Genomic DNA, 72,089 nt, shown 5'->3' with positions numbered 1-72,089 from the left:
CCTACATACGTAAATACATAGATACACAGATTTACGTATGTCCTACATAAAGTGTTAGACGTGTCTTTTACATAGTGTCATTACTGTACATTCACAAAGGTGAAATGTAATTCTGATCAGCTTCCATATATGGAATGCTAGTCTTAGCATTCATAAATTCCTTTCACTCCAGTCATTAGAGAGAGGCCTAGAATTTTGTAAGAGAGCTTGTCATTGGATGCCAAAATTGGGTAAGTCTCCAATTGGCCATTACAAGAGTTTAACTTTCTCATTCCAAAAATTAATTTCATGTGAACACAAGTCAGTAAGAGGCTGGCTCTAAGCCAGGGTGGGGGGGGGGAATAGGCCTTAGACATAGGATTATTAAGAAATCGTTGTGGGTGATATGCTGGTGAGGAAATTCTCAAGACTTGAAATACGCAGGAAATATCTTACCACATAAATCAATCCTTAATTGTTGTTTATTTTCCCCACTTTCAGTACTTACCTGTCTGTGTGTACGGGAGAACGAGGTCAAGCTCTTTATGACCCGTCTACTGGCTCCTGTTGTATCTCTTGGCTTATAATTGAACTATCTCCGTTAGCAGTCTCCGTGGTGTAGTGGTAAGACACTCGCCTGGCGTTCCGCGAGCGCTATGTCATGGGTTCGTATCCTGGCCGGGGAGGATTTACTGGGCGCAATTCCTTAACTGTAGCCTCTGTTTAACGCAACAGTAAAATGTGTACTTGAAAAAACGATTCTTCGATGAAAAATTCTTCGCGGCAGGGGATCGTATTCCAGGGACCATAGGATTAAGGACTTGCCCGAAACGCTACGCGTACTAGTGGCTGTACAAGAATGTAACAACTCTTGTATATATCTCCAAAAAAATCTCCATGTTTACAGTTGCTTGTCGAAGCTAGGTTGTATGTTGGGGGTGGATGTGGCCTCCCACACTCTCTTCCTCCGTTCCATTTCTTCAGTTCATTTGCGTTTCCAGCTTCCTGTTGTCTTACATTCTCACGGTTTAAAGAGGCTGTCCTTCAGGTAGTCTCTTACTCAGTTATCTTGAGGTTATCTTGAGATGATTTCGGGGCTTTTTAGTGTCCCCGCGGCCCGGTCCTCGACCAGGCCTCCACCCCCAGGAAGCAGCCCGTGACTGCTGACTAACTCCCAGGTACCTATTTACTGCTAGGTAACAGAGGCATTCAGGGTGAAAGAAACTTTGCCCATTTGTTTCTGCCTCGTGCGGGAATCGAACCCGCGCCACAGAATTACGAGTCCTGCGCGCTATCCACCAGGCTACGAGGCCCCCCTAAGTTAGGAGTAAGTTATCCCAGCCTGTCTCTCCATCTTGTCCACCAGCCAGTCTTCCACGGGGGATCAGAATCCAATGCGTTTTGCAGGCGATGCGTCACAACAACGTGGCTGAAGTATGTTGACCAGACCACATACTAGAAGGTGAAGGGACGACGACGACGTTTCGGTCCGTCCTGGACCATTCTCAAGTCGATTGAAAACGTCGTCGTCCCTTCACCTTCTAGTGTGTGGTCAACACCAATGTGTCTTGACAGTCTAGCAAAATATAATCTACCCAGTCATATTTTTCCTGTTTTACCTTAGTAATCTTGTCCTAGAACTCAGTCAAGTTTGTCAGGCACGATCCCTGGAAACACAAACCGTAACTGTCTCTATTTTCCGCTTGTTACAACTTGTAATCAAGTTGTTACATCTTGGCTTAACGTGTTTATGACGTATTAGAACGTTGTTACAACTTGCTATGTTGGTTGTTATAACTGGTTAGGAGGTGTTAAAACTTGTTCGAACGTTGTACCAACGTCTAAGTTTCGGTGTGTGTTTGGCGGGTTTTTCCCTATTTAAATTCATGGTGTCCATTTGTCACCAAGTTGGTCCTCTGGAGACACGCCATCATTCTCGGCTAATTACTTTCTCCGGCACTTTACACGTAGTACAAGTCAGTGGCACCCGTCACTGAGAGTGCCAGTGGCACCCGTCACTGAGAGTGCCAGTGGCACCCGTCACTGAGAGTGCCAGTGGCACCCGTCACTGAGAGTGCCAGTGGCACCCGTCACTGAGAGTGCCAGTGGCACCCGTCACTGAGAGTGCCAGTGGCACCCGTCACTGAGAGTGCCAGTGGCACCCGTCACTGAGAGTGCCAGTGGCACCCGTCACTGAGAGTGCCAGTGGCACCCGTCACTGAGAGTGCCAGTGCCTCCTGTTTCTCCTCGGAACAGATTTTTGGTGTCATAATTAAACTCATTTATTTTGTGTTCTGAAGGAATGTGCCAGCTATCACTCGTTCACTTTGCATTTATGTATGGCTAGTTGTTACCTTGAGGTTACCTTGAGGTGCTTCCGGGGCTTAGTGTCCCCGCGGCCCGGTCGTCGACCAGGCCTGTTGAGGCCTGTTGCTATATGGTTAATACCCCCCCCCCCCCCCCTTGTTTCCTGTGTTAAATAGCTCATTCGTTCTCCTTAGTCATTCAAGGTAACCAGGGGCCAGATTCACGAAGCAGTTACGCAAACACTTACGAACGTGTGCATCTTTTCTCAATCTTTGGCGGGTTTGTTTACAATTATTAAACAGTTAATGAGCTCCGAAGCACCAGGAGGCTGTTTATAACAATAACAACAGTTGATTGGCAAGTTTTCATGCTTGTAAACTGTTTAATAAATGTAACCAAAGCCGTCAGATTGAGGAAAGATGCACACGTTCGTAAGTGCTTTCGTGAATCTGGCCCCAGGCTTGTATAATTTAAGTTACAGCTAACTGCTCAACAAATGTTACGAAACAATTCAAAATCAAAATGTTTATTCAGGTAAAAGTACATACACATAGATGAAGAGTTACAAACATAATGTTGAATTTATAGATTGATCTAGTACATACAGTACCTAAAGCCACTAATACGCACAGCGTTTCGGGCAATTGTTTCCCGATTAATTAACCATTAACGAGATAATTTATAATGTCCACTACCCGGCCCCACTACCCGGCCCCACTACCCGGCCCCACTACCCGGCCCCACTACCCGGCCCCACTACCAAGTGGTCATTGACGGCGTGTAATTAAGGGGAAAATCAGTATATTAATATTTATTCTATTTATTTGTAAACGGGTAAGTGATGCGGTGTAAAATATCTCTAATGATAAGACTAATACAAATAACATCACTCCCATAATAATAATGATAATGTATGATGTTGTATGATGGCCTGATGTAGTGACTGCAGTTCTCTTGCCGCCTAGACAAGGAGCTGGTCGGCCGAGCGGACAGCGCGCTGGACTTGTAATCCTGTGGTTCTGGGTTCGATCCCAGGCGCCGGCGAGAAACAATGGGCAGAGTTTCTTTCACCCTATGCCCCTGTTACCTAGCAGTAAAATAGGTACCTGGGTGTTAGTCAGCTGTCACGGGCTGCTTCCTGGGGTTGGAGGCCTGGTCGAGGACCGGGCCGCGGGGACACTAAGGCCCCGAAATCATCTCAAGATAACCTCAAGAAGATAAACCTGGTGTGGCAGTGAGGGCGAGGGAGGCAGAGCTCGCCCGGCGGTGTTGGCTACACCAGTTGATCAACTTTTTTAGTGTCAGAGTGGTTGACAAATGGAATGCATTAGGGGGTGATGTGGTGGAGGCTGACTCCATACACAGTTTCAAGTGTAGATATGACAGAGGCCGATAGGCTCAGGAATCTGTACACCTGTTGATTGACGGTTGAGAGGCGGGACCAAAGAGCCAGAGCTCAACCCCCGCAAACACAACTAGGTGAGTACCTTATTGGCTGACCCATAGACGTGTGGGTCTTCCTCCGTAATAGACTGACCACCGCGCCGTTCCAAGGTAGGTTAGGTTGTCGTCCTCTTTATAATACTTCTCTCTGGCGTCTTGCTTTAATGGTGTGTGTGTGTGTGTGTATTCACCTAGTTGTGTTTTGAAGGGGTTGAGCTTTGCTCTTTCGGCCCGCCTCTCAACTATCAATCAGTTGTTTACTAACTACTTTTTTTCCCCTCTCCACACCACACACACACACACACACACACACACACACACACACACACACACACACACACACACACACCAGGAAGCAGCCAGTGACAGCTGACTAACTCCCAGGTACTTATTTACTGCTAGGTAACAGGGGCATTCAGGGTGAAATAAACTTTGCCCATTTGTTTCTGATTGGTGCGGGAATCGAACCCTCGCCACAGAATTACGAGTCCTACGCACTATCCACCAGGCTATCAGGCCTCCTTGTGTGTGTGTGTGTGTGTGTGTGGGTGTGGGTGTGGGTGTGGGTGTGGGTGTGTGTGTGTGTGTGTGTGTGTGTGTGTGTGTGTGTGTGTGTGTGTGTGTGTGTGTGTGTGTGTGTGTGTGTGTGTGTGTGTGTGTGTGTGTGTGTGCACTCACTTAATTACGCTTCCGGGGGTTGAGCTCTGGCTCTTTGGGCCCGCCTCTCAACTGTGTGTGTTGTGTGTGTATTTTCGCCTACTTGCACCTCCAGGATCGACCTTCAATTCGCAGAGCCTGTCTTCCAGCCGTCAAGGTGAGTACACACACACACACACACACACATGATCACAACATATAAGATTTATAAAAAGAACTAACAGTAGCAAAAGCCAAGACATTGTGAAGAGAAGATGGCTGAGCTGCCGCAAGTTGACCATAATAACACACACACAGGAGATTTGTCATTTTATTTTAATTTTTTGTTATTAACACATTTAGGTGCATCTGCATTTGTGGAGTGAGAATCCCGTGGCGTAGTAGTAGGAGTCTGCGGTTACCAAGGTCCACGACCGGCCAGGTGTGTGTAACCAAGAAGCAACTCAAGACGTAGTAGTAGGAGTCTGCGGTTACCAAGGTCCACGACCGGCCAGGTGTGTGTAACCAAGAAGCAACTCAAGACGTAGTAGTAGGAGTCTGCGGTTACCAAGGTCCACGACCGGCCAGGTGTGTGTAACCAAGAAGCAACTCAAGACGTAGTAGTAGGAGTCTGCGGTTACCAAGGTCCACGACCGGCCAGGTGTGTGTAACCAAGAAGCAACTCAAGACGTAGTAGTAGGAGTCTGCGGTTACCAAGGTCCACGACCGGCCAGGTGTGTGTAACCAAGAAGCAACTCAAGACGTAGTAGTAGGAGTCTGCGGTTACCAAGGTCCACGACCGGCCAGGTGTGTGTAACCAAGAAGCAACTCAAGACGTAGTAGTAGGAGTCTGCGGTTACCAAGGTCCACGACCGGCCAGGTGTGTGTAACCAAGAAGCAACTCAAGACGCTGACTAATGCAGCACTTGCACCACGGACACGGGGGGCTACAAATCTTACATAACCAGTCAGGCAGGAGATGGAGGGGGGGGGGGGGAAGGGTTGGCTGCATAATCCTCAACTACCAGAGAGCTGTTAACATTGTCCTCCGCGGGAGATGAGAGTGTTGACACTGGTAGAGGTGTCTGGTGTAATTGGTGCAGGACTACCGGCGCGGGGAGCCCTCATACGCTGTCATGGCTGCTACAGTGTCACACTGTGTGCGAGGGTAGGGGAGAAGGACAACACTGACAGTGTAATGATAGCATGGACACAGTGGACAAAGACAACACTAACAGTGTAATGATAGCATGGACACAGTGGACAAAGACAACACTAGCAGTGTAATGATAGCATGGACACAGTGGACAAAGACAACACTGACAGAGTAAAGACAGCATGGACACAGTGGACAAAGACAACACTGACAGTGTAAAGACAGCATGAGCACAGTGGACTCAAACAGCAGTGACAGTGTAATGACAGCATGGACACAGTGGACAAAGACAACACTGACAGTGTAATGACAGCATGGACACAGTGGACAAAGACAACACTGACAGTGTAAAGACAGCATGAGCACAGTGGACTCAAACAGCAGTGACAGTGTAATGACAGCATGGACACAGTGGACAAAGACAACACTGACAGTGTAATGACAGCATGGACACAGTGGACTCAAACAGCAGTGACAGTGTAATGATAGCATGGACACAGTGGACAAAGACAACACTAACAGTGTAATGATTGCATGGACACAGTGGACACAAACAGCAGTGACAAGTGGACAAAGACAACGTTGACAAATTTACAGGAAGCCCTTCACAAACTCTAGAAGTGGGTAAACTAATGGTTGCTAGAACTCAATCCCAACAAGTGTAAAGCAATGAAGATGGGAAGGCAAAAGAGTTGATCAGGAGACAGCTACAATTCTTCTATACCTGAAGGGGAAAAAGCACCTACGTGAGTCTGAGAGAGTGAAAAAGGGATTTACGAGTATTTCCAGCATTACCACCAGAGGCACACATAGACAGGGTGACATCGGCAGCATATGGGACGCCGGCAAACATTAGAACGTCGTTCAGAAACCTAAACCAGGTTTTTTTTCAAGGGAATCTACACAGCCGTTGTGAGACCAATAGTGGAATATGCAGCGTCGGCCTGGAATCCGCACCTTGCAGACAATGTAAAAAAAAACAGAATTGAAAAGGCACAGAGGATTGAAACAAGATTATTGACAGAATTAAGAGGGTTAAGCTATACGGAGAGGATACGGGAACACGATCTCACCACGCTAGTGGACAGAATAAGCAGAGGGGACATGGTCACAAGATAGAAGTTACTCAAGGGATTAGAGAAGGTAAACAAGGACTGCCTCTTCAAACTGAAATAAAGTAGGACAAGAGGACACAGGTGGAAGCTAGAAACACAAATGAGTCGAAGGAAATACTCGACCCCTGTACGGAAGGTCAACAAATGGAACACACTGAAAGTAAAAGTTGTGGAAGCCACCTCCCTCCACAGGTCCGTCTTTGAACATCAAAACAGTTCAGTTATAAGGCACCAGATACAAGGAGGCCAGAAAGCGAGGCATAAGGAGCTAGTGCTAAGATCTCGGTAGTCACTGATAGTAGTACTCACAGTGGACAAAGATTAACAGTTTAGCATGAGAATAAGGACTTAGGTGAGCCAGAGGGCCGTACAAGGTATTACTGCGGTGTCGGGCCAGCGAGCGGCCTCACACCATCTTGAGATTATCTTGAGATGATTTCGGGGCTTTAGTGTCCCCGCGGCTCGGTCTTCGACCAGGCCTCCACCCCCAGGAAGCAGCCCGTGACAGCTGACTAACACCCAGGTACCTATTTACTGCTAGGTAACAGGGGCATAGGGTGAAAGAAACTCTGCCCAATGTTTCTCGCCGGCGCCTGGGATCGAACTCAGGACCACAGGATCACAAGTCCCGCGTGCTGTCCGCTCGGCCGACCGGCTCCGTATACCATTGCGTAACTCCTTCCATAATCTCCAGAGAAGTTACGATACAACAACAACAACAACATACTGGACACCGTTGCATCAGATGACCGATATTCCACAGAAACGGGGGGCCCAGGAGCTGAAGGCCAATCCTGCGTGGAACAGCTAAGAGGATGACCACACAAAAGTACATCTTAAAGCACCAACCACACCTCTCTCTCAGCCACAGTGCAACAGGTGGTGGTGGTGGTGGTGGTGGTGGTGGGGGGGGGGGGGGTGTTGCAACCAGCGACCGACCTCTTAGGGACTGGGGAAGGGTGGGGCTCTGGGGTGGCTGAGGAGAGCTGGCTCTATAGCGCCCCCCCCCCTCTAGCTGGCTCTGTAGCGCGCCCCCCCCCTCTAGCTGGCTCTGTAGCGCCCTTCCCCTCTGGCTGGCTCTGTAGCGCGCCCCCCCCCCCTCTAGCTGGCTCTGTAGCGCCCTTCCCCTCTGGCTGGCTCTGTAGCGCGCCCCCCCCTCTAGCTGGCTCTGTAGCGCCCCGCCCCCCCACCTCTAGCTGGCTCTGTAGCGCCCCCCCCCCTCTAGCTGGCTCTGTAGCCCCCCCCACCACTCTAGCTGACTCTGGCTCTACCCTTACTCTGGATAGCCCAGTAGCCACAGCTGGCTCACCCACACCAAGAATTCCTAGTACCCCCTCCTCCAGCTGGCTCACACAACCCTCCAGCTGGCTCACACATACCCCAGTTGGCTCAGTAGCCCTCCCAGCTGGCACAGGAGCCAGGTGAGTGATGGAACAGTTGATAAGAAGGAAGATAACGATGTGTGGGTCGTTTAGTATCATGATAACAAGTGGGGGGGGGGGGGGGGGTGCGGAAATCAATCAAACACAGTTGATTGACAGTCGAGAGGCAGGTGGGGCCAAAGAGCCGAAGCTCAACCCCCTGCAAGCAACACCTAGGCCAGCACACACACACACACACACACACACACACACACACACACACTCACACACACACACTCACACTCACGCTTGCCTAGACCCCTCATAGATCGAACTCACCGCCTCATAGCAGCTGGCCAGGGTTGTGATGGTATGAGGTATGAGGCCTGGTCGACAGGCACTACTTAGCTACGGTCTGCCTGCCACCACACACCTTCAGTACACACCTGCACTGTAAACAAACGCCACACACACCCGCACCACAAGCCTGCAGCAGTACTACAAGCAGGCGCCACACCTGTAAATACCTTCGTCACTCTTCATAAGTCAATGAATGAACATTCATGTCTGCTGGGTGCTATAGTAGGCCTGGTGGGTGGGTGGGGTCTGCCGCCGGGGCGATTCACCCACTCCTGGTGGGCTGGTGGTGGGGTCCAGACCCCCCCCCCTTCTTCTTGACGTGCTGGTGGGCTGGTGGGTGATCCACCTGGTTAGCCTCTAGCCTACTCACTGCGTGTAGGTGGGCCAGTGGTGGGTCTACCAAGACTGGCTAGCCCACTGACTGAGGGCATATATATATATATATATATATATATATATATATATATATATATATATATATATATATATATATATATATATATATATGTGTGTGTGTGTGTATATCACGAAAATAAACACGTGATTTTATATATATATATATATATATATATATATATATATATATATATATATATATATATATATATATATATATATATAATCTATATATTTATATATAATAATATATATATATGATTATATATATATATAATATATATATATATGTGGTTATATATATATATATATATATATATATATATATATATATACATATATATATATATATATATATATATATATATATATATATATATATATATATATATATATATGTATGTATACTTAAGGTCATTTAATATTGGTTCACCCATCAAAATGTATTTATTTTAGACTGAATCAGAGAGACTTAAATTTATTAATAAATAATAAGGCCGGTGTGATTATATTTTCAATAAAATATTACTCATCTATTTTTTATATGCACTGGAGCGTGCGTGTGTGTGTGTGTGTGTGTGTGTGTGTGTGTGTGTGTGTGTGTGTGTGTGTGTGTGTGTGTGTGTGTGTGTGTGTGTGTGTGTGTGTGTGTGTGTGTGTGTGCATTACGAGAATGGTGGGGGTGTGTATGTGCTTGCAGGATGGAACAGTGGTTTGCAAGCTACTGTTCTTTCACGTTCGCAGGACACGGGATAGATAACTTAATCTGGCGCCGCAGTACTGGTGAGGTCACTATCACCGCAATAATGATGTCACTGGCACCACATTAACGAGGTCACTAGCATGTAATAGCCTAATTAATATCCATTAATCATTAATCTTACCCTTTCTGGGCGATCTTGTCCATTAGACATTGAGACGTAAGTCTCGTGCTGACCACACACTCACACCTTGACAAAGTACTCTTGAAAATGCGGAAGATTTGGTGTAAATGCGTTGGCTTCTCTGAGCCATTTGTTGTCTCTTGAGCTGCTCCAGGCCAGCACTTGGGCTGCCTTTCACAGCCTTTTGCTCTGAGTTAGTGTCGAATCTGAGTGTCTCTTAAATATCCTGTACTTGAGCATGTAACCCAAGTTTTCCCCGCTGATAAAAGCACGTCGTTTGATCCACCATAAAACTGTATATCTTGTATTTATTCCTTACAAAACTACATGAAAGTGGCTTTCAATACATACATAATCAAATATACATTATAGTTTTTTCTCCACGAAATAGGCATATAATTTACCTGCTGCTTTATACAACAGAAGCAGACATCTTGAGATGATTTCGGGGCTTTAGTGTCCCCGCGGTCCGGTCCTCGACCAGGCCTCCACCCCCAGGAAGCAGCCCGTGACAGCTGACTAACACCCAGATACCTATTTTACTGCTAGGTAACAGGGGCATAGAGTGAAAGAAACTCTGCCCATTGTTTCTCGCCGGCGCCTGGGATCGAACCCAGGACCACAGGATCACAAGTCCAGCGTGCTGTCCGCTCGGCCAACCGGCTCCCCATCATCCCCTAAACAACAGACTTGTTCACGTCGAGATAAACCCTGGTTACCCCTGGATAACCCCTAACCCCCTAGGGGTTCAAGATAGTGAACCAAGATAGTGATAGAGAGGTCAAGATGTGTTGGGTTAGAGGGGTCACGTTTGACCCTCCACCCCAGTGTCTTCACCGACTCAAACCATAGAATATTTGTGACCCCTGGCTTGCTGTCCCCGTGCTCTCTGTGTCGTATACACGAGTGTACAGATGTGTTCACAAGAGCTGTGTTTTAATACACAATACGCCATGGTCGTGGAGGCAGGTGTGGTAGTGGTGGTAGAAGATGGTGGTGGTAACAGGTGTCGTGGTGGTGGTGGTGGTGGTAGGTGTTGTGGTTGAGGAAGCAGGGGTGTAGTGGTGGTGGTGGTGGTAGGTGTTGTGGTTGAGGAAGCAGGGGTGTAGTGGTGGTGGTGGTGGTAGGTGTTGTGGTTGAGGAAGCAGGGGTGTAGTGGTGGTGGTGGTGGTAGGTGTTGTGGTTGAGGAAGCAGGGGTGTAGTGGTGGTGGTGGTGGTAGGTGTTGTGGTTGAGGAAGCAGGGGTGTAGTGGTGGTGGTGGTGGTAGGTGTTGTGGTTGAGGAAGCAGGGGTGTAGTGGTGGTGGTGGTGGTAGGTGTTGTGGTTGAGGAAGCAGGGGTGTAGTGGTGGTGGTGGTGGTAGGTGTTGTGGTTGAGCAAGCAGGGGTGTAGTGGTGGTGGTGGTGGTAGGTGTGGTTGTGGCCGGTGTGCTGATGGAGACGACAGGTGCTCAGACATGTGTCAGCTCCACAGATGCAACATATGTTGAGGGGGGGGGGGAACACATGCCCTTGTCATAACATATTCAGGACAAATACTGAATTTAAAGTTAGCATAGTCCTCCCAGGCTATATCTTATTTTTATACGTTTATACAAATAAGTTTATATATATATATATATGAGAGAACGTCTATCTGTTAAACATCCTCATCCAGACGCTTGAGGCTAGTCTCACGAAACTTTGCAGGGTGACTGTTGTGAATGACAGGCAGTGCATAGGATGGCTGGGGGTCGACTTATATACATTAAATGGGAAATTTGACTAATTTCCAATCTCAGCATATATAAAAATTCCATCTTAAGATTCATCTAGCTCATGAAATGTTAGGATGGAAGGTGGTGAGGGTAGAGAGGGGGGGGGGGGGGAGTGTGGAGGAAGGGGAGGAGGAGACCCGGGCGCAGCCGGGTAACCCCTACAATTATATGACAATAATTGAGAGGTAAGGCCCTCATGACACAGCGGGTGGGATTGATTGTAACGTGGTGACAGAGATACAATCACGTGCAGGGTTCGAACCTACTCAGCTGTCGCCTTGTTGCCATTTACTCTTGTTTTGGTCGTACGATAACTTAATTGACAAAGAATTCCGAGGCACGGCGCCCAGGCCGTGCATTCAGAGACGTGCCGTGCACCCGGACACGTGCCGTGCACCCGGACACGTGCCGTGCACCCGGACACGTGCCGTGCACCCGGACACGTGCCGTGCACCCGGACACGTACCGTGCACCCGGACACGTGCCGTGCACCCGGACACGTGCCGTGCACCCGGACACGTACCGTGCACCCGGACACGTACCGTGCACCCGGACACGTACCGTGCACCCGGACACGTGCCGTGCACCCGGACACGTGCCGTGCACCCGGACACGTACCGTGCACCCGGACACGTACCGTGCACCCGGACACGTACCGTGCACCCGGACACGTGCCGTGCACCCGGACACGTACCGTGCACCCGGACACGTGCCGTGCACCCGGACACGTACCGTGCACCCGGACACGTACCGTGCACCCGGACACGTACCGTGCACCCGGACACGTACCGTGCACCCGGACACGTACCACTCCAGCCTCCTCACTCACAGTACTTACACTAACTGTTTGGTGGAGATTACCTATCAATATGTCGTGATGGGCCGCCAATAGACGACTTTTTGTACTATTAATTGTGTACAATCCGGAGTCAAATACAGCTAAAACCCGAACTTAAATATCCCCAGGCCTAGTTTACCATATATATGTATTATATATGTATTATATTATTGTCGTGGGTTCGTATCCTGGCCGGGGAGGATTTACTGGGCGCAATTCCTTAACTGTAGCCTCTGTTTAACGCAACAGTAAAATGTGTACTTGGATGAAAAAACGATTCTTCGCGGCAGGGGATCGTATTCCAGGGACCATAGGATTAAGGACCTGCCCGAAACGCTACGCGTACTAGTGGCTCTACAAGAATGTAACAACTCTTGTATATATCTCAAAAAAAAAAAAAAAAAAAAAAAAAAAAAAAAAAAATTAGTCCTAAGATAGCGTGAATTAGGGCCTAGGATATCAAGTAGAGGTTAGATTGTGTCTTACATTTATCTTGCGGTTACAAAAAGCTTCCGGTTTGTCTAAATTCAGTAATATAACAGTCAGCTGTCTGGTGGTCCATCACTATCTTGAGGTTATCTTGAGATGATTTCGGGGCTTTTTAATGTCCCCGCGGCCCGGTCCTCGACCAGGCCTCCACCCCCAGGAAGCAGCCCGTGACAGCTGACTAACACCCAGATACCTATTTTACTGCTTATCTGTTTGTACTTTCCACTAAACTGTTGCTATTAGCATTTTCATTTTAGGAGGATGGCCCGGCAAATACGGGGTAGAATAGTGGGACAAAACACTCCAGTAAACAGCCTCGCGTATTTCCTTATTTTGCTGAATTTGGAGGTTATTATTTGCGCGCCAAAGTGTTCTTCTGTGGATCTCCTCGCTGCGAAGAACATCAACACCTTCTTTTTTTTTTTTGAGATATATACAAGAGTTGTTACATTCTTGTACAGCCACTAGTACGCGTAGCGTTTCGGGCAAGTCCTTAATCCTATGGTCCCTGGAATACGATCCCCTGCCGCGAAGAATCGTTTTTTCATCCAAGTACACATTTTACTGTTGCGTTAAACAGAGGCTACAGTTAAGGAATTGCGCCCAGTAAATCCTCCCCGGCCAGGATACGAACCCATGACATAGCGCTCGCGGAACGCCAGGCGAGTGTCTTACCACTACACCACGGAGACTGCTTTTCTTGTAAAAGTTATAACGAAATGCGGTTTCTTTAAGCCCATTGAATGAAATTAACAAGGAAGGGTGTTTATATACGGTCTGGAAAGTAAACTGTCAAAAGGTACGATTTACGCTCTATTCACTATTATTTGTATATTATTCTCGTGTTTGTGAGGTGTGGGCAGTCAGAGAGCTTTGCTTACCGCCAAGAGTAGTGGCGGGAAATGAGCACCCCGATGCAGAGGGCGCTCACACCGCCCGTAGCGAGAGCACCCCCACGCAGAGGGCGCTCACATTGCCCGTAGCAAGAGCACCCCCACGCAGAGGGCGCTCACACCGCCCGTAGCGAGAGCACCCCCACCCAGAGGGCGCTCACACCGCCCGCAGCAAGAGCACCCCCACCCAGAGGGCGCTCACACCGCCCGCAGCAAGAGCACCCCCACCCAGAGGGCGCTCACACCGCCCGCAGCAAGAGCACCCCCACGCAGAGGGCGCTCACACCGCCCGTAGCGAGAGCACCCCCACGCAGAGGGCGCTCACACCGCCCGTAGCAAGAGCACCCCCACCCAGAGGGCGCTCACACCGCCCGTAGCGAGAGCACCCCCACGCAGAGGGCGCTCACACCGCCACGTAGCAAGAGCACCCCCACCCAGAGGGCGCTCACACCGCCCGTAGCGAGAGCACCCCCACGCAGAGGGCGCTCACACCGCCCGCAGCAAGAGCACCCCCACCCAGAGGGCGCTCACACCGCCCGCAGCGAGAGCACCCCCACGCAGAGGGCGCTCACACCGCCCGTAGCGAGAGCACCCCCACCCAGAGGGCGCTCACACCGCCCGTAGCAAGAGCACCCGGACGCAGAGGGCGCTCACGGCTACTGGAGAGCTCTGGGTACAAAGGGAGTAACCCGCCAGAAGCGCCTTTGCGCGGGAAGTCTAATGCCGCCCGCAGAGTTCTTGAAAATCTCAAAGCCATTACCGGTTTGTGGTTCTCCAAGGCGAGTGTCGCGCCCAGAACTACTGGATGAGGTGATGAGTAACTTGTTCATGCACTTGTAATTGGTGGTCGGTAATGTTGTAGTTGTTCTGGAGATGATTTGTGCGAATAGTTCGTAAAAAGGAGGTAAACTTTAGTGTTACGTATTATAGTAAAGTGAGTATTCACATATTCCGTGATGTGGAAAGAGTAAAACACACACACACACACACACACACACACACACACACACACACACACACACACACACACACACACACACACACACAGACACACACACACACACACACACACACACACACACACACACACACACACACACACACACATTATTTTTTATTATTATTTTTATTTTATTATAGAAAGAACATTATTTTTATTTATTATAGAAAGAACTTTTTTAGTGTCAGAGTGGTTGACAAATGGAATGCATTAGGAAGTGATGTGGTGGAGGCTGATTCCATACACAGTTTCAAATGTAGATATGATAGAGCCCAATAGGCTCAGGAACCTGTACACCAGTTGATTGACGGTTGAGAGGCGGGAGAAAAGAGCCAAAGCTCAACCCCCGCAAGCACATTTAGGTGAGTACACACACACGGGAAATACCTGCTTGACAAACATGTTGGAGATTTGCGAGATTACACCAATCAATCAGGGAAGAGAGAGGCTTGGGCAAACTGCATCTTCCATAATTGTCAGAAGGTTGTAGACATTGTCACTCACAGAAGACTCATAGTCCAGCTAGAGAAAGAGGCTGGTGTGTCTGAGAAAGTGATCAGTTGTGTGAAGGAGTAATTCTCAAGGAGACGAGGGGTCACAATGAGAGGGGGAGATATAGGAGTTATCTTGAGATGATTTCGGGGCTTAGCGTCCCCGCGGCCCGGTCCTCGACCAGGCCTCCTTTTTGTTACACACCCCAGGAAGCAGACATAGCTGCTGTCTAACTCCCAGGTACCTATTTACTGCTAGGTGAAAGAAACATTTTGCCCATTTGTTTCCGCCTGCACCGGGGATCGAACCCGGAACCTCAGGACTACGAATCCGAGAAAGGTAATGAACAGAACTCAGCAAAAGTCGTTAATAGCGCGCAAATATAAAAATTTACTAATAATGCAAAATTTATTGAAGAGGACTGTGATACATTTCAAAATTAACTAGACGCACTCTAGAGATGGTTCGATAAATGACTTCTGGACTTAAACCCAGATAAATGTAATTATATGAGGCTAAGAAAGACTCTTGAATTACAGCACAGTGTTGGGACGGCGGCCGTCTTCATCACTAGAGATAACGGCTTGCGAGTTGACGTAACCCACAAGACGTCGAAGGAACGTCTTCCGGTGTTCATTATGTGTTCACTAGACTCACTCTGGAGTATTGGAGCCCCGGCACGGCACCACCTGAGGCACGGCTCCACCTGAGGCACGGCTCCACCTGAGGCACGGCACCACCTGAGGCACGGCACCACCTGAGGCACGGCACCACCTGAGGCACGGCACCACCTGAGGCACGGCACCACCTGAAGCACGGCACCACCTGAGACACGGCACCACCTGAGGCACGGCACCACCTGAGGCACGGCACCACCTGAGGCACGGCACCACCTGAGGCACGGCACCACCTGAAGCACGTCACCACCTGAGGCACGGCACCACCTGAGGCACGGCACCACCTGAGGCACGGCACCACCTGAGGCACGGCACCACCTGAAGCACGGCACCACCTGAGGCACGGCACCACCTGAGGCACGGCACCACCTGAGGCACGGCACCACCTGAGGCACGGCACCACCTGAGGCACGGCACCACCTGAGGCACGGCACCACCTGAGGCACGGCACCACCTGAAGCACGGCACCACCTGAGGCACGGCACCACCTGAGGCACGGCTCCACCTGAGGCACGGCACCACCTGAGGCACGGCACCACCTGAGGCACGGCACCACCTGAGGCACGGCACCACCTGAGGCACGGCACCACCTGAGGCACGGCACCACCTGAGGCACGGCACCACCTAAAGTGTGGCGACTGAGGTGCGGAGAAACTCATGCAACTGGACCTCACCTCACTGAAGGCAAGACACTGAGAGGACATGATAACGACATACAAGCTTGAGGATTCTCAAGGGAAAGTCGCCACATATTCCACTGAAAATAGACAGAAATTCCAAACGCCCCCTTCCCCCCCTCCCCCCCCACAGGTGTGTATTTTACTCGACAATAAAAATAAAATTAAACGCAAGGATACAAAACATTGAAACAAAAGCCACAATTTAATGGTCAAAATATCTATGATTGCATAACTCGTTGCTAAGTAATAAGTTCAATCACCGCCAGGTGGTTTGGGGAGCACTATACTCTCCCCAGCACCTCTCTATACCGCCCCTAACACCTGGGCTGCTTGGGCTGAAGGTCAGGTGCCGGCTGTAAGGTTGATACCACCTTGTTGGCATAATCCATCTCCTCGAGATCATTTACTATCATAGGAATAACGGAATATAGTGTTGAGCCTTGAGTGTGTGTGTGTGTGTGTGTGTGTGTGTGTGTGTGTGTGTGTGTGTGTGTGTGTGTGTGTGTGTGTGTGTGTGTGTGTGTGTGTGTGTGTGTGTGTGTGTGGGGTGTGTGTGTGTGTGTGTGTGTGTGTGTGTGTGTGTGTGTGTGTGTGTGTGTGTGTGTGTGTGTGTGAGTGTGTGTGTGTATGTGTGTGTGTGTGTGTGTGTGTGCGGGTGTGTGGGTGTGTGTGTGGGGTGTGTGTGTGGGGTGTGTGTGTGTGTGTGTGTGTGTGTGTGTGTGTGTGTGTGTGTGTGTGTGTGTGTGTGTGTGTGTGTGTGTGTGTGTGTGTGTGTGAGTGTGTGTGTGTGTATGTGTGTGTGTGTGTGTGTGTGTGCGGGTGTGTGGGTGTGTGTGTGGGGTGTGTGTGTGTGTGTGTGTGTGTGTGTGTGTGTGTGTGTGTGTGTGTGTGTGTCTGTGTACTCACCTTGTTGTGATTCCGGGGGTTGAGCTTCGGCTACTTGGCCCCGCCTCTCAACCGTCAATCAACTGAAGTGTGCGTGTGTATGTGTTGTTTGTTTGTTTGTTTGTTTGTTGGTGTTTGTGTTTCATCGTCGAGCTGTGGAGGGTCGTGTACTGGGGGGTGTTGATGTGACCCCAGCCCTGACGCCGCGTGACCCCAGCCCTGACGCCGCGTGACCCCAGCCCTGACGCCGCGTGACCTCAGCCCTGACGCCGCGTGACCCCAGCCCTGACGCCGCGTGACCCCAGCCCTGACGCCCAATGACCCCAGCCTTGACGCCGCGTGACCCCAGCCTTGACGCCGCGTGACCCCAACCCTGACGCCGCGTGACCCCAGCCCTGACGCCCAGTGACCCCAGCCTTGACGCCGCGTGACCCCAGCCTTGACGCCGCGTGACCCCAGCCCTGACGCCGCGTGACCCCAGCCCTGACGCCGCGTGACCCCAGCCTTGACGCCGCGTGACCCCAGCCCTGACGCCGCGTGACCCCAGCCTTGACGCCGCGTGACCCCAGCCCTGACGCCGCGTGACCCCAGCCTTGACGCCGCGTGACCCCAACCCTGACGCCGCGTGACCCCAGCCCTGACGCCCAGTGACCCCAGCCTTGACGCCGCGTGACCCCAGCCTTGACGCCGCGTGACCCCAGCCCTGACGCCGCGTGACCCCAGCTCTGACGCCGCGTGACCCCAGCCCTGACGCCCAGTGACCCCAGCCCTGACGCTGCGTGACCCCAGCCTTGACGCCGCGTGACCCCAGCCCTGACGCCGCGTGACCCCAGCCCTGACGCCGCGTGACCCCAGCCCTGACGCCGCGTGACCCCAGCCCTGACGCCGCGTGACCCCAGCCCTGACGCCGCGTGACCCCAGCCTTGACGCCGCGTGACCCCAGCCCTGACGCCGCGTGACCCCAGCCCTGACGCCGCGTGACCCCAGCCCTGACGCCGCGTAGAGCAGTAATCAACAGATGTATCCACCACACGCACACATTCAAATAATGGAACATGTGTATGGACAACACACACGCCTTTACCCTATATAACGATGCTACTATAACACCTGTGGTGCACATCTTACTTACAGGTGCACATCTTACAGGGGCACATCTCACAGGTGTACATCTTACAAGTGCACATCGCAAATGCACGGAGCTGCGTAACCTTGCCCTTGAGGACTAGACGGATATAAGTCTTACACTTGCAGAGAGGTAAACCTTAGAGAGAAAGTTTACTGGAGAACCTGAATACACTCAAGGTTTCAGCGGTCAAGTAGAAAATACTGTTTAGGGGAGTGGAAAGGATATCCAGAAGTGTCCTGAAGTCAGGTCTCCCTCCCCATCCCCATATTCGGGCCCCAGGTGTGTAGGGGGCGGACACAGGTGTGTAGGGGGCGGACACAGGTGTGGGGCTCCCTGTGTGGCACAAAACCAAGTCACCACTATAGTGTCACTCCGTCACATGTCATGAGAATATGTATATTCATAATTTGTCCAAATTTGACACCCTGATAGCAAAAAAAAAAAATATATATATATATATATATATATATATATATATATATATATATATATATATATATATATATATACATATATATATAAATCCACAAGGGCCGTGACGAAAATTCGAACCTGCGTCCGAGAGCATCCCAAACGCCGCCTTAATCGACTGAGCTACGACATGGTCGACAGGAGTTAAAACCGAAGTTCTAGTGAACTTACTGGCTCCTGCAGCCTCTCCGAGGCACAAACCAGGCTTGTACACAACTCCCTATATGTGTGTATATCACGAAAATAAACACGTGATTAAAAATGTGACAGTGTCAGACCACGGAGGAAAATTGAAACAGGAATTTCCTGAAGTACTTTCATATATATTAATACATCTTCAGAAGGAGTCACTCCTTCTGAAGATGTATTAATATACGAAAGTACTTAAGGAAATTCCTGTTTCTACTCCGTATATATAGATGGTGGCCGGCGGTGCGTCTCTACACCACTACACACCTTGAGCTAGGGCCCGTGTCTGGGCCGTGTGACCTTTCTCCCGGGGCGTCTCCCAGCGTGAGTGGTGGAGTGTGTCAAGGTCACTGTGGTGATGGCTTGGTACCATTGACACCGGTGTACCAGGCAACACCTCGCCCATACCTCAAGGTCGACCACCTGGACCTGGACCTCGACGATGGTACAGACGATGAGGGCCACGAGGAGGAGGAGGAGGAGGAGGAAGAAGAGGTTGGACCTTGAGACGGACTGTGGACAACAGACAGACATGCAAGCACCTCAGACATTCGTGACTTAGTGGGAGGAATAATTCTGTCAAGTACCTTCACCCCGGGAAGCAACAATGCCTCAAGATTCACCGCACGCCGCGTAAATTTTATGCATGAACTTGATATATAAAACTTCCATATGTTATCAGCTTTGCCCAAGTCTATTTGATGACGAAAATGGTCATTCCCGGCGCTCTTTTTGGCCGGTGATGAGCAAGGGATGGCGGGGAGCCCGCTGGTCAGCCCGCGGGAGATAGACACGTGCTGCCAAGTTGCTCATGTGAGTGTTGTACCAGCGGCACTTAGCTACCCGCAGGCCCGGGGTGACAGGCCACACACGCACTCAAACCATAAAGAGCTTGTTAATAAGCACTGGTGTGTGTGTGTACTGCTGCAGCGTCGCCGCCCGGCTGGCTCTCAACTCCCTGGCATTGGTCAAGCAACTGACGTCCCTACTGTTAACGGTGGTGTTGGGTATATTGCCAGCGACCATGGTCTAGCACGTGACTTGCCGTACCCACCCACCTCAGGAGAACCGCTATCGTCTCCTCCCGTCGGGAGGAGACGATAGCGGTTCAACTCTGCCACACTCCCGGGCAGAGTTGATTAATACCCTAAACGACCCCCATGTCTCAATGATGCGAATACCCCCGCCTGACAGGATGAAAACAACCCAGCGGGTTTTCTTCCTATTGGGGAGTGTTGCACACGCTGCTATGGCGGTGTGTCCACTCACGGGACGAGTGGCGCTGCCCAATAATCTCGCCCCTCGGGGCCAAATTACAATTAACATAGTTGTCCTTTTGGTTCTCTTTTAAATATCTCGCACTACAGAGTCCTGTACTCACCTAGTTGTGTTTGCGGGGGTTGAGCTCTGGCTCTTTGGTCCCGCCTCTCAACCGTCAATCAATGTGTTTGTGTTCAGACGTTGTGGCTAACACGACCCACCTGTCCTGTTGACCTTCCTAATTTTCAGTAAAAGATTCTAATGGAAAATTGAGAGAGAACAGAACAACGTCATGAGAGCGGCCTGTACACCCCCCGTCAACCCAGGTTTGACAGGGGTGTACCGTACCGTCAACAGGGGGGGGGGACAGTATATAGACAGATACATGCAATGTTAATCTCATCTCACGTGTTATTAAACGTATTCTCCCAGAAGAAAAATATATAATTGTATTGTGTTATTTATGAGTGGCATTGTGGTCATTTGAATCCTGGGGAATGAATGACTCTTGGGGAATGAATGACTCCTGGGGAATGAATGACTCCTGGGGAATGAATGACTCCTGGGGAATGAATGACTCTTGGGGAATGAATGACTCCTGGGGAATGAATGACTCTTGGGGAATGAATGACTCCTGGGGAATGAATGACTCCTGGGGAATGAATGACTCCTGGGGAATGAATGACTCTTGGGGAATGAATGACTCCTGGGGAATGAATGACTCTTGGGGAATGAATGACTCCTGGGGAATGAATGACTCCTGGGGAATGAATGACTCCTGGGGAATGAATGACTCCTGAGGAATGAATGACTCCTGAGGAATGAATGACTCCTGGGGAATGAATGACGGGGCGCCAGAGATACAATTAAGTATATTTAGTGTTCTGTTCTTCCTTTGACACAAGGGAGCACAGAAGCACAAGTTGGGACTCGTGTTATAGGAAGCTGAGAGCTTTCCCATCCCATCTAGTCCATTCCACTCATCCCCTCTTCCTCCTTCCCAGAATGATCTTGGGGGTGTGTGACCACAGTCATTCATACCTCACCCGTCTCAAAGGACAGTTAGGATGTGGCGTGTCACTTCCTTATCCCGTATCTTGGGATAAGGACGTAATGTGCTCGTATCCTGGGATAAGGATGGTATGTTTACTCGGCACTCTGGTGGTGAGGGTGGCACTCTGGTGGTGAGTGTGGCACTTTGGTGGTGAGTAAACCTTGGCACTCTAGTGGTGAGTAAGCCGTGGCACCGTGCCTTCCCGACGCACAAGTTCGATCCTGATGTGGGCTCGCTCCCATGGTGACCAAAGCCAAGCAACTCCTGCACTGTCCCGCCACGCTCTCCCACAACCCATGGTATCCCATGATTACCATGGGTTGAGCCCCCAGGTCACTGTGGGGGGGTTGAGCCCCCAGGTCACTGTAAGGGGGTTGAGCCCCCAGGTCACTGTGGGGGGTTGAGCCCCCAGGTCACTGTGGGGGTTTGAGCCCCCAGGTCACTGTGGGGGGTTGAGCCCCCAGGTCACTGTGGGGGGGTTGAGCCCCCAGGTCACTGTGGGGGGTTGAGCCCCCATGTAACACTGTAAAAGTGTTTGGTTTAGGTTAATACATACATAGAGTACATGAGTCACAGACAAGGATCTGAGAGGCGCCAGTTGTCTGCCTGAGATCTCACACCTCTAACCGTTAACGACCCCAAGTGACCTGAGGTCAGATCATGAGAATTTCACCTTGCTTCCGCTAAGCTTATAATTGTAGTCTGGTAGCCTTCAAACATGCCGACGTTTAAGGAGTGGCTTGGTAGTGCCGGAGGCTATCTACTTGTGGGCGGAGTTAGCTACTAGGTTCCCCAATATAAACTCGGAGAGCTATCCAGCAAAAAGCATTAACAGACAGAACAGACAGAACGGCAGTCAGGAGAGCAGAGGCCAGCCGTCGAGATAGGCCGTCACCAGACGGGGGGTGACGCTGCCTGAAAATTGCAGACCCCCCCCCCCCCCCTCTCTATTCAACTTAGACTCAGTCCTCGGTGAGTGAACATTAAGGTGACTTGGTCGTGTTTACATGTTGTGTGATGATCAGGGGCAGTCAAGTTGTAGGGTTCTCGAATTCTTGGAGGATGACTCACTTTGCATATTAAACTGGAACATTTTAATTGAATTGCTAAATTATGATACTTCATGTGAAATATAATTATGAATTTATTATTTAAATTGTGTTTAACTTTGTTCCCTAGAGATTTTGAGTTGAGGTGAGAAAGCCTCTGTAGTTACTGGTTTCATGGTTTAGAATGAGTACATGATAAAGATGGGAACTACTAATAATGAACTCATGATAACATCTTTTGAGAACATTTTGATACAGACAAGTTCCATTCCTTGTCTTGTATGTAATAGCCTAGAATGGATGGTGGCAGCATTTCGTCTTCTACTATCTACTCTTCTACTTCTACTATCTACTCTTCTACTTCTACCTATCTACACCTCTCCCTCCACCCTTCTCTAAACTCTCACTTTCAACTAATGACCCTTCTCGCTCCTCCCACCTCCCTGCCTCTCACCCCAAACCCTCACTAATTACTTCACTATTCATTTCTTTCCTTTCGTTTTCACTTATACGTTTGTGGCGATGATTCTGTATTCTAGAGTTCTCTCTAGAGTTCCGGGTAGCTGATCCAGTTACGGCACCTTGTAGTCTTAGCACCTAGGTATTCAAATACCTAGGTTTACAAGGTGTTGAACGAGAGAGGCTGCCTTAGGAACTCTGGAGGTGCTCTAGAATAGTTAGCTAACTGGGGACGGGATAACGGACTAGAGAGAGCTGTTTCCCCCGGCCTCGTTAGTTAACTGGGGGGTGGAATAATGGACAAGTTAGAGCTATTTCCCCCACCCCCCGTTACAATGTTGGCAGCGGTGTTGAACAATGTTTATGTTGGTGTTCTTTTGAACATTGTTCAGTCCCACGTGTCTTTTTGCCGCTCAGGCGCTATCAGGGAGATCTTGACAGGTGTTTATTATTCGCGATTTAGCGAGTTTCTTTTTCAGGTTAGGAGATTGTGATTCTCTGGTGTTGTGTTTAGTGATTTTGTGAGTTTTGTGAAGTTCAGGGAATGTTCACCAGAACTTGCGTGTGTAGTGATTAATGTTAGTAATAAGATTTGGCGATTTGGGAACTTAGCGGTGTTGGTAGTGCAGGTCAGCTGAGTGTGACAGGTGACCTCGCATGTCCCAGGGGGACACCCAGCCACCGCTGGTCTCCAGGTCAGTGGGGAGTGGCAGGTGTAGTTCTTAAATAGATTTTAAGTAGTTTTTAGTGGTTCTGCTCAGATTATTGCGATCGACTGTTTTACTCCATTTGAACGCAATAACCCGAGGTGTACTGGTCTTGTACAGCATGCTAGGGGGAGGCTTAGTATGTCAGTAGACTTCACGTTGGGGACGCTCGACGTTAGATAGTCTGGTCACAGGGGTGGCAACAGTTTTGAGTTGTTGACCGGCGGAGAAGCTAGGGAGACACTCTGGGTCACGTAGGTGGCTGTAGGTTAAGGGTGGGAGTAATGGTTAATTATGTACTTAAGATTAGGAACGGTACAGTTAAGTTTAGGCTAGTGTTTTGTCTATTAGTTTTGATTTTTTTTTTGTGACAAGTTAAAAGTAGTGATGACCTTATTCTCTCTTCTCTAACTTTACTCTGTTACTGTTTTATGTTCCACCAAGTCAATATCATTCAGAGTTAATTGAATTATTAAAAATTGAAGTGTAGTTGTTGCCAGGAGGAGAGCGTTATGATATGACTGTGTAACCCTATACAAACTACAGGGTCACACAAATATCTTGGGAGCACGATATTGTCGCCTTTCTGTTCATCCACAGGTGGGAGCCAGAAGAGAGGAGAGACGCACATACAAAAGAGGGAGACGGCTGCTATGTACCACACTCAGGGGCGTTTATCACCACCACCACGACCAGCCCACTACCTGGAGGTCATGGCTCCACCACCACCACCACCCCAGGGGACCCCAAGATGCAGCCCTCTCGGTCGGTCAACATTGGTCTACCCAGTGGACCCCAGGACGGACGGACCCCAGGGGACCCCAAGACTTACGGACCCCAGTGGACCCCAGGTCGTTCTGCAGACGACCCCAGACGACCCAGTAATGATGGAAGAGGAGCAACAACGACTCCAGTCTGTCCCACCAACATCGGTCTACCCAGGATGGACCCCAGGACGGACAGACCCCCAATGGACCCCAGGTCGCTTGTCTAAGACCCATGGGAGGAGGAAGAGAGAAGAAAGAAGAGAGAAGAAAGAAGAGAGAAGAAGGAAGAGAGAAGAAAGAAGAGAGAAGAAAGAAGATAAGACAAGCTGAGTGAGACACGATACCTAGTGTCCCTTGCTGGTGTCAGCATCATTGCATGGAGCGTAATTGCAAGACAGGATCGTTTGCCTTAACTGGCCGCCCCTCCTACAAGCATGTTGCTCTGTTGAGTGATTCTTCCTGTGTCATGCGGACTTGATGTGGCTGTCAGAAGTAGCTCTCTGAAGGAGGCGTGCTGGAGCAACAGGGAGGAAGAAGAGTAGGATGGGATTTCTACTGTTGGCAACTATATGAAGGTCTCGAAACTTGTAGTCCCTATAGCTGTGAAGAACCCCAATATACGTCTCTCATGGTGACTGACGTAGGGCCAATTACAGATCAGCTGGGACAACCGAATTCCACGGTCCTGTGCGCAGTTCAAGTAGTAACGGCTTTCGGGTTGACCAAGTGTTGTTGTGCGTTAACGACGGAGAAGCGACGGAGGCAGTTGTGTTGAAGAAATGTGGTACAGGATTATCTACAAGACCAAGCAGTGACGTCGGCCAGCCAGAGACAATGGACGTCTGTCTACATATTTCATTTTTTAGAGTAGGATGATGTATATTTGTTTAGCTAGGATGTATTCTTTTCGTTAATAAAGTTGTCGCACACAGCTAGCTTGCTTTAGCAGTGTTGCAAAAACTTTATTTTCGGGGAGAAGGGGAGATGTAACACTGTAAAAGTGTTTGGTTTAGGTTAATACATACATAGAGTACATGAGTCACAGACAAGGATCTGAGAGGCGCCAGTTGTCTGCCTGAGATCTCACACCTCTAACCGTTAACGACCCCAAGTGACCTGAGGTCAGATCATGAGAATTTCACCTTGCTTCCGCTAAGCTTATAATTGTAGTCTGGTAGCCTTCAAACATGCCGACGTTTAAGGAGTGGCTTGGTAGTGCCGGAGGCTATCTACTTGTGGGCGGAGTTAGCTACTAGGTTCCCCAATATAAACTCGGAGAGCTATCCAGCAAAAAGCATTAACAGACAGAACAGACAGAACGGCAGTCAGGAGAGCAGAGGCCAGCCGTCGAGATAGGCCGTCACCAGACGGGGGGTGACGCTGCCTGAAAATTGCAGACCCCCCCCCCCCCTCTCTATTCAACTTAGACTCAGTCCTCGGTGAGTGAACATTAAGGTGACTTGGTCGTGTTTACATGTTGTGTGATGATCAGGGGCAGTCAAGTTGTAGGGTTCTCGAATTCTTGGAGGATGACTCACTTTGCATATTAAACTGGAACATTTTAATTGAATTGCTAAATTATGATACTTCATGTGAAATATAATTATGAATTTATTATTTAAATTGTGTTTAACTTTGTTCCCTAGAGATTTTGAGTTGAGGTGAGAAAGCCTCTGTAGTTACTGGTTTCATGGTTTAGAATGAGTACATGATAAAGATGGGAACTACTAATAATGAACTCATGATAACATCTTTTGAGAACATTTTGATACAGACAAGTTCCATTCCTTGTCTTGTATGTAATAGCCTAGAATGGATGGTGGCAGCATTTCGTCTTCTACTATCTACTCTTCTACTTCTACTATCTACTCTTCTACTTCTACCTATCTACACCTCTCCCTCCACCCTTCTCTAAACTCTCACTTTCAACTAATGACCCTTCTCGCTCCTCCCACCTCCCTGCCTCTCACCCCAAACCCTCACTAATTACTTCACTATTCATTTCTTTCCTTTCGTTTTCACTTATACGTTTGTGGCGATGATTCTGTATTCTAGAGTTCTCTCTAGAGTTCCGGGTAGCTGATCCAGTTACGGCACCTTGTAGTCTTAGCACCTAGGTATTCAAATACCTAGGTTTACAAGGTGTTGAACGAGAGAGGCTGCCTTAGGAACTCTGGAGGTGCTCTAGAATAGTTAGCTAACTGGGGACGGGATAACGGACTAGAGAGAGCTGTTTCCCCCGGCCTCGTTAGTTAACTGGGGGGTGGAATAATGGACAAGTTAGAGCTATTTCCCCCACCCCCCGTTACACCCAGGTCACTGTGGGGGGTTGAGCCCCCAGGTCACTGTGGGGGGTTGAGCCACCAGGTCACTGTGGGGGGTTGAGCCCCAGGTCACTGTGGGGGGGTTGAGCCCCCAGGTCACTGTGGGGGGTTGAGCCCCCAGGTCACTGGGGGGTTGAGGCCCCAGGTCACTGTGGGGGGTTGAGCCCCCAGGTCACTGTGGGTGGTTTAGCCCCTAGGTCACTGTGGGTGGTTTAGCCCCCAGGTCACTGTGGGGGGTTGAGCCCCAGGTCACTGTGGGGGGGTTGAGCCCCCAGGTCACTGTGGGGGGTTGAGCCCCCAGGTCACTGGGGGGGTTGAGGCCCCAGGTCACTGTGGGGGGTTGAGCCCCCAGGTCACTGTGGGTGGTTTAGCCCCTAGGTCACTGTGGGTGGTTTAGCCCCCAGGTCACTGTGGGGGGTTGAGCCCCCAGGTCACTGTGGGGGGTTGAGCCCCCAGGTCACTGGGGGGTTGAGGCCCCAGGTCACTGTGGGTGGTTTAGCCCCTAGGTCACTGTGGGGGGTTGAGCCCCCAGGTCACTGTGGGGGGTTGAGCCCCCAGGTCACTGTGAGAGTTGAGACTTATATAGTTTTAATATTTTTTTTAGTGTCTGGATTAAGAAGAGCAATAAAGTTACCAACACTCATGGTAAAGAAACTTTAGTCATTATTGAAGGATTTATTTTGTAAAACGCTTCATTCCACTCTTGAACATCTTCAGGTAAAGAATGAATACATAAAATGCAATTTTGGGTTAAATACACATGTAGAAGTGGTGAAGTTGTACTCACCTAGTTGTGTCTGCAGGATCGAGCATTGACTCTTGGATCCCGCCTTTCGAGCATCGGTTGTTTACAGCAATGACTCCTGTATGTGGGTTGAAGAGAGGGTTGAAGGAATATGAGGGCGTTCAAAAATAGGGGTCAAGAGTAGAGGAATAAGGTAGGAAAGAGGGAAAAGGACTAGTCAATCATTGGGGTAAAGCATAGCGTGGAACTCTGGTATTATGGGTAGGTGGGAAGACACGGTGAGGTCTGGGTCTGAGCGTAGGCAAGGTGCTGTGTGGTATATTATATATATATATATATATATATATATATATATATATATATATATATATATATATATATATATATATATATACATGCGTACAAGCCTGAATGGTCCCCAGGACTATATGCGATTGAAAACTCAGGCGTCCTGTAGTTACCAGTTGCGTTGCTCCTGGGAGTATGGGTTCGAGTCACTTCTGGGGCGTGAGTTTTCAGTCATATATATACATATATATGTGTGGTATATATATATATATATATATATTTATATTGTCAACCACGCTGCCATGGAAATCAATATTTCATTCACCTTCACCTGGGCACTAGGAGATTCGAACCGCCTACACCACGACCATAAGGCTCTATCTACCATAATTTGAGGCAGCCCTAATAGGAAAGATTTCAGAGGCAACTAACCGCTGTCTAACTGGAATTTTATAGTTTTCCGGCTGCTACTGAGTATATTGTTCCATCTCCACTTACATATATGACACGAAAGTGCTTAATTTCTTTGTGATTAACACACAGAAGTGCCCCTGTTACCTAGCAGTAAATAGGTACCTGGGAGTTAGTCAGCTGTCACGGGCTGCTTCCTGGGGTGTGTGTGTGTGGTGTGGGAAAAAAAAAAAAAAAAAAAAAAATAGTAGTTAGTAAACAGTTGATTGACAGTTGAGAGGCGGGCCGAAAGAACAAAGCTCAACCCCCGCAAAAACACAACTAGTAAACACACACACACACACACACACACACACACACACACACACACACACACACACACACACACACACACACACACACACACACACACACACACAAACAAACACACACACACACATCTCTGACTCCAATATCCCCCCCCCCCCCTTCCCTCCTATGACAGTTCCCCAACACCTACCAATCATCCTGCAAAGTCTAACCTCCAACCTTGGACAAACTGACAGATAGTCATTCCATTTTATAGTTACAAATGACCGAAAAATTTAGATCAATGATTCTAATACGAATCTATATACCTTATGTTCCCCACTAAGAAAGAAGCTGAAAAATTAACTCTCCAAACTTCATTTAAATGATTTATTGAGCATATCAAATGCTAAAATGTAGAGAAGATTCGTGCTAGAATGATTCAGCTAACCCTTCCGGTCATATTTAGTAACACATGTCTACAAGAACTGTTTCCAGAATCTATATATTATATGTGTACGTCTATATATGTATAACTATGAAATTGCTAAACAATTTACCAGTTAAGAGATAGTTTGGCATGTTTTATTAAGGCAATTGAATACTTTATATCGTGTTAATCGGGTTTTTGTTAGTACGACAGCATGGAAATCCAAATCAAATTTAATCTGAATTTATTACACACAAATATTACATAAATGCATAAAACTGATGTGAAAGTTAAGCTGTGAAGCCCACGGAGCCTGTTTGGTGGACTTGGTGTACTGCTGCTGTTGCTGGTGCTGCTGCTGTTACTGCTGCTGGTGCTGGTGCTGCTGTTACTGCTGCTGCTGCTGTTGCTGGTGCTGCTGCTGCTGTTGTTACTGCTGCTGGTGCTGCTGCTACTGCTATTTCTGCTACTGTTACTGTTGATGTTAGGACTCGGGCAAGAGGGAGGATACCTGAGGGCCACAAAGGGCACGGTGCCGGAGAACTGTAGAGGCCCTCTGGCGTCCTGCTGCAGGTAGCATCTACAAGAGCTGCTCTCACTACAAGAGCTGCTCTCACTACAAGAGCTGCTCTCACTACAAGAGATTCTCTCACTACAAGAGCTGCTCTCACTACAAGAGCTGCTCTCACTACAAGAGCTGCTCTCACTACAAGAGATTCTCTCACTACAAGAGCTGCTCTCACTACAAGAGCTGCTCTCACTACAAGAGCTGCTCTCACTACAAGAGCTGCTCTCACTACAAGAGCTGCTCTCACCACAAGAGCTGCTCTCACTACAAGAGCTGCTCTCACTACAAGAGCTGCTCTCACCACAAGAGCTGCTCTCACTACAAGAGCTGCTCTCACTACAAGAGCTGCTCTCACTACAAGAGCTGCTCTCACCACAAGAGCTGCTCTCACTACAAGAGGTGCTCTCACTACAAGAGCTGCTCTCACTACAAGAGCTGCTCTCACTACAAGAGCTCTCACTACAAGAGCTGCTCTCACTACAAGAGCTGCTCTCACTACAAGAGGAGCTAGGCGCCAGTAGCAGCAAAGATCACAGCTTGGAAGACAGCGAAGGAGGGAGGGAGAGGGAGCTAGAGAGGGAGGGAGGGAGGGAGGGAGAGGAAGGTAGAGAGGGAGGGAGAGAGAGAGGGAAGGGGAGTCATGGAGGGAGAGAGAGGGAGAATAGTTTATAATGGGGTATAATTGGTGAGGGGGAGTGAAAGGTGGGGTGGGGGGGGGATGGGGTGGGTGTCAGGGGAGAGGGAGAGATAGTGAGGGAGCACTTAGGGGAGGGAGTGGGGTAAGGGGGGAGGGAAGGGAGTGGAAAAGGAGGGTACTAAATCGTAAAAGAAAAATATGTATGTAGGAAATGGTGAGCTCATGACTGTGCATGAGCATACATGTGCACATGTAAGTGTCTCACAGGAGTGTATTCATACATATGTATTAATGTGTACGGCTATGGGCAAGAAGGACATACATATCTCTAGTAATGTCGAGCAAGTTACACTATACATATGTGGCCTTATAAGCCCACATCAGAAGGCTATCATCAGCGGCATATGCTACATTGGCCGAAATAAGAACTGCCTTTAGAAACTTGTGTAAGGAATCGTTCAGGACCTTGTATACCACTAACTGAAAGTTGCCACCGGAACACAAGAGGATTACATAGGGCACAAAAGGTCTTTATCAGACCTCAACAGAGATTATTACATAAACAATTTCATCTATCCTCCACACCTTATAATTACAGTGTCAGCTAGTTACAGAGAATGTAACCACAGCCGCAAGGGAGAAGACGAACCCAATCCCCCCTCCCCCCCCCCCCCCACCCCTGGTGCCAATTCGAGATCGCCGCAACTCACTCAGAGCACCACAGTGGCACTCACTAGGCCGGGAGCATCCTCCGCCCGTGTGAGGGGCAATAGTCCCTTCGTAGGTGATCCCACCTCACTTCTCCTTGGGTATAATAATACGAATAATTCACTGTGTCGGGGGGACAGGAAGCCAGAGTGTATATATATATAAACTGTAGTCGCCTCCCGCCGCATCAGCGCTGTGCTAAGTGCTATCTGTTGTTATCTTTGAAGTATTACTCGTAATAAACTTGTATAGCCTATAACATGCCTCCATGTAGGTGGCCATGCCTCCATGTAGGTGGCCATGCCTCCATGTAGGTGGGCATGCCTCCATGTAGGTGGGCATGCCTCCATGTAGGTGGCCATGCCTCCATGTAGGTGGCCATGCCTCCATGTAGGTGGGCATGCCTCCATGTAGGTGGCCATGCCTCCATGTAGGTGGCCATGCCTCCATGTAGGTGGCCATGCCTCCGTGTAGGTGGCCATGCCTCCGTGTAGGTGGCCATGCCTCCGTGTAGGTGGCCATGCCTCCGTGTAGGTGGCCATGCCTCCGTGTAGGTGGCCATGCCTCCGTGTAGGTGGCCATGCCTCCGTGTAGGTGGCCATGCCGGTAGGTGGTTTGATAGCTCGAGGTTCAGGTGGGTATATGGATTGAAGGAGAATTGAGAGAGAGAGAGGGAGAGGGAGAGAGAGAGAGAGAGAGAGAGAGAGAGAGAGAGAGAGAGAGAGAGAGAGAGAGAGAGAGAGAGAGAGAGTGTGGAGGTACTAGGGGCGATAAGGGAGATAATCAAATGTAGAGAGAGAGAGACAGAGGGAGAGAGGAGATGGCAAGTGAAGATGAAAGAGGGAGGGAAAGAGAGGAGGTTAAAGGAGGTGGAGGAGGAAGGGAGACAATGAGATTACTGTGGGAGGAAGAGTGGCAGACTCAGTGGGGGAGAGGTGCTCCTCCACCATCTTCACCACCACCACCACTCTACCACACCACATATGTGGCGTATACCACATATGTAAGACCAATCCTGGAGTATGCGGTCCCAGCATGGAGCCCGTACCTTGTCAAGCACTAGACGAAGCTGGAAAAAGTCCAAAGGTATGCTACTAGACTAGTCCCAGAACTAAGAGGCATGAGTTATGAGGAAAGGCTGCGAGAAATGCACCTCACGACACTGGAAGACAGAAGAGTAAGGGGGGGACATGATCACTACCTACAAAATTCTCGGGAATTGACAAGGTAGATAAGGATAAACAGTTTAACACTGATGGTACGCGAACAAGGGGACACAGGTGGAAGCTGAGTACCCAAATGAGCCACTTCATGGTCAGAGTAGTTAACAGGTGGAATGCATTAGGCAGTGATGTGGTGGAGGCTGACTCCATACATACCTTCAAGTGTAGATATGATAGAGCCCAATAGAGCCCAGTAGGCTCAGGAACCTGTACACCAGATAATTGACGGTTGAGAGGCGGGACCAAAGAGCCAGAGCTCAACCCCCGCAACCACAAATAGGTGAGTACACCACCACCACTACCACACCTTCTTGTTCTTCAGTGGACAGACTGAAGGAATGGTCCAACAAATGGCTAGTAGAGTTCAACTCGAGCAAATGCAAAGATGCACATGAAGTGCCTGGAGTGACGTCACGTGTTTACGATACAAGGAGCGCCTGGAATTTATTACAGCGGCTACAGGCTGAAAGATACGTGCAGCGAAATACATTACACATAACAATGTATCCTTTTGATACTTGCTTGCGGTCACCTCTCGCCTACCACTGCTCTCTCATTATAATCATTATTCTCATTATATCTCATTATGCTTTCATTATAATATTGAACTCTTCAGCATTTGCAATATAGTTTTGTCAATATCTTGAGTAATTCATTTTGCTTTTTGTCATTTATAATGCACCCTATAACCCATCCCGTGGGTGGTAGTGGACCCCACACCCATCCCGTGGGCGGTAGTGGACCCCACACCCATCCCGTGGGCGGTAGTGGACCCCACACCCATCCCGTGGGTGGTAGTGGACCCCACACCCATCCCGTGGGTGGTAGTGGACCCCACACCCATCCCGTGGGCGGTAGTGGACCCCACACCCATCCCGTGGGCGGTAGTGGACCCCACACATCCATCCCGTGGGCGGTAGTGGACCCCACACCCATCCCGTGGGCGGTAGTGGACCCCACACGCATCCCGTGGGCGGTAGTGGACCCCACACGCATCCCGTGGGCGGTAGTGGACCCCACACCCATCCCGTGGGCGGTAGTGGACCCCCACACCCATCCCGTGGGTAGTAGTGGACCCCACACACCCATCCCGTGGGTGGTAGTGGACCCCACACACCCATCCCGTGGGTGGTAGTGGACCCCCACACCCATCCCGTGGGTGGTAGTGGACCCCACACACCCATCCCGTGGGTGGTAATGGACCCCACACACCCATCCCGTGGGTGGTAGTGGACCCCCACACCCATCCCGTGGGTGGTAGTGGACCCCACACCCATCCCGTGGGCGGTAGTGGACCCCCACACCCATCCCGTGGGCGGTAGTGGACCCCACACCCATCCCGTGGGTGGTAGTGGACCCCACACCCATCCCGTGGGTGGTAGTGGATCCCACACCCATCCCGTGGACGGTAGTGGACCCCATACCCATCCCGTGGGCGGTAGTGGACCCCACACCCATCCCGTGGGCGGTAGCGGACCCCACACCCATCCCGTGGGCGGTAGTGGACCCCACACCCATCCCGTGGACGGTAGTGGACCCCATACCCATCCCGTGGGCGGTAGTGGACCCCACATCCATCCCGTGGGCGGTAGTGGACCCCACACCCATCCCGTGGGCGGTAGTGGACCCCACACCCATCCCGTGGGCGGTAGTGGACCCCACACCCATCCCGTGGGCGGTAGTGGACCCCACACCCATCCCGTGGGTGGTAGTGGACCCCACACCCATCCCGTAGGCGGTAGTGGACCCCACACCCATCCCGTGGGCGGTAGTGGACCCCACACCCATCCCGTGGGTGGTAGTGGACCCCACACCCATCCCGTGGGCGGTAGTGGACCCCACACCCATCCCGTAGGCGGTAGTGGACCCCACACCCATCCCGTGGGCGGTAGTGGACCCCACACCCATCCCGTGGGTGGTAGTGGACCCCACACCCATCCCGTGGGTGGTAGTGGACCCCACACCCATCCCGTGGGTGGTAGTGGACCCCACACCCATCCCGTGGGTGGTAGTGGACCCCACACCCATCCCGTGGGCGGTAGTGGACCCCACACCCATCCCGTGGGCGGTAGTGGACCCCACACCCATCCCGTGGGCGGTAGTGGACCCCACACCCATCCCGTGGGCGGTAGTGGACCCCACACCCATCCCGTGGGCGGTAGTGGACCCCACACCCATCCCGTGGGCGGTAGTGGACCCCACACCCATCCCGTGGGCGGTAGTGGACCCCACACCCATCCCGTGGGCGGTAGTGGACCCCACACCCATCCCGTGGGCGGTAGTGGACCCCCACTACCACCCACGGTAGTGGGGGGGTATATATATACACACGTGTGTGTGTGTGTGTATATATATATATATATATATATATATATATATATTGATAAAGTTAAAGGCGTACCTGTTATGCCTTGGCTGGAAGGCTTCTGTGATGGCTTGGGTTCGAGTCTCCTTGTAGGAAAGTGTTCTAAAGTTATATATATATATATATATATATATATATATATATATATATATATATATATATATATATATATTTATCTTGCCCTGGTCGAAGACAGGGCCGCGGGGGACGTTGAGCCCCGAAATCATCGCAAGGTAACCGTGCTTAAACGATAGATTTATTCACTAAAATACTAATTTACTCTTCTTGTATTATGCCTGTGTCCAGGGACAGTTATCTTATCTTGAGGTTATCTTGAGATGATTTCGGGGCTTGAGTGTCCCCGCGGCCCGGTCCTCGACCAGGCCTCCACCCCCAGGAAACAGCCCGCGACAGCTGACTAACTCCTAGCTACCTATTTACTGCTAGGTAACAGGGGCATAAGGGTGAAAGAAACATTTTGCCCATTTGTCTCCGCCTCCACCGGGGATCGAACCCGGAACCTCAGGACTACAAATCCGAAGCGCTGTCCACCCAGCTGTCAGGCGACCCGCCTTACTCTAGCATGTTCCCCTGTCTATTGGGACGGTGGAGAACTTTAGAACTTCTAAATGTTTAGAACTCTAAAACATTTTCTAAACCAAACCCATTCTCCAGGTTAGTTAAATTGACAAGTGCCTCAGCTGTACTCACATAGTTGTGCTTGTGGGGGTGGAGGGGCTAGATTCACAAAGCAGTTACGCGAACACTTACGAACCTGTACATCTTTTCTCAATCTTTGGCGGCTTTGTTTACAATTATTAAACAGTTAATGAGCTCCGAAGCACCAGGAGGCTGTTTATAACAATAACAACAGTTGATTGGCAAGTTGTCATGCTTGTAAAATGTTTAATAAATGTAACCAAATCCATCAAAGATTGAGTAAAGATATACACGTTCGTAAGTGCTTTCGTGAATCTGGCCCCGTGGTTCTTTGGTCAGCTATGGTCAGTCACGGTGCATTCTGGGACTTGCTGGTAGAGGAGATGGTAGTATTGAGCATATAATTAACCGAGATCATTAATATTATTAGATTACCAGCACTGAGACTGGATAATTTTATATTAAACTAGCCAGAATCATTTTGAGAACGAAATGTAGATTGTCGTCGCGTGGGAATAATAACCCCGTTTTCTACTCAAGAGGCGTCATTTTCGTTGTCTCTTCATGACTAACTTAAAGAATTTACTCTGTTGTATGATAACACAAAACGGCAGTAATTTTTTCCCTGCATGTTGTATTAAATTATATTATTAAATTATAAATGTATTCAATTCCCATATCTATTATAAATAATAGATATGGGAATTTCCCCACACCTTGTCTTCCGAGACGGGGGAGATATCTAGATTGTTTCCCGTCTATTGGAACGGAGAAATTTATAGAATGTTGCCCTGTCTATTGGGCGGGAGAGAACTCTAGTATGTCTCCCTGTCTACTGGGACAGGGAAGAACTCCTGAACATGTTCCCCCTGTCTACTGGGACGGGGGAGAACACTCAGAACAAGTTTCCCCTGTCTATTGGGACGGCAAGAGCTTCAGTGACGGTCAAACCGGTGTATGTTACCACCAATGAAGACTATGGCGTCATGTAGTATGATATCATGGCGTCATGTAGTATGATATCATGGCGTCATGGAGTATGATATCAGGCCTTACATTCTCTTATGTCATTCACATTCATTCTCGATACATTCACCTTCACATTCCAAGTGTTAATAGTGATCACTGGGGGCAACATTCACTATTTTTTGAGGTGAGACACTCACCATTGTGAGGTGAGTGAGTGAGTTACTCACACCATTGTGAGGTGAGTGAGTTACTCACACCATTGTGAGGTGAGTCAGAGTTACTCACACCATTGTGAGGTGAGTCAGAGTTACTCACACCATTGTGAGGTGAGTGAGTGAGAGTTACTCACACCATTGTGAGGTGAGTGAGTGAGAGTTACTCACACCATTGTGAGGTGAGTGAGAGTTACTCACACCATTGTGAGGTGAGTGAGTGAGTTACTCACACCATTGTGAGGTGAGGTGAGTGAGTTACTCACACCATTGTGAGGTGAGTGAGTGAGTTACTCACACCATTGTGAGGTGAGTGAGAGTTACTCACACCATTGTGAGGTGAGTGAGAGTTACCCACACCATTGTGAGGTGAGTGAGAGTTACTCACACCATTGTGAGGTGAGTGAGTGAGTTACTCTCACCACTCAGTTAAACACAGGAGAGAAACACATCACTTTTTACAGAGGAGTGACAAGGCACTGCTGAGTGTCCGCCAAGAGTGCCAGGCACTACTGAGTGTCTGCCAAGAGTGCCAGGCACTACTGAGTGTCCATCAAGAGTGCCAGGCACTACTGAGTGTCCGCCTAGAGTGCCAGGCACTCTTAAACTGAGACACGTCAGGCTGACACCACTTTGTGATGCCTCATTGGTTAGTGAGTCACTCTTGACAGTAAGAGAGAGAGAGAGAGAGAGAGAGAGAGAGAGAGAGAGAGAGAGAGAGAGAGAGAGAGAGAGAGAGAGAGCAGGCCAGATAGTAAGAGAGAGAGAGAGAAAGAGAGAGCAGCCCCGACAGTAAAAGAGAGAGAGAGCAGGCCAGACAGTAAGAGAGAGAGAGAGAGAGAGAGAGAGAGCAGGCCAGACACTACGAGAGAGAGAGAGAGAGAGAGAGAGAGCAGGCCAGACACTACGAGAGAGAGAGAGAGAGAGGAGGACCAGTTAAGAGAGCGAGCAGCCCAGACAGCAAGAGAGAGAGCAGGCCAGACAGTAAGAGAGAGAGAGAGAGAGAGAGAGAGAGAGAGAGAGAGAGAGAGAGAGAGAGAGAGAGAGAGAGAGAGAGAGAGAGAGAGAGAGAGAGAGCAGGCCAGACACTACGAGAGAGAGAGAGAGAGAGAGAGAGAGAGAGAGAGAGAGAGAGAGAGAGAGAGAGAGAGAGAGAGAGAGAGAGAGAGAGAGAGAGAGAGAGAGAGAGAGAGCAGGCCAGACACTATGAAAGAGAGAGAGAGAGAGAGAGCAGGCCAGACACTATGAAAGAGAGAGAGAGAGAGAGAGAGAGAGAGAGAGAGAGAGAGAGAGAGAGAGAGAGAGAGAGAGAGAGAGAGAGAGAGAGAGAGAGAGAGAGAGAGAGAGAGAGAGAGGAGGACCAGTTAAGAGAGCGAGCAGCCCAGACAGCAAGAGAGAGAGCAGGCCAGACAGTAAGAGAGAGCAAAAACAAACATGGAGAGAGTGAGAGTGAGAGCGTAGGGCCCGGGACAGAGAGAAAGAGAGTGGGGGGCGCGCGCGGGGGGATAAACCCCCCTAGGAGAGCCGGCCTGGGGGGCGTCCGTGGGGGGTTCAGGGGGGCGGGGATGGACTAAAGAAAACGCGCACCAGAGCCGAAAGGGTAAAAAATAAAATTACCCCATTGAACTGTACGATTTTGAGGGAAAACGGGAAGGAGATTTGTCTCTCTTCAAGCGTTTATTATTCATTATTGGCCTCTCCTGCCGTCCATCTTGCCCCGCGTCTCTTGTCGTCACTGTGGGCGGACAGGAGCTCCGTAGACGGGACATTTAATGACAGGAGTTCCGGGAATTTGAGCGATATTTGCTAATTGGCATTACGAATCAATTCACGGTTATGAGCTATGGAGGCTTCAAAACATGCAGATTGTAGATTTTCTGTTATGTTGGGAGTTGCGCAGTGTGTGTGTGTGTGTGTGCACTCACCTGTATGTGTTCTCTCCTGCGTCAGCTCCTGGGCCCCGCCTTTCAGTTGAAGGTTACATGTTCTATGGGCGTTCAATCCTCTCGTATCCTAGAAGTTGTGAGATAGATTAAACTATTTTTTTCTCTCATTCTACTTGCTCACTGCTCTTGTGTAGTGGATGTGTGTATTTACTATTTGTGTCAGCAGAATCGAGCTTTTAGCTCTTGGACCCGCCTTTCTAACCAGTATATTTTTCTTCTGTTACACCTAATACATATATTTCTCACACATACACACACACACACACACACACACACACACACACACACACCATTCTTACCCTGTCATCCCTTCCCCATTTCCATCATATCCCCCCTCCCACCTTTCCCCCTTGTCCCCCCTCCCCCTTCATCCCATACCCTCCCTATCCCTCCTCCCCCCTCACCCCGTATCCTCCATGTCCCCCCTATCTCCTTAACCCACACCCTACCTGTCCCCCCTTCCATGAAACCCCCACCCCTCACCCAAAACTCCCCTGAAACCCTGCAAACCACCTCACAGATCATCTCACCCACTGAAAAGCTTCCCACACCAGCAGAATACTCGCCAAGAAAGGGACAAGAAAATGAACTGAAGAAAGTGAGCTTCAAGGCAATGTACACTAACATAGATGGAATTTCTAATAAAACAAGTGAACTCGGAGAATGGGCACTAGAAGAAACCCCAGACATAATAGCACTCACAGAAACAAAGCTAACAAACACCATAACAAACGCAGTGTTTCCACAGGGCTACTATGTAGTGAGGAAAGAGAGAGAAGGGAGAGGAGGAGGTGGTGTAGCTTTGCTACTAAGAGAAGGTTGGAGTTTCGAAGACATGGTAATTCAGAACTGTGAAGGTTTCAGTGACTACATATCAGGCACCATAGCAACTGGGGGACAGAAAATTATAGTAGTAGTCATATATAACCCCCCACCGAATGTCAGAAGACCCACACAGGAATATGATAGAAACAACTTGGCCACCATCAATATAATAGAGAGAGCAGCTTCTGTGGCTAGCAGGAACGGATCCAGGCTACTAATCATGGGAGACTTCAACCATGGAAAGATAGATTGGGGGAACAGAGACCCACATGGAGGCCCAGACACATGGAGAGCTAAGCTGCTGGATGTGGTAACAAGAAACTTTCTAAGTCAACACGTCAAGGGACCGACAAGAACGAGAGGAGGGGATGAACCAGCCTTGCTTGATCTGATATTTACCCTAAATGAGTCGGATATAAGGGAAGTTAAGTTGGAAGCCCCCTTGGGAATGAGTGATCATAGTGTATTGAGCTTTGAGTACCTGGTTGAGCTAGGAATTATCACCCCCAAAAAAGAACTGGGAAACAAAGGGCTGACGTACCGAAAGGGAAACTACGAGGAGATGAATAAATTCCTATGGGATATACATTGGGACACAGAACTCGGAACCAAGTCTGTACAAGACATGATGGACTATGTCACCCAAAAATGTCAGGAGGCTGTAAGCAGGTTTGTCCCAGCCCAACAGGAAAAAACAGAGAAGCAAAGGAAGAATCCGTGGTTTAATAGGGAATGTATGAAAGCAAAGGAGCTGAACAAAAGGGCATGGAGGAACTTCCGTAATAACAGAACACCAGAAAGTAGAGAGAGATACCAGAGAACCAGGAACGAGTATGTTAGTGTGTAACAAACTAGGCTGTTGTAAGAATTATCCAGAGGGGTTTATCGACAAAAGAGAATGGGAAGCTGAGCCGCATGGTGACCTGACCCCCAGGGGAATTCGCGGTGGAAATAACCAACGCTTTGTTCATAGCTGCGTATAATGAATCATCCTATAGTATTCAGTAATTTAGAGAAAATTAGCCTTTATTCATTTTGCATTAAAATTGTATTGTATAATAGTACTGGATACAATATCAAGAGTATTCTAATTATTGAGTTTAAGTCACCATCAGTGACGTCACGAATCAGATCTAACTTTTAAGGCGGAGTGACCGGCGGTCATAGGTCATCAGGGGTTGACAGGTCTACTATTTCTCAAAGTTTTAATAACCATTTTTGGGGATCGGGAACAGCTCTGCCGTTAGATGTTTGTAATTTAATTCAGTAAAATAATTCAACCAGTCTGGATCAATTAAGTACAACAGAGGTTAATTGTTATAACTTAAACCTTGCTAGTAACTGGGTAGGACTTTGACTAGGCGGAAGGATACAATACTCTGTCTGGGGTAGTCCAGACAAGGAAAAAATCAGTGTGAATACGGGAGCAGCTGGGAGAGGTCAACCATCTTACCTCTCCCCAAGACCAGCACAACATCTTAGCTGGAAAACATAGAGGTATAGTTGCTATGGTTATGTATAGAAATAGTCTCATTTGCCACTCAGGTCAAGTAGGGAGTGTTAAAGTGATAGGGAGTGAACATTTTTAGATTTTGTTTTAGTTTTCTTTTAATAAATTAAATTTGTTAATATTTTGCATTTTTATTGTTTCCATTTGGTTATGTGTATACTTGTCCTGGTCACGTGATCCACACGAGGCAGAGTTGTATTGGGCGCCGATTCTAACATCGAATCGGAATTATCATTACCGCGTAATTTATTCCACACTCAAGGTCATCGTATATAGTGGGGATCAAGCCCCAAGGTTGATTAATTAGCGTGATCGATCCAGACCTCGATCATTGCTCTGTAGAGCTGGTCTGGTGGTGGCAGCAGAGGTGACTCTAGGGTTTTGTTCAGAGCTTAGGTCACGTCATACTGGGTGTAGAATCCTAAGTCGGTCAATCGTCTTAGGACCACGTGGCGTGGAGTTGGCTTTGGTAAAAGTTTTGGAGTCCCTTGGCTTAGAAATAAAAGTAAGAATACGGGTAGAGGGAGTAGAAGGTAGAGAAGTAGAGAGAGAAACCCTAACTCGTGTTACAATAAAAATTGTAACACGAGTTAGGGTTTCTCTCTCTACTTCTCTACCTTCTACTCCCTCTACCCGTATTCTTACTTTTATTTCTAAGCCAAGGGACTCCAAAACTTTTACCAAAGCCAACTCCATGCCACGTGGTCCTAAGACGATTGACCGACTTAGGATTCTACACCCAGTATGACGTGACCTAAGCTCTGAACAAAACCCTAGAGTCACCTCTGCTGCCACCACCAGACCAGCTCTACAGAGCAATGATCGAGGTCTGGATCGATCACGCTAATTAATCAACCTTGGGGCTTGATCCCCACTATATACGATGACCTTGAGTGTGGAATAAATTACGCGGTAATGATAATTCCGATTCGATGTTAGAATCGGCGCCCAATACAACTCTGCCTCGTGTGGACCACGTGACCAGGACAAGTATACACATAACCAAATGGAAACAATAAAAATGCAAAATATTAACAAATTTAATTTATTAAAAGAAAACTAAAACAAAATCTAAAAATGTTCACTCCCTATCACTTTAACACTCCCTACTTGACCTGAGTGGCAAATGAGACTATTTCTATACATAACCATAGCAACTATACCTCTATGTTTTCCAGCTAAGATGTTGTGCTGGTCTTGGGGAGAGGTAAGATGGTTGACCTCTCCCAGCTGCTCCCGTATTCACACTGATTTTTTCCTTGTCTGGACTACCCCAGACAGAGTATTGTATCCTTCCGCCTAGTCAAAGTCCTACCCAGTTACTAGCAAGGTTTAAGTTATAACAATTAACCTCTGTTGTACTTAATTGATCCAGACTGGTTGAATTATTTTACTGAATTAAATTACAAACATCTAACGGCAGAGCTGTTCCCGATCCCCAAAAATGGTTATTAAAACTTTGAGAAATAGTAGACCTGTCAACCCCTGATGACCTATGACCGCCGGTCACTCCGCCTTAAAAGTTAGATCTGATTCGTGACGTCACTGATGGTGACTTAAACTCAATAATTAGAATACTTTTGATATTGTATCCAGTACTATTATACAATACAATTTTAATGCAAAATGAATAAAGGCTAATTTTCTCTAAATTACTGAATACTATAGGATGATTCATTATACGCAGCTATGAACAAAGCGTTGGTTATTTCCACCGCGAATTCCCCTGGGGGTCAGGTCACCATGCGGCTCAGCTTCCCATTCTCTTTTGTCGATAAACCCCTCTGGATAATTCTTACAACAGCCTAGTTTGTTACAAGTGTGAGAAGAGCAGCTGAGAAAAGGTATGAAAATGATATAGCTAATAAAGCCAAGACCGAACCAAAGCTACTACACAGTCACATCAGGAGGAAGACAACAGTGAAGGAACAGGTGATGAAACTTAGGGTGGGCGAGGACAGGTACACAGAGAATGACAAAGAGGTGTGTGAAGAACTCAACAAAAGGTTCCAGGAGGTCTTTACAATAGAACAGGGAGAAGTCACGGTGCTAGGAGAGGTGGCAGCAAACCAGGTGACCATGGCAAGGTTCGAAATTACAAGAGATGAGGTCAAGAAGCACCTATTGGAGCTGGATGTGAGAAAAGCTGTTGGGCCGGATGGAATCTCACCATGGGTATTGAAAGAGTGTGCAGGAGCACTTAGCTTGCCACTCTCCATAGTGTATAGTAGGTCACTGGAAACGGGAGACCTACCAGAAGTATGGAAGACTGCTAATGTAGTACCAATATTTAAAAAGGGTGACAGACAAGAGGCACTGAACTACAGGCCAGTGTCCTTAACTTGTATACCATGCAAGGTGATGGAGAAGATTGTGAGAAAAAACCTAGTAACACATCTGGCGAGAAGAGACTTCGTGACAACCCATCAACATGGGTTCAGGGAGGGTAAATCTTGCCTTACAGGCTTGATAGAATTCTATGATCAGGTGACAAAGATTAAGCAAGAGAGAGAAGGATGGGCGGACTGCATTTTTTTGGACTGTCGGAAAGCCTTTGACACAGTACCCCATAAAAGGTTGATGCATAAGCTAGAGAAACAGGCAGGAGTAACTGGTAGGGCGCTCCAGTGGATAAGGGAGTACCTAAGCAATCGAAAGCAGAGAGTTATAGTGAGGGGTGAGACCTCAGAATGGCGGGAAGTCACCAGTGGAGTCCCACAGGGCTCTGTGCTTGGACCTATCCTGTTTCTGATATACGTAAATGATCTCCCAGAGGGTATAGACTCATTCCTCTCAATGTTTGCTGACGACGCCAAAATTATGAGAAGGATTAAGACAGAGGAGGACAGCTTGAGGCTTCAAGAAGACCTGGACAAGCTGCAGGAATGGTCGAACAATTGGATGTTAGAGTTTAACCCAAGCAAATGTAATGTAATGAAGATAGGAGTAGGAAGCAGGAGACCAGATACAAGGTATCACTTGGGAGATGAAATACTTCAAGAGTCAGAGAGAGAGAAAGACCTGGGGGTTGATATCACGCCAGACCTGTCCCCTGAAGCTCATATCAAGAGGATAACATCAGCAGCATATGCCAGGTTGGCTAACATAAGAACGGCCTTTAGAAACTTGTGTAAGGAATCTTTCAGAACATTATATACCACATATGTCAGACCAATCCTGGAGTATGCGGCTCCAGCATGGAGTCCATATCTAGTCAAGCATAAGACTAAACTGGAAAAGGTTCAAAGGTTTGCCACCAGACTAGTACCCGAGCTGAGAGGTATGAGCTACGAGGAGAGACTACGGGAATTGAACCTCACTTCGTTGGAAGACAGAAGAGTTAGGGGGGACATGATCACCACATTCAAGATTCTCAAGGGAATCGACAGGGTTGATAAAGATAGGCTATTTAACACAAGGGGCACACGCACTAGGGGACACAGGTGGAAACTGAGTGCCCAAATGAGCCACAGAGATATTAGAAAGAACTTTTTTAGTGTGAGAGTGGTTGACAAATGGAATGCATTAGGAAGCAATGTGGTGGAGGCTGACTCCATACACAGTTTCAAGTGTAGATATGATAGAGCCCAATAGGCTCAGGAACCTGTACACCTGTTGATTGACGGTTGAGAGGCAGGACCAAAGAGCCAGAGCTCAACCCCCACAAGCACAACTAGGTGAGTACATACACACACACACACACACACACACACACACACACACACACACACACACACATGGGCCTCGTAGCCTGGTGGATAGCGCGCAGGACTCGTAATTCTGTGGCGCGGGTTCGATTCCCGCACGAGGCAGAAACAAATGGGCAAAGTTTCTTTCACCCTAAGTGCCCCTGTTACCTAGCAGTAAATAGGTACCTGGGAGTTAGTCAGCTGTCACGGGCTGCTTCCTGGGGTGTGTGTGTGTGGTGTGGGGGGGGAAAAAAAAAAAGTAGTTAGTAAACAGTTGATTGACAGTTGAGAGGCGGGCCGAAAGAGCAAAGCTCAACCCCCGCAAAAAATCACAACTAGTAAACACACACACACACACACGCACGCACGCACACATCCCCAGGAAGCAGCCCATATCAGATGTCTTAACTCCCAGGTACCTATTTACGGCTAGGTGAACAGAGCATAAAGGTGAAAGAAGCTCTGCCCACTTGTTTCCGCCTCGGCCAGGAATCGAGTCCGAGCGCTTAGGACTACCACCCCCGAGCGCTGTCCACTCAGCCACGAGGCACCCATATGTATGGGGGGGTGGCTATGTGTGTTCATGTGGTGGATGTGTATGTGGGGGGGGGGGAATGGATATGTGGGTAGCGGGGGAGATTGTGGGGGGGGGGGGGAAAGGGGGTGGAGGGCGGGGCGCGCACACGTGCTGGATAATGTTCGTGCGCGCATGCGGATCCGGAGCTCTCCTGTTTTTTTGGTTACCATGGAGAGGCTTGGCCCAGAGCGGGAGCCATGGGGATGGGTAGGGACACGGAGGGGGTGATGGGACACGGAGGGGGGGGGGGACCCGGAGGGGTGATGGGGACACGGAGGGGGGTGAAGGGAACCCGGAGGGGGGTGATGGGGACACGACAGAAAGATGGGAACAATACGGTGGGGGGGGGGGGGAGATTCATCACTAAAAGAGCGCCAAGTGATGATTATAGTGATGGTGATTATAGTGGTAGTGATGATGATGATTATAGAGGTGATGATAATTATTATAGTGGTTGTGATTATAGTGATGGTGGTGCAAAGTCATGTGGGAATAATTGGAAATGACATTGCAGACGAAGCTGCAAAACTTGCAACAAAGAGAAGAAATGTAGACATTTATATACCACAGAGTCTATCACAGATTAAGAAAGTAATTAGAAACAGAGCAATGCAAAATATGTACAATGACCACAACACAGCAGTTGCAACATCAGGATGTGCGGGTTTGTACAAGAATTCAACCCACTACGTAGCACTTACATTTTGATGAAAGGGAGAAGTAGAACATCAAGTGACATCACGTTATTATCCTCTTGATATCCTCTTGATTTGGGCTTCAGGGGACAGGTCTGGTGTGATATCAACCCCCCCCCCCCCCAGTCTTTCTCTCTCTCTCTGACTTTTGAAGAATTTTATCTCCCGAATGATACCTTGTATATGACCTCCTGCTCTCTACACCTATCTTCATTACATTACATTTGCTTGGGTTAAACTCTAACAATCATTTGTTTCCATTCCTTCAGTTTGTCCAGATCTTTTTGAAGCCTGTACTCCTCTGTCTTAATCCTTCTCATAATTTTGGCATCGTCAGCAAACATTGAGAGGAATGAGTCTATACCCTCTGGGAGATCATTTATGTGTATCAGAAACAGGATAGGTCCGAATACAGAGCCCTGTGGGACTCCACTGGTGACTTCACGCCAATCTGAGGTCTCACTCCTCACTAACTCTCAGCTTCCTATTCCTTAGGTACTCTCTTATCCACTGGAGCACCTTACCAGTTACTCTTGCCTGTCTCTCCAGCTTATTTACCAGCCTCGTATGAGGTTCTGTGTCAAAGGCTTTCCGACAGTCCAAGAAAATGCAGTCCGCCCATCCTTCTCTTTCTTGCTTAATCTTTGTCATCTGGTCGTAAAATTCTATTAAACCAGTCAGGCAAGATTTACCCTCCCTGAACCCATGTTGGCGATTTGTCACGAAGTCCCTTCTCTCCAAATGTGTTACTAGGTTTTTTCTCACGATCTTCTCCATAACCTTGCATGGTATACAAGTGTGTTACAAGGTTGCTGAACTACAGAACACTGGCCTGTAGTTCAATGCCTCTTAACTGTCACCCTTTCTGTATGATGGGACTACATTAGTCGTCTACCATATTTCTGGTAGGTCTCCCGTCTCCAGTGACCTACTATACACTATGGAGAGTGGCAAGCAAAGTTCCTCTGCACACTCTTTCAATACCCCAAGGTGAGATTCCGTCTGGACCAACAGCCTTTCTCACATCCAGATCCAACAGGTGTCTCTTGACCTTATATCTAGTAATTTCGAACCCTTCCAACACCGCCTGGTTTACTGCCCCCTCTCTAAGCGCAGTGACCTCACCTCGTTCTGTTGTGAAGACCTCCTGGAACCTCTTGTTGCGTTCTTCACAAACCTCTTTGTCATTCTCTGTGTACCTGTCCTCACCCATTTTAAGTTTCATCACCTGTTCTTTCACTGTTGTTTTCCTCCTGATGTGACTGTGGAGTAGCTTTGGTTCGGTCTTGGCTTTGTTTGCTATATTATTTTCTAAATTTTTCTCTGGTTCCCTTCTCACACTAACATACTCATTCCTGGTTCTCTGGTATCTCTCTCTGCTTTCTGGTGTTCTGTTATTTTGGAAGTTCCTCCACGCCCTTTTGTTCAGTTCCTTTGCTTCCATACATCCCCTATTATACCGTAGATTCTTCTCGGATTTTTCCTTTTGGGCCGGGATAAACCTGTTTACTGCCTCCTGACACTTTTGGGTGACACAATCTATCATGTCTTGTACAGACTTAGCTCTGAGTTCTGTATCCCATGGTATATGCCTTATGAAACTTCTCATCTCCTCATAATCCCCTTTCAGTATGCCAGAATTTTGTTTCCTAGTTCGTTTTTGGGGGGAGATAAATCCTAGCTCAACCAGGTACTCAAAGATCAATACACTGTGATCACTCATTCCCAAGGGTGCTTCCATCTTAACTTCCCTTATATCCTACTCATTTAGGGTAAATATCAGATCAAGCATTGCTGGTTCATCTTCTCCTCTCATTCTTGTCGGGCCCTTGATGTGTTGGCTTAGAAAGTTTCTTGTTGCCACGTCCAGCAGCTTAGCTCTCCATGTGTCTGGGCCTCCATGGGGGTCTGTTCTCCCAATCTATCTTCCCCTGGTTGAAATCTCCCATACTTAGTAGTCTGGATCCGTTCCTGCTAGCGACAGAAGCTGCTCTTTCTCTTATATTAATGGTAGCCATGTTGTTTCTATCATATTCCTGTCTGGGTCTTCACAGAGTATTCCTGTCTTCAATCTTCACAACCCTCAATAACCATCTCTTCAAAACTCCAGCCTTTTCTTACCAGCAGAGCTACACCACCTCCTCCTCTTCCTTCTCTCTCTTTCCTCACTCCACAACAGTCCTGTGGGAACACTGCATTTGTTATGGTTTGCACGCGCGTGCTCACATACAATAAACACATACATAACACCAGTGACCAATCAGCGAGAGGTTATCACCTGACACCATACAAGGCGGTACTCAGTGGACCCACAGGTGCCGGCACTCACAACACCAGCTGCTCCAGGTGGCACCACTGCACTACCAGAATGATGGTTATCTTGGGATGATTTCGGGGCTTTAGTGTCCCCGCGGCCCGGTCCTCAACCAGGCCTCCACCCCCAGGAACCAGCCCGTGACAGCTGACTAACACCCAGGTACCTATTTTACTGGTAGGTAACAGGTATAATGGGGGTAATAATTCTACACATAATATCCTGAAAGCTTATGGGATGATTCTTGGTTGACTTCGTGTGTCTCAGTCCACCATCTTGTCTTAGACAGTACTGATGGTAACTATGTGGACCAACGTACATATATTGACGTAATGACACTTAGAAAGGAGTATTTGTTACTATTAAATTTGGACAAACCGGTAAAGGCTTTGTATTTTTGTTGGTAATAAAATATAATTTAACTTAATAATCAGGGGCCTGACAGCTGAGTGGAGAGCGCTTAGGATTCGTAGTCCTGAGGATCCAGATTCATTCCCTGGTGGAGGCGGAAACAAGTGGGTAAAATTTCTTTCACCCTGATGCCCCCCTGTTACCTAGCAGTAAATAGGTACCTGGGGGTTAGACAGCTGCTACGGGCTGCTTCCTGGGGATGTGTAACAAAAAGGAGGTCTGGTCGAGGACCGGGACGCTAAGTCCTGATATCATCTCAGGATAACCTCAAGATAGGCCTAATATAATACATAACTATGCTATACTAGGCCTGGGAATATTTAACTTTGGTTTTCAGCTTGATATTTTCTGGACTGTATGAAGTGAACAGTACCAAATTCGACTATTTTACTCCATTACGTCAATATATGTACAATGGTCCACAAAGTTACAAAACGTACTATCTCAACAGGAGCATAGCTTGCTCTAACTTACTCGGTGGGGAACTTAGATGCCATGGTCCAACCCGTCCTCGACTCAAGTCCATTCCATCCAGTGGTCGACCCCACAGACGCATTCAAAAATGTTAACATGCTGTTCATTCAAAACGGGAATTTTCTCCAATATATTAATATCATAATATATTAGCATATTGTGTACATAGAAGCATAGGATAGGTTAGGTTAGGCTAGGTTCTGTTTGGCGATTATTTGTAGTACGTGGGTGAAGCATTTACTAACCCGTCCTCGACTTAAGTCCATTCCATCCAGTGGTCGACCCCACAGACGCATTCATAAATTTTAACATGCTGTTCATTCAGAACAAGAATTTTCTCAAATATAAATTAATATTATAATACAGTATATTAGCATATTGTGCATACATAGGCATAGGTTAGGTTAGGTGTTTAGGTTCGGTTGGCGATTATTTGCATTTGTAGTACGTGGGTGAAGCATTTACAGCGTTGTGGTTCGAACAAAATTCGTCAGTGAAGCACTTGTTCCGGAAGTGTTCGAACGTCATCAGTTGTGAGTCGTGTGTAAACCGTTCTTCATTCATAAACAGTTGGGGGGAGGGGGGGTTGGCGGGTGGATGGAATCACTTTTGGGTCTTTGTTTGGAGGACGGGCTGGTTGGTCACTACTTACTCGGTGGTGCGACATCGACATCAAGCGTTAGTAGACGACGTCAAGCGTTAGTAGACGACGTCAAGCGTTAGTAGACGACGTCAAGCGTTAGTAGACTACGTCAAGCGTTAGTAGACGACCTCAACCGTTAGTAGACGACCTCAAGCGTTATTAGACGACCTCAAGCGTTAGTAGACGACCTCAAGCGTTAGTAGACGACCTCAAGCGTTAGTAGACGACCTCAAGCGTTAGTAGACGACCTCAAGCGTTAGTAGACGACCTCAAGCGTTAGTAGACGACCTCAAAAGGACAAATGTGTAGAAAACGTGAAACAGGAGTTCATCTTACGTCCCATTATTATCGATTAACACTGCCTGGCTCTCTCTTGAGAATTTATGAGAGTAGAGAGGAGAGTGGGTGAGTGAGAGGGAAGGGTGGGTGAGAGGGGAGTGGGTGAGTGAGAGAGGAGGATGGGTGAGTGAGAGGGAAGGGTGGGTGAGAGGGAAGAGGGAAGGGTGGATGAGAGGGGAGGGTGAGTGAGAGGGGAGGGTGAGTGAGAGGGGAGGGTGGGTGGGTGAGTGAGAGGGGAGGGTGGGTGAGTGAGAGGGAAAGGTGGGTGAGAGGGAAGAGGGAAGGGTGGATGAGAGGGGAGGGTGAGTGAGAGGGGAGGGTGGGTGGGTGAGATGGAACAGTAAAGGGATTGTAATGTCGAACCCATGACAACAGGAGTACTGGTCAGGATGTACAAAATCCAAGTTTCTAACCAAACCAGAAACTCACAACCCCCAAGCCTAACCTACCCCCAACGTTACGCATAGAAAACGGGGATAGTTCTGCGTCGCTGCTCTTCATAGTTATTTCTCCAAGGACGAGCTTGAAGTCAAGTCAAGTGGTCGGAGAAGAACTTGAGTCAAACCCTCCAGAGGAGACTTCACTTGTTTTTTTCTGTCCACCGAGTGGGATTGACAGGAGTTTGGCGCGGCGTCACCACATGAGCGGCGGTGTGACGGATGACGTGTGACGGATGACGGGTGACGGATGACGTGTGATGGATGACGTGTGACGGATGACGTGTGATGGATGACGTGTGACGGATGACGGGTGACGGATGACGTGTGATGGATGACGTGTGATGGATGACGTGTGACGGATGACGTGTGATGGATGACGCGTGACGGATGACGTGTGACGGATGACGTGTGATGGATGACGTGTGACGGATGACGTGTGACGGATGACGTGTGATGGATGACGTGTGACGGATGACGTGTGACGGATGACGTGTGATGGATGACGTGTGACGGATGACGTGTGACGGATGACGTGTGACGGATGACGTGTGACGGATGACGTGTGATGGATGACGTGTGACGGATGACGTGTGATGGATGACGTGTGACGTGTGATGGATGACGTGTGACGGATGACGTGTGATGGATGACGGATGACGTGTGACGGATGACGTGTGACGGATGACGCGTGACGGATGACGCGTGACGGATGAGGTCTCTCCTTGAAGGGGCACACTAGACACTTGTCACCAGGCTAGAGGTAAGGACCTAGTGATGGATGCGGTGGGTGATTGTTCTGAACAGGTTGTAAACGCTCCCCCCTGTGACCTTATACACCCCCTCTCATCCAGGAAAGATGCACAGGTTTCGCTAGTCGACACAGTGATGAATCCTGAGCCTGTACATCAGTGGATTGACGATTGAGAGGGGGAAGAGGAGGGGAACCAGGAGCTGAAGCTTGACGTGTTGGCCAACCGAGGGGAGCCGGTGGCTGAGCGGACAGAACACTGGACTTGTGATCCTGTGGTCCTGGGTTCGATCCCAGGCGCCGGCGAGAAACAATGGGCAGAGTTTCTTTCACCCTATGCCCCTGTTACCTAGCAGTAAAATAGGTACCTGGGTGTTAGTCAGCTGTCACGGGCTGCTTCCTTGGGGTGGAGGCCTGGTCGAGGACCGGGCCGCGGGGACACTAAAGCCCCGAAATCATCTCAAGATAACCTCAAGATTGGCAGCAGCGCGGAGAGAATAAGATTATGCGTCAGAGAGAGTAACGAGAGCCAGAAAAGAGTCAATAGGGGGCGGTAAAGAGAGTAAGTGAAGGAAATATGAATAGTGGTTGAGGAAAAAGAGGGATATAAGAGGAGGTCTTAATGCCAGCCAGGCAGGTCCTCATATTTTTTTCCCGCCAGGACGATCGTCGACAAGAGGGCCGACTCTCTCTCTCTCTCTCTCTCTCTCTCTCTCTCTCTCTCTCTCTCTCTCTCTCTCTCTCTCTCTCTCTCTCTCTCTCTCTCTCTCTCTCTCTCTCTCTCTCATATCTCTCTCTCTCTCTCTCTCTCTCTCTCTCTCTCTCTCTCTCTCTCTCTCTCTCTCTCTCTCTCTCTCTCTCTCTCTCTCTCTCTCATATCTCTCTCTCTCTCTCTCTCTCTCTCTCTCTCTCTCTCTCTCTCTCTCTCTCTCTCTCTCTCTCTCTCTCTCTCTCTCTCTCTCTCTCTCTCTCTCTCTCATATCTCTCTCTCTCTCTCTCTCTCTCTCTCTCTCTCTCTCTCTCTCTCTCTCTCTCTCTCTCGCTCGCTCGCTCGCTCGCTCGCTCTCTCTCTCTCTCTCTCTCTCTCTCTCTCTCTCTCTCTCTCTCTCTCTCTCTCTCTCTCTCTCTCTCTCTCTCTCTCTCTCTCTCTCTCTCTCTCTCTCTCTCTCTTCCCAGGACGAACAGAGACGTAATGAGACCTTGTTGATATAATTTTTCTTCCAGGATGTATACAACACGCGTCCCCACCTCAGGGGCTCTCCAGGTCAAACAACCGCGCCATGAGACCCATTTATTTTTTCCCCCAGGATGAATGACGAGTTTCCCGACGATCTGTTTTCCCCAGGATGAATAACGAGACGAGTTTCCCGACGATTTATTTTCCCCAGGATGAATAACGAGACGAGTCTCCCGACGATCTATTTTCCCCAGGATGAACGACGAGACGAGTTTCCTAACGATCTATTTTCCCCAGGAAGGACACGGGGATGTGACGAAGGGGTGGTGGAGGTACTATAGTAACTTGGCTCATTCTTTACCTGAGTTGACCCGAGGACGAGGGGCAGGAAGCCGGCGGCTTGTCGAAGGTCCCACCACACCCCCCACCCCACCCCCCTCCTCTCTCTCTCTCTCCCATTGGCCTTGATATCTTTTTTCCTGCTGTACTGCTTCAACTTTAGTCTGGTTGATCAGTCCAGCAACCAGGAGGCCTGGTCGAGGACCGGGCCGCGGGGACGCTAAGCCCCGAGGTCATCTCCAGGTAACCTCAAGGTCAGGCCCTTAACCACCTGTAGTGGCCTTAACGACCCTCCAGACGAAGGAGCCGCCACGGCCTGACGCAGCAGGCTTCCTGTCCCGTCATTAGCAAGTCGTCCTCCAACTGCCTCCGCCCACCTTGGCTGTATGGACAACTCCCCCGTGTTAATTGTCTAATTGGCAGCAAGCGTAGTTAAGGATAGTTGAGGGCTAAGTGGGACAGGTGTAGTGTATACGGGGAGAAGGGGGGGGGGGTGGAGTGATGGAATGGGAATGGGGGGGAGCATGGAAAGAGGAGAATAGGTTGAAGAGTTTGATGGGAAGGAGAGAGAGAGAGAGAGAGTAAGAGAGAGAGAGAGTAAGAGAGAGAGAGAGAGTAAGAGAGAGAGAGAGAGAGAGTAAGAGAGAGAGAGAGAGTAAGAGAGAGAGAGAGAGTAAGAGAGAGAGAGAGAGAGAGAGAGAGTAAGAGAGAGAGAGAGAGAGAGAGAGAGAGAGAGAGAGAGAGAGAGAGAGAGAGAGAGAGAGAGAGAGAGAGAGAGAGAGAGAGAGAGAGTAAGAGAGAGAGAGAGAGAGAGAGTAAGAGAGAGTAAGAGAGAGAGAGAGAGAGAGAGAGAGAGAGAGAGAGAGAGAGAGAGAGAGAGAGAGAGAGAGTAAGAGAGAGAGAGAGAGAGAGAGAGAGAGAGAGAGAGAGAGAGAGAGAGAGAGAGAGAGAGAGAGAGAGAGAGAGAGAGAGAGAGAGTAAGAGAGAGAGAGAGAGAGAGAGAGAGAGAGAGAGAGAGAGAGAGAGAGAGAGAGAGAGAGAGAGAGAGAGAGAGAGAGAGAGAGAGAGAGAGAGAGAGAGAGAGAGAGAGAGAGAGAGAGAGAGAGAGAGAGAGAGAGAGAGAGTTAGAGAGAGTAAACAAGAAAGAGACGACACAAGACGAGGGAGACAAGAGTGAAGTAGTCTGGGAGAGGAGAGAAAGGAGTAAGAGTGAAAGTCGAGAGCAAGAGAAAGTGGGGACTGAAAGGGGGTGAAAGAGAAGGGGGAGGAAGGAAGAAAAGGGGGAGAATATGGGTGTAAAAAATAAGGGGGGAAAATAAGGAGGAAGCTACAGAAATTTGGGTATGAGAGAGAGGCAAAAATTTAGGAGGGGGAAGCAGGAATAGAGAGAGGGAGGAAGGGGAACTGAGAGACAAAGGAAGGAGCAGGGAAAAAACGAAGGAACCGTAAACGAGGGAACTGGGAGGGAGAGAGAGAAGAGAGACGGAGACAGTGTATTCACCTAGTTGTGCTTGCGGGGGTTGAGCTCTGCTCTTTCGGCCCGCCTCTCAACTGTCAATAAATCAACTGTTACTAACTACTATTTTTTTTCCACACACACTCACACACCAGGAAGCAGCTCCGTAACAGCTGTCTAACTCCCAGGTACCTATTTACTGCTAGGTCACAGGGTGAAAGAAACTTTGCCCATTTGTTTCTGCTTGGTCCGGGAATCGAATCCGCGCCACAGAATTACGAGTCCTGCGCGCTGTTCGCCCGGCTACCGGATCTGTGTGAGTAATTACCTAAGTGTAGTTACAGGATGAGAGCTACGCTCGTTGTGTCTCGTCTTCCCAGCACTCTTTGTCATATAACGCTTTGAAACTACTGACTTTGAAACTTTGAAAGTGGGTGTGTGTGTGTATTTACTATTTGTATCTGCAGAATCGAGCTATTAGCTCTTGGACCCCGCCTTTCTAACCAATCTATTTTCCTCTATTCTATCTACATATATTTCTCCTAACACACACATTCCCAGAAAGCAGCCCGTTCTCGCAAGCTTTTTAAACGTCAAGAAACTGGCGTACTAAAGTGCCCTTATCCTAACCTGCCAGAGGAAACCAAGAACAGAAAACGGGCTCCAGCAACACTGCTTGTGTTCCCTAAAGAACACCACTTGTGTTCTCTAATGAATAACACTTAACGTTTTCTCTGAAGAACACCTACACCTCACCACCCTGGTGTCATCATTCCATCAGATGCATCTTATCTACTCTCCCCTCCCCCCCTCACTCCCTCCCTCCTCCCTCCCCCCCCCCCCCCCCCAGGCGTGCGATAGATAAAGAGAACACTGTTTGAATTAATTCCCTTTTTCCCAGGGCAAATTGAATAGGAGTGAGGGGGGGGGGTGGAGATTACAATTCTACCTCACTTATAGAGCCTCGTATATACAGAGCGGCACCTCTATTTCCCCCCCCCCTCCCCCCTGCTGATTAAACTTCGCTAGAGCTTTGCAAACTTTAATTTTTTTTTATTTTTTATTATATTTTATTAAGTTATTTGTCATATTTTCTTGGTTGTCTTTTGTTTTTTAGTCGAGTATATTTTAAGTTAATTTGTTTATTTTTCTGTGGATTGTAAAATTTGGGGGATGATGGCCATGGTCCACAATGGGCAGAGTTTCTTTCACCCTGATGTACCTGTTCACCTAGCAGTAAAATAGGTACCTGGGTGTTAGTCAGCTGTCACGGGCTGCTTCCTGGGAGGGTGGAGGCCTGGTCGAGGACCGGGCCGCGGGGACACTAAAAAGCCCCCGAAATCATCTCAAGATAACCTCAAGATAACCACACACACAGTGGCAGGACTAACGTTCTCTCACATATAACCAAAGAGTGCCATTAAGTGCCACTCAGAATGGTGTTTAGAATCAAGATAACAAAAAGTAATCTTTTGTCTTCCGGTTATTAAAAATGTTTAATTGGGCTTAACCTCTTAAGTTTCTCAGTCTTGTGTACAAAGTCTTAAGTTAACTTAGGCGGGGAAGCCAGCCAGTCACTCGGCTCCTGGCGACATTGTCATGGGGTCAGACAATTAGGGTCTCGTGGGGCAGTGGGCTTCGTTCTTGACTCGCAATGCGAGGATTCCCGGTTCGTCTCCCGGAAAAAAAAACAATAAATATCCTGAGCACCAGCAGGAGGAGGCGAGGCTCACAATATCCTGAGCACCAGCAGGAGGAGGCGAGGCTCACAATATCCTGAGCACCAGCAGGAGGGGGCGAGGCTCACAATATCCTGAGCACCAGCAGGAGGGGGCGAGGCTCACAATATCCTGAGCACCAACAGGAGGGGGCGAGGCTCACCAATATCCTGAGCACCAGCAGGAGGGGGCGAGGCTCACCAATATCCTGAGCACCAGCAGGAGGGGGCGAGGCTCACAATATCCTGAGCACCAGCAGGAGGGGGCGAGGCTCACCAATATCCTGAGCACCAGCAGGAGGGGGCGAGGCTCACAATATCCTGAGCACCAGCAGGAGGGGGCGAGGCTCACCAATATCCTGAGCACCAGCAGGAGGGGGCGAGGCTCACAATATCCTGAGCACCAGCAGGAGGGGGCGAGGCTCACCAATATCCTGAGCACCAGCAGGAGGGGGCGAGGCTCACAATATCCTGAGCACCAGCAGGAGGGGGCGAGGCTCACCAATATCCTGAGCACCAGCAGGAGGGGGCGAGGCTCACCAATATCCTGAGCACCAGCAGGAGGGAGCGAGGCTCACCAATATCCTCAGCACCAGCAGGAGGGGGCGAGGCTCACAATATCCTGAGCACCAGCAGGAGGGGGCGAGGCTCACCAATATCCTGAGCACCAGCAGGAGGGGGCGAGGCTCACAATATCCTGAGCACCAGCAGGAGGGGGCGAGGCTCACCAATATCCTGAGCACCAGCAGGAGGGGGCGAGGCTCACAATATCCTGAGCACCAGCAGGAGGGTGCGAGGCTCACAATATCCTGAGCACCAGCAGGAGGGGGGTCTGATGTGGTCTAGACATTGGGGAAGACAAGGAAGCCAAACAGTTTGATAATGGTATTGATGGATGGTTTTCAAACCATCTATGGGTTGAAAACTACTTGATGGACTACCTGATTGTTCTGGGCATCAGCACAAGACCTGTGCTGATGAGCCAGAGATGTGATATCATCTATAACACCCCAGAGATGTGATATCATTTATAATACCCGAGATGTGATATCTATAATACCCCAGAGATGTGATGTCATCTATCATCTATAATACCCCAGAAATGTGATGGGTAACACTATCTATAATGCCCCAGAGATGTGCTAAGTAAGATCATCCCTGACGCCCCAGCGGGTGAAAGGTAATCTCACATAACAGCAAAATGAAACATTAAAAACCATCAAAATACAAATATAGTTTGATTACCACCAATTCCCGCGCCGCCGACGAACACCTCTGGCGCACTCGCTGATATACTGCGCACGGCCACCCTCTTCTACGCCAGGCGGAGGGAGCAAAGAGCGACATGCGCACAGATACGCTCCCTGGCGTTCAGCATTACTACACTCTACTACGCAACAGCAAAATCCCCCATAGTCTCCCAAAACGCTAAATCCCTCCCACGATATCAGCAAAAACAAAAAAAAATGAAGAAATCCTAGCAGCCACAACCCAAAGGGAAAAGTTCCACCGGCCAGCAAAATGTGAGTAATCCTCTAAGCGGGGGAAAGGGAAGGGGAAGGGGAGGGATGGGGGCTCCCATCCCACCTAGAGTGAGAGGTGAGTCAAGGGTTTCATCAAATTATTCATGACTCTGGAAGCTGCGAAAACGCTCTATCCTGCATCACTAAGCGGGCTCCGGGCCACTCTCGCTCTTCACAGTACTGCTGGGGGATTGTCTGTAGGGGTATTGACACGTTAAGGCATCAGTAGGCGCTCTGAGCCCCTGGTGAAGTAGTGAGCGCGTGCACACAGCTCTGGTGAAGTAGTGAGCGCGTGCACAGAGCTCTGGTGAAGTAGTGAGCGCGTGCACAGAGCTCAGGAGAAGTAGTGAGCGCGTGCACAGAGCTCAGAAGTAGTGAGCGCGTGCACAGAGCTCAGGAGAAGTAGTGAGCGCTCACACACAGCTCAGGAGAAGTAGTGAGCGCTCACACACAGCTCAGGAGAAGTAGTGAGCGCTCACACACAGCTCAGGAGAAGTAGTGAGCGCTCACACACAGCTCAGGAGAAGTAGTGAGCGCTCACACACAGCTCAGAAGTAGTGAGCGCTCACACACAGCTCAGAAGTAGTGAGCGCTTACACAGCTCAGGAGAAGTAGTGAGCGCTCACACACAGCTCAGGAGAAGTAGTGAGCGCTCACACACAGCTCAGGAGAAGTAGTGAGCGCTCAAACACAGCTCAGGAGAAGTAGTGAGCGCTCACACACAGAGCTCAGGAGAAGTAGTGAGCGCTCACACACAGCTCAGGAGAAGTAGTGAGCGCTCACACACAGCTCAGGAGAAGTAGTGAGCGCTCACACACAGCTCAGGAGAAGTAGTGAGCGCTTACACAGCTCAGGAGAAGTAGTGAGCGCTCACACACAGCTACGAGAAGTAGTGAGCGCTCACACACAGCTCAGGAGAAGTAGTGAGCGCTCACACACAGCTCAGGAGAAGTAGTGAGCGCGTGCACAGAGCTCAGGAGAAGTAGTGAGCGCTCACACACAGCTAGGAATATTTATACTTCACTATAGTACACTGCCAGTTTTAAAGCTGTATTTTTAATAACACACCGGACGCGGCTGTCAGTTTATCCGGCCAGTGTGTGAGGCCGGTGTAGGTAGCCGGCCACCACTATATCTGGCCACTACCCAGTATATCAGTGGCCGCTATCAACCCGGATATAAAATTACGGGCTCACCATAGCCCGTGCTACATGGACACTCCGTCCTGAATAGCTAAGTCTTTAACAACAACAACCCGGATATTATATATGATATCTGTTGCGATGTTTACTTGTGTTGTATATAGATACCTGGCGGTCGGTTAATTCTCACCCGCGAAACTCTGCTCGATCCCGCAGGTCCCACCTGCGGATTTCGTCGACATGGCGTAGTGGTAAGACACTCGCCTGGCGTTACGCGAGCGCTTTCTCCCGGGTTCGTATCCTGGCCGGGGAGGATTTACGGGGCGTCAATCCTTAACTGTAGCCTCTGTTTACCCAACGGTAAAATGAGCACCTGGTGGTTAAACAGTTTGGCGGGTCGTGTTCCGAGGAATATTAGGATTAAGGCCCTGCCCGAAACACGACCGGTGGGAGCCGGTCGGCCGAGCGGACAGCACGCTGGACTTGTGATCCTGTGGTCCTGGGTTTGATCCCAGGCGCCGGTGAGAAACAATGGGCAGAGTTTTTTTCACCCTATGCCCCTGTTACCTAGCAGTAAAATAGGTACCTGGGTGTTAGTTAGCTGTCACGGGCTGCTTCCTGGGGGTGGAGGCCTGGTCGAGGACCGGGTCGCGGGGACACTTAAAAAGCCCCGAAATCATCTCAAGATAACCTCAAGATAACACTATGCGAGCTGGTGGCTGTACAAGAATGTTAGAACTCTTTTATATATATAAAAATACTAATCCATGCTTAGTACTCTAATTCGACGAGGATCTGAGATAATAATTATACAGGAACAGAAACAAGTGAAAGTATTAATATCTATTTATAACTAGATATAGATATAATACAACTAGATAACGAGTGGCTAGTGGCTAGTTTATAACTAGATAAGAGATATAATACATTTAAACATAATAATGATTCTTTCAGAGTGCAAAATAAGTGAGTTAGTTTATATTTATTTGTACTATTTCACTCTCGCAGAAAATAACCAGGAATTAATAAGTATCAACTGATAAACGGGGCTCAGGGCACTTCCTTGTGATGTCAGGGACTGAGGTATACCTGGTTGATACCTGGTTGATACCTGGTTGATACCTGGTTGATACCTGGTTGATACCTGGTTGATGGGGTTCTGGGAGTTCTACTCTCCAAGCCCGGCCCGAGGCCAGGCTTGACTTGTGAGAGTTTGGTCCACCAGGCTTGGAGCGGCTCGCAGGCCCACATATACCTGGTTGATGGGGTTCTGGGAGTTCTACTCTCCAAGCCCGGCCCGAGGCCAGGCTTGACTTGTGAGAGTTTGGTCCACTGGGCTGTTGCTTGGAGCGGCCCGCAGGCCCACATATACCTGGTTGATGGGGTTCTAGGAGTTCTACTCTCCAAGCCCGGCCCGAGGCCAGGCTTGACTTGTGAGAGTTTGGTCCACTGGGCTGTTGCTTGGAGCGGCCCGCAGGCCCACATATACCTGGTCGATGGGGTTCTGGGAGTTGTTCTACTCCCCAAGCCCGGCCCGAGGCCATGCTTGACTTGTGAGAGTTTGGTCCACCAGGCTGTTGCTTGGAGCGGCCCGCAGGCCCACATATACCTGGTCGATGGGGTTCTGGGAGTTGTTCTACTCCCCAAGCCCGGCCCGAGGCCAGGCTTGACTAGTGAGAGTTTGGTCCACCAGGCTTGGAGCGGCCCGCAGGCCCACATATACCTGGTTGATGGGGTTCTGGGAGTTGTTCTACTCCCCAAGCCCGGCCCGAGGCCAGGCTTGACTAGTGAGAGTTTGGTCCACCAGGCTTGGGGCGGCTCGCAGGCCCACATACCCACCACAGCCCGGTTGGTCCGGCACTCCTTGGAGGAATATGATCCACAAGTACAGAAGAATCTGCACCAATTCCCCTTCCCAGTCCCAAGCCTCAGTTGATACCCCTCCCTCCCCCTCCCCCCCCCCCCTGGTGCCAAACACCAGTCAAACTGAAATTGTTTACTCAGCACAATTCTCTCAGTGAGTGGCCCCATTGGCCGAGCCACTCCTGGACAGAGCCACTCGTAAACTGTTTCAAACACTCTAGGTCTCCCTATAATGGTTTAGCGAGTCCCCGTCAGCTCTTAGATTTTGCCCCGAGGGGCGAGTTTATTGGGCAGCGGCACTCATCTTGTGAGTGGACACACCGCCATAGTGACAGTATTGGGCAGCGGCACTCATCTTGTGAGTGGACACACCGCCATAGTGACAGTATTGGGCAGCGCCACTCATCTTGTGAGTGGACACACCGCCATAGTGACAGTATTGGGCAGCGGCACTCATCTTGTGAGTGGACACACCGCCATAGTGACAGTACTGGGCAGCGGAACTCATCTTGTGAGTGGACACACCGCCATAGTGACAGTATTGGGCAGCGGCACTCACCTTGTGAGTGGACACACCGCCATAGTGACAGTATTGGGCAGCGCCACTCATCTTGTGAGTGGACACACCGCCATAGTGACAGTATTGGGCAGCGGCACTCATCTTGTGAGTGGACACACCGCCATAGTGACAGTACTGGGCAGCGGAACTCATCTTGTGAGTGGACACACCGCCATAGTGACAGTATTGGGCAGCGGCACTCACCTTGTGAGTGGACACACCGCCATAGTGACAGTATTGGGCAGCGCCACTCATCTTGTGAGTGGACACACCGCCATAGTGACAGTATTGGGCAGCGGCACTCATCTTGTGAGTGGACACACCGCCATAGTGACAGTATTGGGCAGCGCCACTCATCTTGTGAGTGGACACACCGCCATAGTGACAGTATTGGGCAGCGCCACTCATCTTGTGAGTGGACACACCGCCATAGTGACAGTATTGGGCAGCGGCACTCATCCTGTGAGTGGACACACCGCCATAGTGACAGTATTGGGCAGCGCCACTCATCTTGTGAGTGGACACACCACCATAGTGACAGTATTGGGCAGCGCCACTCATCTTGTGAGTGGACACACCGCCATAGTGACAGTATTGGGCAGCGTCACTCATCTTGTGAGTGGACACACCACCATAGTGACAGTATTGGGCAGCGCCACTCATCTTGTGAGTGGACACACCGCCATAGTGACAGTATTGGGCAGCGGCACTCATCCTGTGAGTGGACACACCGCCATAGTGACAGTATTGGGCAGCGGCACTCATCTTGTGAGTGGACATACCGCCATAGTGACAGTATTGGGCAGCGGCACTCATCTTGTGAGTGAACACACCGCCATAGTGACAGTATTGGGCAGCGGCACTCATCTTGTGAGTGGACACACCGCCATAGTGACAGTATTGGGCAGCGCCACTCATCTTGTGAGTGGACACACCGCCATAGTGACAGTATTGGGCAGCGCCACTCATCTTGTGAGTGGACACACCGCCATAGTGACAGTATTGGGCAGCGGCACTCATCTTGTGAGTGGACACACCGCCATAGTGACAGTATTGGGCAGCGGCACTCATCTTGTGAGTGGACACACCGCCATAGTGACAGTATTGGGCAGCGGCACTCATCTTGTGAGTGGACACACCGCCATAGTGACAGTATTGGGCAGCGGCACTCATCTTGTGAGTGGACACACCGCCATAGTGACAGTATTGGGCAGCGGCACTCATCTTGTGAGTGGACACACCGCCATAGTGACAGTATTGGGCAGCGGCACTCATCTTGTGAGTGGACACACCTCCATAGTGACAGTATTGGGCAGCGGCACTCATCTTGTGAGTGGACACACCGCCATAGTGACAGTATTGGGCAGCGCCACTCATCCTGTGAGTGGACACACCGCCATAGTGACAGTATTGGGCAGCGGCACTCATCTTGTGAGTGGACACACCACCATAGTGACAGTATTGGGCAGCGGCACTCATCTTGTGAGTGGACACACCGCCATAGTGACAGTATTGGGCAGCGCCACTCATCCTGTGAGTGGACACACCGCCATAGTGACAGTATTGGGCAGCGCCACTCATCTTGTGAGTGGACACACCGCCATAGTGACAGTATTGGGCAGCGCCACTCATCTTGTGAGTGGACACACCGCCATAGTGACAGTATTGGGCAGCGCCACTCATCTTGTGAGTGGACACACCGCCATAGTGACAGTATTGGGCAGCGCCACTCATCTTGTGAGTGGACACACCGCCATAGTGACAGTATTGGGCAGCGGCACTCATCTTGTGAGTGGACACACCGCCATAGTGACAGTATTGGGCAGCGGCACTCATCTTGTGAGTGGACACACCGCCATAGCAGCATGTACAACACCTCTTAATGAATGACTGAAAATAATAATTACCAGCATATGGATTTCTTGAAAATGGCTCGCTGGCTCTCCTTCATTAGCTAATGGCATCAGATACCATTGACAGATTTTCGGTAGACACGCAAATGCTGGTCCACAAGTAGAAGAACTTTAATACCTTGAAAGGGTTACTGGGAATGTGTTCTAGGAGTTCTTCTTCATATAACATTAATAATTACGTAACTAGCGTTTAATAAGATAATAAGATTGTTATTTGCTTAGCTAAACGAACTAGAGGATTCAGTTCCTGAACCGATTATTTGCCTCTGTAATCCTTTACACCAGCGCCCACGGGATGGGCATGGGGTGCATAATAAATAAATTGAATTCTTCATCCCAAGGTTTACATATCCATTGCAGCCCGATGGGTCAGGCACTTCATTTAGAAAATTGTTCAGTTTATTCTTGAAGAAGCCCACTTTTGTTCCAGCGGCATTTCTTATATTTGCGGGGAGGACATTGAACAACCGTGGACCTCTGATGTTCATACAGTGTTCTCTGATTGTGTTGACCAGACCACACACTAGAAGTTGAAGGGACGACGACGTTTCGGTCCGTCCTGGACCATTCTCAAGTCGATGAATGCGGGGGTTCTCTGATTGTGCCTCCCTACCTTGCCTGGGGAGCTATGTCCTGAAGGAAGCGCTCTTCCTGTATCGGGTACAGTACCCGGGCATTTTACAGTGTTTGTCAATATTTCTTTCTGAGTGAGGGTGGGTGCCGGGGGGGAGGGAGGGGGGGGGAGGGGGGGGGTAAGGGCGCCCCAGGAGAGAGTAGTAGTAGTAGTACGCCAGACAAAACGCATCTAGTGCGCCCATTCACTGGGAAACATCACTCGCATTTTTCTCCCAGATTTTAGCCGATGGCTGTGTAGTGTGGTGAGGTGAGGCGAGCACCGTGGCCACCAGTGCTGCAGCACCGCTCCTCTGCCAGGTAAGTTACGGGCTCACCATAGCCCGTGCTACTGGCCCCGCTCCTCTGCCAGGTAAGTTACGGGCTCACCATAGCCCGTGCTACTGGCCCCGCTCCGGTGCCAGGTAAGTTACGGGCTCACCATAGCCCGTGCTACTTGCCCCGTTCCTCTGCCAGGTAAGTTACGGGCTCACCATAGCCCGTGCTACTTGGAACTTGTTCGGAGTAGCTGAATCTATAACAACACCACCACCACCAGTGCTGGGTGGTTCCCTGTCGCCCACCTTGTCTGCCAGTGTCAGTCCATTTCTCAGGGAGCCCGGGTCCCATTCCCGAGAATAAAATGAAAGCTAACCTTCTAATAACACAGATGAGTAGTAGAGACGTCAGAAAGAACTTTTTCTGTCTATGAATCGTACATAAGTGGAACGGACAAGATGAGGAAGTGGTCCAAGCCAGCCCCATATACAGTTTTAAATGTTATTAAGATATGAAAAATTGTGAAAAGTGTCACTGTATTGAACAAATGATGGTCAAAAGGCGGGGCTAAAGAGCCAAAGCTCAACCCCCGCAAGCATAGATGAGCACACACCTAGTTGGGGGATGACCCCCCCCCCTCCCCTAGGGAGGTCTGGTAGCTGAGTGGACAGCGCGTGGTACTCATAATCCTGTGGCCCGGGGTTCGATTCCCGGCGCCGGCAGAGACAAATGGGTAGAGTTTCTTTCACCCTGCAAGCACATAGGACTGAGGACATATATAGCGACACAACCCACCTGGGTGCTGCCAGCATGTCCTCTCGCCTAACTATGCGACACATTACTAAATATTAAAGCACCGCGAACAAATCCACAAGGGCCGTGACGAGGATTCGAACCTGCGTCCGAGGTATAAACCACCGCAATATTGACGTTATGCGTCGGCCTTGATTGGTTGGGTGGATTGATTGGATTTGTTCGTTTGTAGAACCGCCAAAACAGTTACGGAGTCAGCTGTCGCTCCAGGGGCTAGATTCACGAAAGCAGTTACGCAAACATTTACGAACCTGTACATCTTTTCTCAATCTTTGGCGGCTTTGTTTACAATTATTAAACAGTTAATGAGCTCCGAAGCACCAGGAGGCTGTTTATAACAATAACAACAGTTGAATGGGAAGTTTTCATGCTTGTAAACTGTTTAATAAATGTAACCAAAGCCGTCAAAGATTGAGGAAAGATGTACACGTTCGTAAGTACTGATTGCGTAAGTGCTTTCGTGAATCTGGCCCCAGGTACCTAGCCCTGACACCTACCTCACCTCGTGATTACCGTGCGATGATTTCGGGGCTCGACGTCCCCGCGGCCCGGTCCTCGATCAGGCCTCTTTGTTGCTGGACTGGTCAATCAGGCTGTTGGACGCGGCTGCGCGCAGCCTGACGTATGAATCACAGCCTGGTTGATCAGTTATCCCATGGAGGTGACACGGCCACACAGATAATTAATCATTAACACATTTCTCCCTTAATATATGTTAATTGCTATTGATACCTGCCCCTCGCACGGCATTTTATCATTTAGGGCGGCCATTCAGCCTAAATATTATATATTTAACTTTTAATTAACTCCCATGTTAAAACGTCTATCTTTGGCCGCCCTGTATTTATAATTCGTTTAACTATGAATGCGCACAAATGTTTACATTCTCACTTACGAACCTGGGGCCAGATTCACGAAAACACTTACGCAAGCACTTACGAACCTGGGGCCAGATTCATGAAGCAGTTACGCAAGCACTTACGAACCTGGGGCCAGATTCACGAAGCAGTTACGCAAGCACTTACGAACCTGGGGCCAGATTCACGAAAACACTTACGCAAGCACTTACGAACGTGTACATCTTTCCTCAATCTTTGACGGCTTTGGTTACATTTATTAAACAGTTTACAAGCATGAAAATTTCCCATTCAACTGTTGTTATTGTTATAAACAGCCTCCTGGCGCTTCGGAGCTCATTAACTGTTTAACAATTGTAAACAAAGCCGTCAAAGATTGAGGAAAGATGTACGGGTTCGTAAGTGCTTGCGTAAGTACTTTCGTGAATCTGGCCCCTGGTCATTACAAGCGTGGCCTAGAGTGAGGCGCGCGAGTAATGGGCTTTATATAGATGTGTTTATGGCAGGCGAATACGGGCTCACCATAGCCCGTGCTACTGGAACTTATTGTTCTGAGTAGCGAATCTTAAACAACAACAACAACGGCAGGGGAACTGTCACACTGTGTTGTGGTGAGACCTGGGGCCAGATTTACGAAGCAGTTACGCAAGCACTTACGAACATGTACATCTTTTCTCAATCTTTGGCAGCTTTGTTTACAATTATTAACCTATATGTAGAATAAAACACTCAAGACTGGAGATCTCTCAGATATCTAGAAAAAGACGAATGTAATCCCCAATATTAAATAGGAGTACAAACAGGATTCATTAAATTATAGAGCTGTACCACTGACACGCATTGCTTGCAATATGTTAGACAATAGGTTATCACAATAATGGAGAACCCAGAGAGGATAGCAACATAAATTTAGAAGTCTCCGTGGTGTAGTGGTAAGACACTCGCCTGGCGTTCCGCGAGCGCTATGTCATGGGTTCGTATCCTGGCCGGGGAGGATTTACTAGGCGCAATTCCTTAACTATAGCCTCTGTTTAACGCAACAGTAAAATGTGTACTTGGATGAAAAAAACGATTCTTCGCGGCAAGGGATCGTATTCCAGGGACCTGTCCGAAACGCTACGCGAACTAGTGGCTCTACAAGAATGTAACAACTCTTGTATATATCTCAAAAAAGTGAAAAGTCATGCCTGACAGACTTGACAAAGTTGCTAAGATACGTCAGGAAAAAGAATTCTGAGTAGATTGCATCTTCTTCAAGTGGTTAAATAAGCATTTGATACTTGCTAATGGAAAGCTGGTGTACAGTGTAGAAAAATAGCTTGGGACAGGGGTACCTGGGAGACAGGGGTACCTGGGAGACAGGGGTACCTGGGAGACAGAGGTACCTGGGAGACAGAGGTACCTGGGAGACAGAGGTACCTGGGAGACATAACACAGGACCATAGTCAGACATGTTACAAGTGGGATCCCCCAAGCCTCGCATCTGGAGCCATTACTATCCGTTATTTATGCGAATGAAGTAACGGAAAGAACAAGCTTATATATCTGTCATTTTTTGCGAGTGATGCAAAAACTAGTAAGAAACCTAAAACCTTAGGAAAGTGCAGAAAATTACAGGAAGACCTTGACAAACTCCAAAGGACGAATGGTTGCTAGAGTTCAACCCCCGACAGGTGTATAGTAATGAAGATGGGAAAGGGAGAAGAGAGACCAGGAAGTATCTACACCATATCTACACGAAATGGAAAGATACAAAGGTAAACAGAGGCTACAATTAAGTATTGACGCCCAGTAAATCCTCCTCGGCCAGGATACGAACCCGGGCCAAAGCGCTTGCGAAACGCCAGGCGAATGTGTAACCACTTCGCCACGGAGGAAATAACTACGAGAACAAGTTCAGAAAACTGAATCTCAACCCTGGAAGAGAGAAGAAACATGAGGGGACATGATCGCAACATACAAGATACCTTGAGGACTTGACAAGGTGGACAAGAACCAGATGAAAGGGACACAGGTGGAGTCTGGAAATGCAGATCAGTTGAAGAAATGTATGGAAATATTCGTACGGCTGGTCAACAAGCGGAATATATTGGAAAAAAAATATACGAAAGCCACTTTCGTGCACAACTTTAAGGCCTACACGACTCAAACGTCATTAAGGTTGAATGAAACAACAGTTAGTAGTTTAGTGACGGGGAGGGGGAATACTGAGCAATACTTGTCTCTCGTAGTCATTGTTAGGTAAACATTATCTCGTAGTGGCACAACCAGCTCCTGCTGTTGCAGCAGCAGCAGGAGCAGCAGCAGCAGGAGAGGTGGTGGTGTAAGAGGGGGAGCTGCGCAGTAGGGTAAGGTACGCGCTGGTTCTGACTGCGCAGAAAGTGTAGTGAAGCCCACGTGACCACCACCACCACCACCAGCCCTGACTGACTCATGGCTCCCCACACCCCGTCCACCAGCTGCCTCCCTCCCTCCTTCACCCCGGTCCCTCTCACCCCGGTCCCTCACCCCCGGTCCCTCTCACCCCGGTCCCTCTCACCCCGGTCCCTCTCACCCCGGTCCCTCACCCCCGGTCCCTCACCCTGGTCCCTCTCACCCCGGTCCCTCACCCCCGGTCCCTCTCACCCTGTCCCTCTCACCCCGGTCCCTCTCACCCCGGTCCCTCACCCTCACACCCCTTCCTCCTGAACCCCTCCCCCCGATACTCCCCCCCCCCACGCACCCCTCCTCGGCCCCTTGCTGTATTCATCGTCCCTCACCCCTCACCCCCCCTTCCTCACATCCTCCCTCCCCCCCCTCCTCACTTGAGCTTTCACCACCTCCCCTCTTGTTCCCTCTCTTTCTCACCCTCTCCCTCACCCGCTCCCCTGAGTACGCACCTCTCCCCTCACTACGCCCTCACCCTCCAGTCTTCACACGGGGCGCCTCACTATCCCCTCACACACCATCCCCTCACTCACCATCCCCTCACTCACTATCCCTTCACTCACCATCCCCTCACTCACCATCCCCTCACTCACTATCCCCTCACTCACCATCCCCTCACTCACCATCCCCTCACTCACCATCTCTCCCTCTAGCTAGAAGCACCAACCCCCTTCTGCAGTTCATCATTTCAGGTCCTGACTACCTCCTAACCTCACTTCAAACACCTCATTCTTCTCATCTAGTCTCCAGTAAACCCAGCAAGTTTACCAGCTGTCGCTTCACAACCGGATGGTCCCGGGTTCGATCCCCGGACAGGTTCTTCACGCCTCATTACTCCGTGTAAATGTTCAGTGAATATGAGGGACGAAAATGAATAGTTCACAACCACCAGTGACCACACCACAACCACCAGTGACAACACCACAACCACCAGTGACCACACCACAACCACCAGTGACCACATCACAACCACCAGTGACCACACCACAGCCACCAGTGACCACATCACAACCACCAGTGACCACACCACAACCACCAGTGACCACACCACAGCCACCAGTGACCACACCACAACCACCAGTGACCACACCACAACCACCAGTGACCACACCACAACCACCAGTGACCACACCACAGCCACCAGTGACCACACCACAACCACCAGTGACCACACCACAACCACCAGTGACCACACCACAACCACCAGTGACCACACCACAACCACCAGTGACCACACCACAGCCACCAGTGACCACACCACAACCACCAGTGACCACACCACAACCCCCAGTGACCACACCACAACCCCCAGTGACCACACCACAGCCACCAGTGACCACACCACAACCACCAGTGACCACACCACATCTACAAGTGACCACACCACAACCACCAGTGACCACAACCACCAGTGACCACACCACCAGTGACCACACCACAACCACCAGTGACCACACCACCAGTGACCACACCACAACCACCAGTGACCACACCACCAGTGACCACACCACAACCACCAGTGACCACACCACAACCACCAGTGACCACACCACCAGTGACCACACCACAACCACCAGTGACCACACCACAACCACCAGTGACCACACCACAACCACCAGTGACCACACCACCAGTGACCACACCACAGCCACCAGTGACCACACCACAACCACCAGTGACCACACCACAACCACCAGTGACCACAGCTTAAAACTGTGAAATCCGTAGGCAGCTCTTCATCCAATTATCAAGGGAAAGCGCCAAGCCATTTCGACTATATAGCCCTTGGAAGGGGCCAGGAAAAGGATTTGGGATGGGACGTGGAGGAAGGAATGGTGCCCAACCACTTGTGGACGGTCGGGGGATTGAACGCCGACCTGCATGAAGCGAGACCGTCGCTCTACCGTCTAGCCCAAGTGGAAAACTGGTAGAAACTAATGTGTATTTTCTTGTCAATTTCTAGGCGGAAGACTAATAATTAAGTGTGTAAGCTAAGCTCATTAATTAACGAGCGGATTGGGTGTAAGTAAAGTAGGTCATTAATTAAAAAAAGGCGGGTATAATAGACGATGCATTTGTTGAGCTGCGTGTAAATAGGCACCTGGGGATTTAGAGAGCTGTTGTGTCTTGCATCCTGGGAGGGGGAAGGTCCGTCGAACTCCCTCCAGCTGTGTCTGGGTACAAGTGACAGGATGAACAACCCAGCGGGTTTTCTTCCTATTGGGGAGTGTTGTACATGCTGCTATGGCGGTGTGTCCACTCACAAGATGAGTGGCGCTGCCCAATACTGTCACTATGGCGGTGTGTCCACTCACAAGATGAGTGGCGCTGCCCAATACTGTCACTATGGCGGTGTGTCCACTCACAAGATGAGTGGCGCTGCCCAATACTGTCACTATGGCGGTGTGTCCACTCACAAGATGAGTGGCGCTGCCCAATACTGTCACTATGGCGGTGTGTCCACTCACAAGATGAGTGGCGCTGCCCAATACTGTCACTATGGCGGTGTGTCCACTCACAAGATGAGTGGCGCTGCCCAATACTGTCACTATGGCGGTGTGTCCACTCACAAGATGAGTGGCGCTGCCCAATACTGTCACTATGGCGGTGTGTCCACTCACAAGATGAGTGGCGCTGCCCAATACTGTCACTATGGCGGTGTGTCCACTCACAAGATGAGTGGCGCTGCCCAATACTGTCACTATGGCGGTGTGTCCACTCACAAGATGAGTGGCGCTGCCCAATACTGTCACTATGGCGGTGTGTCCACTCACAAGATGAGTGCCGCTGCCCAATACTGTCACTATGGCGGTGTGTCCACTCACAAGATGAGTGCCGCTGCCCAATAAACTCGCCCCTCGGGGCAAAATTTAAAAATAAAAAAGTACAGAGGTTTCTGACTCCTACTAGCGGGCTGAGAGTTATCCCTTCCCTGTCCTCATGTTAAGACTTATCCTGCTGGGGCCAGATTCACGAAGCAGTTACGCAAGCACTTACGAACCTGTACATCTTTTCTCAATCTTTGACGGCTTTGTTTACATTTATTAAACAGTTTATAAGCATGAAAACTTGCCAATCAACTGTTGTTATTGTTATAAACAGCCTCCTGGTGCTTCGGAGCTCATTAACTGTTTAATAATTGTAAACAAAGCCGCCAAAGATTGAGAAAAGATGTACAGGTGCGTAAGTGCTTGCGTAACTGCTTCGTGAATCTGGCACCAGGACTCGACCCCAGACCAAACCACTGGCGAGGCAGGATATAAGTGGACCAAGCGAGTGGCGATTTGTCTCTACTTCGGAAATTATATATAAAAAAAAAAACTCAAATTCATGGCAACTCTGCTTCCTCAGCGGGAGTCGAACTCGCGATCCGTAATAACTAGACCAGAACAGAAAGCCACATTTGCCGTCGCCCCAAACACAACCTCATTTTATTTGATCTCAAACACACAATTCCCCTCATGGCTTCCCCTCACTCACACTCCACCTCCAACCCTCACCACTTCGCCCCTCACTAGTCACCCACCTCATCCTTCGCTCCTTCCCCTCACTATTTCCCCTCACAACCTCATTTGTTATTGCTCAGATGGTCGTATTGTTAATTCCAATTGCTTTTTTCCTTACCATATTAACGAGTATGAGTTCAAGATGGCGGGAGTGGCAGTTGCCCGCGGGCGTCGCCAAGTCTTCAGGTCTGAGAACGATGTATAAGACCCAAGTCTTCAGGTCTGAGAACGATGTATAAGACCCAAGTCTTCAGGTCTGAGAACAGTGTAGAAGACCCAAGTCTTCAGGTCTGAGAACGGTGTATAAGACCCAAGTCTTCTGGTCTGAGAACGGTGTATAAGACCCAAGTCTTCAAGTCTGAGAACGGTGTATAAGACCCAAGTCTTCAAGTCTGAGAACGGTGTATAAGACCCAAGTCTTCAGGTCTGAGAACGGTGTATAAGACCCAAGTCTTCAGGTCTGAGAACGGTGTATAAGACCCAAGTCTTCAGGTCTGAGAACGGTGTATAAGACCCAAGTCTTCAGGTCTGAGAACGGTGTATAAGACCCAAGTCATCAGGTCTGAGAGCGGTGTATAAGACCCAAGTCTTCAGGTCTGAGAACGATGTATAAGACCCAAGTCTTCAGGTCTGAGAACGGTGTATAAGACCCAAGTCTTCAGGTCTGAGAACGGTGTATAAGACCTGAGAAAAGTATATGTGTTTCTCTATGTACCTTGTGGAGGCTCCGAGGATCAAAGGTCCCGCGGCCCGGTCTCCGACCAGACCTCCCTCTACATCATCGCTAGCTTTGGACCAAAACAGACCGTAACCTCACTACCCAACCCAACCCAACCTAACCACAGGTAGACATGTTGTGTTGAATATGTGGTGTGCATGAGGTATGGTACGTCACTATGAGGTATGGTACGTCACTATGAGGTATGGTACGTCACTATGAGGTATGGTACGTCACTATGAGGTATGGTACGTCACTATGAGGTATGGTACGTCACTATGAGGTATGGTGCGTCACTATGAGGTACGGTACGTCACT

At 49.3% G+C, this 72,089-nt stretch overlaps 2 protein-coding genes across 2 annotated transcripts in view; one reads left to right on the top strand and one right to left on the bottom strand.

Annotated features, from left to right (window-relative positions):
• Positions 1-14,332: 14,332 nt before the first annotated feature.
• LOC138358099 (mRNA decay activator protein ZFP36L3-like) lies at positions 14,333-30,006 on the top strand. The gene is made up of 3 exons (XM_069315581.1): positions 14,333-14,391; positions 19,366-19,630; positions 29,491-30,006. Exons 1-3 carry the CDS (start codon positions 14,333-14,335, stop codon positions 30,004-30,006), a joined length of 840 nt encoding a protein of 279 aa, XP_069171682.1.
• A 20,179-nt stretch (positions 30,007-50,185) lies between these two features.
• LOC123751376 (mucin-4-like) overlaps positions 50,186-72,089 on the bottom strand; it is a 52,934-nt gene continuing 31,030 nt past the window's right edge. The window contains exon 6 of the mRNA XM_069315580.1: positions 50,186-50,843. Within this exon, the coding sequence (XP_069171681.1) occupies positions 50,186-50,843 (658 nt within the window). The remainder of the gene's footprint in view (positions 50,844-72,089) is intronic.

Source organism: Procambarus clarkii, chromosome 81 (genome assembly GCF_040958095.1).
Source record: "Procambarus clarkii isolate CNS0578487 chromosome 81, FALCON_Pclarkii_2.0, whole genome shotgun sequence".
Taxonomy (NCBI): domain Eukaryota; kingdom Metazoa; phylum Arthropoda; class Malacostraca; order Decapoda; family Cambaridae; genus Procambarus; species Procambarus clarkii.
This window is presented reverse-complemented; position numbering and strand designations above follow the sequence as displayed.

Excerpts from the sequence above, each read along its gene's own strand:
- LOC138358099 (XM_069315581.1), top strand. The coding sequence starts at position 14,333 with ATGCCGCCCGCAGAGTTCTTGAAAATCTCAAAGCCATTACCGGTTTGT. Across the intron at positions 14,392-19,365 it reads CCGGTTTGTGGTTCTCCAAG|ATGGTGGCCGGCGGTGCGTC; the intron begins GCGAGTGTCGCG and ends CCGTATATATAG. Across the intron at positions 19,631-29,490 it reads AGGAGGAGGAGGAAGAAGAG|GTAGCATCTACAAGAGCTGC; the intron begins GTTGGACCTTGA and ends GTCCTGCTGCAG.